At 41.5% G+C, this 50,706-nt stretch overlaps 1 protein-coding gene across 1 annotated transcript; it reads right to left on the reverse strand.

Annotated features, from left to right (window-relative positions):
* Positions 1-2,200: 2,200 nt before the first annotated feature.
* LOC120936803 (fetuin-B-like) lies at positions 2,201-20,029 on the reverse strand. The gene is made up of 7 exons (XM_040349462.1): positions 19,782-20,029; positions 17,506-17,616; positions 16,561-16,648; positions 12,608-12,765; positions 9,821-9,928; positions 7,378-7,473; positions 2,201-2,837 (listed from the first exon to the last, which is right to left on the reverse strand). Exons 1-7 carry the CDS (start codon positions 20,013-20,015, stop codon positions 2,316-2,318), a joined length of 1,317 nt encoding a protein of 438 aa, XP_040205396.1. The 5' UTR covers positions 20,016-20,029; the 3' UTR covers positions 2,201-2,315.
* Positions 20,030-50,706: the final 30,677 nt, after the last annotated feature.

Below are 50,706 nucleotides of genomic sequence, written 5' to 3' on the forward strand. Positions count from 1 at the left end.
CTCTAACTACAGGTTGTTCTGAGGGCATCACTAACACTGAGATTGCCCTAACTCAGGAGGATATCTAATATATCTGCACTCATTGGTATTTTATATTTTTTGGTTACCTTCAGTTTTTTCAGTTATATGGTTTTCTTTTTGTGTTGATACAATACAGAATCTATTGCAAATATATGCTGACACTTTCTCACGCTATTAAAAGCCTCACTGGCACACTTAGAGGGTAAATTGGCCCCAGGTTCACATGCTTTGTACACCACCATTTGTTTCTCTTTAAGTCCACTGGAGGACTTAACTTACTTTATATTTACATTTTTGTGTACCACCAATACTCATTATAAGGGGACCTAACCCAAGTGGAGGCTTTTTTATATAAGCCTACCTCACACAGACACCCGACACTTTATCACGCACCTATCATCAGAACGGTTGGAGTAAACACAAGGACCTAGTTATAACACAACCAAGCAGCGCCACTACCCTGTACACTCACCTCACTGCATTCTCAATCGGCCTCTCTCTGAGAGACCACCCAGGGGGCAGCAGCTCATCTACCCAGTCCTAGCACGGAAGTCTACCCCTCCTCTTTCTTCACAGAAGGAAACTTAGGCCTGCAGAAGGCCGCAAAGCCGCGGCCTCAATTACCGGCCGGCGCGGGTCCGCCACGATCGCGCGCTGGGCCTGCGCCCGCCGGTAATTAAGGCAGCGGCTTTGCGGCCTTCTGCAGGCCTAAGCTTCCTTCTGTGATCTGGTGCCATCTTGTGGTGGCAGTTGGCATTACAAGTAAAACAGCAGTTCTAATGAGTTTTTTACTCTTTTCATTGCCATCTCCTTCCCTCTAATTAGAACCCCCAAACATTATATATATTTTTTATTCTAACACCCCAGAGAATAAAATGGCGGTCATTGCAATACTTTCTGTCACACCGTATTTGCACAGCAGTCTTACAAGCGCACTTTTTTGGGGAAAAAATACACATTTTTTAATTAAAAAATAAGACAACAGTAAAGTTAGCCCAATTTTTTTTTATATTGTGAAAGATAATGTTACGCAGAGTAAATTGATACCCAACATGTCTTGCTTCAAAATTGCGTCCGCTCGTGGAATGGTGACAAACTTTTACCCTTTAAAATCTCCATAGGCGATGTTTAAAAAATTCTACAGGTTGCATGTTTTGAGTTACAGAGGAGGTCTAGGGCTAGAATTATTGCTCTCGCTCTACCAATCGCGGCGATACCTCACATGTGTGGTTTGAATACTGTTTACATATGCGGGCGCTACTCACGTATGCGCGCGAGCTTGGCGGGGCGCGTTTTCTGGCTCCTAACATTTTTTAGCTGGCTCCTAGATTCCAAGCAAATTTGTCAAACCCTGCTGTATGGTACCCAGGTTGGGACAATTCCAATGGTGAGGGTCTAGTAAAAATCCAGGTACTGATGCATAAAGCTAAATATATATGAGAAAAAGGGATCAGTCTAAATGTTCGGAGAGGGGCAATTAATTTGTCCATGACAATTAGTCCATATATTTGCTACAAAATGCTAATCACAGGGATGGCTGCCAGCTTGCAGATAGAAGAGGATCTGAAATTCAAGTACAAAGAGAAAAAGCGGCGCCTTCTAGAAGGCGCCGCTTTATCTCTTTGTACTTTAAAAGGAGAGAGCCAGCACTTTAAGACAGAGCTCTATTGTTTTACTCAGTGTTGCCAGCCTAAGATTGTGAATACATTTAGACAAATCGATCAGCTCATCACCAAGGTATTGCACAAAGGCCTTGATAACAAGATTTCTACATATAGCTTAAACAACATGTATTATATTTTAGCTAGTATAACAATAATAGAAAAGAGAATACTAGCTAACAATATGCTTGGTAGCTGTATACAATTTCAGGAAAGTGCAATAAAAGCTCATCCAATCTTTGGTAATATAAAATGGGCATAGACATAAGAGGAACCAATAGAATTTTACCAATACATAAATCAATAGTAAGACCACACTTTAAATATAGGATTCTGTTCTATTAGCTCTAGGATGCTCTAGACCTGGGTTTGTGTAGAGGCAATTATTATTTTTTTTGTAATGGTTAAACTCTGTGGACCTTTCCCTAGCTGCTCAACCTGGATCAAAACGTTCAAGCCATTCGAGTAAAGAAATAAAGAGTATATACTTTGATTATCGAAAAAAAAGCAAGCCAAAATATAATTTGAGGCTTTATTGTGTCTATTTATTTCATTTCAAAAGCAGGCAAAATAGGTTATATAAAAACATAGAATATTATAGAACTGTTTAAACAAATTGCATGTTATGTCTGTCTATTTTGGGATTGTAGTTGGGTCCTGTGGTGCTTCTATAATAGGAATATCTTCAACTGGAAATTTCTTGGCCTGTCCGGGACACTGATCTGATGTTGAGGCTATATCAGGAAAAGCTCTAATAAATGATTTAGGTTGGTTTCCCTTGCCTCCTTTGTGTGGTTTTCCTCTTTTTTCTTTTTTATCTTCAGCTCCTGAAGCAGCAGAGGTTTCATCTCCAGTAATATATGTAACAGTGCCTTTTGTTTTTGGAGATTCTGATTTTGGGCCGTGGCCTCCTCTGGATGGGGCATGATGATGCTCATAATTGTGAAGATGTTCATGGTCATGCTCGTGTTCATGCTCATGGCTCCCACTGTGATCATGATCATGCTTGTGGTCATGCTTATGTCCATGTCCATGTTTATGACCATGCTTCTTTCCTTTTCCTCTATCACCCTTTCCATGGTGATCCCTTTTACCACTGCCTGGTTTTTCTTCAGCATGTCCACCCTGATGATTTTGCTCTTCAACAATAGCAGCCTAAATATTTAAAAAGATATACATGTCAGTGATAAACCAGTATGTATGCTTATTTTCTGGGATGACTGGTCTACACAAGCAAAGTTAGGGAATTATGATTTTTTGTCCTGCACATGTGCTCAGAATTCTGTTTTATAGGAAATCTGTCACAATGCTAACACTGAAGTTGACATTTTCAGAATTCTCTGACATACTTCCAGGTTTGCCTCATTGCTGTCATCGTAGTAGATTAGATTCAGTATTTTGGGCAAGAGTATATAGTCTTATGTAAAAGAATGACACAATCTAAAGCTGGCCAAACACATATGAATTTTCCCATTCAGCCTGCAGGCAGATTGGAAAACAGAAAGAGAGGGACTATCTAAAATGTTTAATTTGTCTCTAGAATAAAAAGTAAGAGGAAATCTTCCAACTGTAACACCTGTTCTGGGGACAGCTATTTAAGAGGGAAATGTTCCTTACTTTGGGTGATTTCCTAACTTACTGTTCTGTGTTTAGAATAGGAAATGAAAGAAAGTTTCCCCAATGGTGTACAAACAGCAATCATAAATTTGCAAGGGTTATACATACACTTTTGGTTATACACTATAATGCAATTGCTTATCAATTGTTACGGTTAATGCTAACATTAACATTAATGCTGGGTTTGGTTTACGAAGTGATAGTTTTTTTTTTAATATGACACAACCATTTTACTAGTTGTGTCATAGCTGTGAGCACTTATTTAGCAACAACAAATAACCTCAGAATTGATACAAAAGTGCTAAAGAGCACTTTTTAAATGCAGAAATTTTCATTTTCAACAGTGGCTAATTTATTACACATTTTTTTTTTTTTTATCTATCCCTGTGTTTCTCTAGATTTCTCAATGGTGGCACAATTATCAATTACTGTGATTTTACTATTTTTACATTAAACATAGGAAGGGTTTATTTGCTGCCACGTGTGTGGTATCTTATTTTTTGTTGGATCTCCACAAAGACGTTTTATTTTTTTAATCTTTGTATTATATTGAACAAGACCAAACTACATCAATCCATGCAAAAAAACGGGAGAAAGGCTAGTGCCATGGAAGTCTGCTAAAAATCAATTTATTAATGCCGTTGAACATCAGTCAAAAAGGCAAACATGTTTCGTCCATCAGGCCTTAATCATGAGCTTGAGGTTTGCAGAGACTTCCTAGGCTGAGTGCCATGTTCTTGAGGCTGATCAGGCATTACTTTATTGTGTGACTTGTGCCTTTTTTTCAACCAGATTAACTATGTAGCTATGTAATTACACAGGAGGTAGTAGCTCAGATGCAACTGTTCAAGCTACATCAATGCCTTTAGAGATCAGGCATCTGCATGCTAATGGTTTTATATAGCTATTAGCACTAGTCTTGTTTTGTGAAGTTGAATTGTCAGTTACTGCACATAGTGTGAACAAGCCCTAAGGCTGCATTCACACCTAGGCGTACAAAATCGCGGCGTTTTGTCCCACGAATTGCGGAGACAAATTGCGGTGTTTTGTACCGCGATTTGCGGAGACAAAACACTGCGATTGTGAATGCAGCCTCACCCCCTCTATGGAGATGGTTCACATCTCCTATGCCGAACGCTGAAAGCCGCCTGAAAAAAAGGTCCGGGACTTTTTTTCAGGCGGCAGGCGTACAGCGTTCGGCGTGGAGATGTGAACCATCTCCATAGTGGGCAATGTGTTTTCATCCCTCCAGCGTCTCGGGGCTGCTGCGGCGTCACACTACAGGCGACAAAACGCCTAGGTGTGAATGGGGGCCAAGTGGTATGTTTACAAACCAACTGATCATTATTTAAACATTTTTTTTTATAACCTCAAATATATCCTTATATCTGATTTCCACACTCTACTCTCCCTGCTAACCATGGAGGTCCCAGGCAGCCGGGAGGGACATGGGGGGGGGGGGGGCACCTTACTGTATATAGGAAAGTGATCAGCTGCTATACTTCCACTGGAAAGCCAAGAGGTAACTGTCAGGCCCCGTACACACGACCAGTTTCCTCAGCAGAATTCAGCTTCCGACCGAGTTTCTGGCTGAATTCTGCCGAGAAACCCGGCCGTGTGTACAATTTCGCCGAGGAAGCCGACGAGGAGCTCGACGAGGAAATAGAGAACATGTTCTCTATTTCCTCGTTGTTCTATGGGAGCTCTCGGCCCGCCGAGCTCCTCGGCGGCTTCAGGGCTGAACTGGCCGAGGAACTCGATGTGTTTGGCACGTCGAGTTCCTCGGCCGTGTGTACGGGGCCTAAGAATGTGAACAAACTCCCAGCTGCTATAGTGGCTGGTCATCTCTTTGTAGGTCAGTGCTGTCATGACATATGGCTTGTTGGTGGCAGCAAAAGGGTTAATTGATACCTTTTATTGGCTAACTTTAAGTAGAGCTATACCTTTTTTTTTTTTTTCATTTTGGATAGAGTAAGTTAAGGTTATAACCTCTGTCAGATTTTTGTTCGTCTTCTGTGTTCTATTGAGGAGATTTCCCTTAATTTCCTGTCCTATGGCTAAAACGGGAAGTGAGAAGAATGCTCTGCAAACTAGGGGAATTCCTGGGGACCCCCAATTCCCCAGAGCTAGTGTCCCCATTGGAAGATTTACCCTCTATTACTTTTCTGGGGACAACCCAAAATTTGTGATATTCATTTGCTTTCAATTTCAATGATATGATAAACAGTTAAAATAGAGAGGGTTATTCTCCGTAATGGGGGCACAGACGGCAATGAAAACTTACAAGCCTTCTAATCCCTCACCACTCTATCCAAAAAAAAAAGAAAAAAAGTTTGACCTTTTAGTTATACTTTAAGTTTTTAAAGATGCAAGCCTTACACTAATGCCCTGTACACACGATCGGTCCATCCAATGAAAACGGTCTGATGGATTTTTCCATCAGTTATCCGATGAAGCTGACTGATGATCAGTCGCGCCTACACACCATCAGTTAAAAAAACGATTGTGTCAGAACGCGGTCACGTAAACCACGTACGACGGCACTATAAAGGGGAAGTTCAAATCCAATGGCGCCTTCCTTGGGGCTGCTTTAGCTGATTTCCTGTTAGTAAAAGACGATTCACGCTTTTCTGTCTGTTACAGCATGATGAATGTGCTATCTCCATAACGAACGGTAGTTTTACCAGAACAAGCGCTCCCGTCCCCTAATTTAGTCTGCGCATGCCTGTATTTTTAACCGATGGACGTGCCTACAGACGATCGTTTTTTTTCTATCGGTTAGTTAACCATCAGATAATTTTAAAACAAGTTCCTATTTTTTTAACCGATGGTTAAAAAAACGATGGGGCCCACACACGATCGGTTAGTCTGATGAAAACGGTCCATCAGACCATTTTTCATCAGACAAACCGATCATGTGTATGCGGCATTAGACTGAATAATGGTTCTAATTTTTCCGAAAGCCTGCATCTTTAATAACTTAAAGTGGAACTCCAGCCATAGACATCTATATAAAATTCTTGGGGGAAAACAAAATGTACCTTTTGTCAGATGTGTTAAATGTTCAGATCGGTCCTGCTTACTGTATAATTAATTTGTATATGCTGGATACTATAGCTAGCACTGTTCAATGTGTTTTGTGAATGGAGAAGGGAAGAGGAAGGGTGGATAAGTGACTCGATCACTTCCCTGTATGGATGCTCTTACAGCCGCAGGGCTGGAAATATGACACTGGCTATAGTATCCGACATATAGAGCAAACAGGACCAATCTGAACATTTAAAACACTTGACAAAAAGTAACTTTTTACCTTTTAAATTTTTATAGGTCTTTGACTGCTGTTCATCTTTAAGTGACCCAACAAGGGGGGTATCATTTAAGCTCCAAGCTTTCTCCAGTGATCAATGGATACAATACTCTAATATAGCACATTACTGCATGTACATTTTGAGCATCTACCATAGTATATCAAAATGGTTAGAAATGATGACATACCAATACTTATGGACATTTATAATGTCCCAATAAACAGAAACAGTTGAAACTGGGCTTATATGAGAATGTGAATAGTCACTCTTACATTTTTAGAAGTATGAAGGCTTCACATATAAATATTTTTTTTGGGATCAGTGTTCTAATGCTGTCCTGACTTCATAGAATATCACTCAGTTTTGGAGGTCCATTATATACTAAAATAACAGCCCAGCAGCTAAGAGAATCTGTAAACAGCTCCTGTACTGTAAGTTGATATTTTATGCAATCCCCAGAGCTGGCAGTTAGTAAGGTCAAGCAGGTGACTACACAGCAAATGTCGGACTTCAGGTCAATGCCACCTTAAACTTAAGACTAAAACAAATTAGGCAAATCTGAAAAAAGCACATGTAAGGCTTTTCTACGAGTAAGTACAATTATAATACGTTTTTAAATACCAAGTATAAAAGTTTTTTCATAAGCCCAGTCACGACTGGTTGTCTTCACATTCAATTTGCACCATTTGTTTATTTTTAATGCCAATAGCCCTAATAAAAAAGATGATAGTTGTATAATAATTAAACAAAATACAAGACAAATCTCATACCTCTGGTTCAAAAATATCACAGGAGATGGTTTGCACAGCCTTATCAGCTGGTGAACTCCAGTGTGCTACAGCCCAAGCCTTGCAATAACCAGTGTGCTAGGGGAAGAAAATGTATGACTTTTAGAATGCAAATTAACAAACATTTTGATACATCCCAATACAACCTATTGATCCAACAAAATTGTTTTTGTTAACATCATGGGATGTGTGCTGCATTGCTGTATCTTCCAGTGTGCAAATAGAAAAATGATCATTCCTTTTAACTACTATTGTTGTGTGTAAAGATTTTTTGATTTTTAGTGAATTTCTTTTTTTTTTTTTTGAGATGACAGCTAAAATGCACAAAAGCAAAAATTAACCACTCGCATCCATGTAACGGAGGAGGTAAGTCCTTTGAGAATCTGGGCCATTGTGTTTAAACACTCAGAAACATGCTTATTACTGCTACACAAAAGTGTTTCGGCTTTACTTACTTAAAACATGGCTTAACAGTCCTTGAGATGTGGAAACATTCAAACATGCAGCCATACAAAAAATAAATCTAGCATTTGTTGTTACCCACAGACTTGAGACTCCCCATCATCCACTAGACACTGTCTGCTAGCAGCTAGCAATAATCTCTGTCTTCTCCTGACAGGGACAGCTTCCTCTGCCCGCCAGGAGAACACAATTGCTGATTACACTGGGCCAGATTCAAGTAGCTATTGCGCCCGCGCAACCATAGGTTGCGCGGCGCAATAGCTGTTTTGATCCCGCGTAGCGAATGCCCCTGATTCAGGAACATCGCTACGCGGACTGCAGCCTAGGATATGACAGACATAAGCCTCCTTATGCCTTCATATCTCAGGCTGCATTCTTGCGTTGGCCGCTAGGGGGCGCGGCCATTGTGATCGGCGTATAGTATGCAAATTGCATATTACCACCGATTCACAAAAGTTGCGCGGGCCCTGCGCACGCAAGGTACGGAGTTTCCGTACGGCGACTTTAGCGCAAGGTTGCTCCTGCTGTAGCAGGGGCAGCCAATGCTAAAGTATAGCTGCCCTTCCCGCTCGTGAAATTTTAATTTCACGTCGTTTACGTAAGTGAATCGTGAATGGCGCTGGACGCCATTCACGTTCACTTAGAAGCAAATGACGTCCTTGCGACGTCATTTGCCGCAATGCACGTCGGGAAAGTTTCCCGACGGAGCATGCGCTGTTCGCTCGGCGCGGGAGCGCGCCTAATTTAAATGATTCCCGCCCCCGGCAGGATCATTTACATTAGGCGCCCTTACGCCGGGCTATTTAGCATATCGCCCGCGCAATTTACGGAGCTACTGCTCCGTGAATCGCGGGCATATCAAAATATTTGCGTGGGCGCAGAGCAAAAATCGTTGCCCTTTGCCCACGCAAATATTGCGTGGATCTACCTGAATCTGGCCCACTGTCTATGTTGATAAGGGAATTGTGCAAATTTATGTCCTGCAACCCAAAACTTCCCATGTACCCAGCATTAATGTGAACCTGATTTACCCATGCAAAGCAACAGGCTCATTTTATCCCCATCCACCCACAGAAAATATTAACTTTTGTTTTACTCCCTCTCTACTCCATTCAGCCACCTCATGCAAACTAGTAGTCACTTAAGTCATCACTTACACAAGGACTGATAGATTTGCCAGGGAAGCATACTTGCAGGTCAAGGATTTAAATGTGGTATTAAACCCAAAAGCAAACATTTATTATATTGCAGCTTACCAATTTTAAATGTGATGGATGTATTCATTTTCTTTTTTAGGCTTTGTTTCTTCACTTTTCACCTGGTGATCTGGCTAGTAAGTCTGTTGTTTTATTAAAAGAACAAGCTCCACAGCAGAATGTATTCATGCAATCCATTTAGCAGGGGTGCTTACAATGATCAGCTTTTATTTATGTAAAACCTTTATACCTTATAAGGTATTAGCTGGAGTTTGGCTTCAATTTCCTAATGTATCTAAATCTGCTAGTACATGTAATGCACCCCTCCTCCCTGATTGACAATGCTGCTGTCTAGGGGTGGCCCATCCATTAAGGGCTCACGGGCGCCGCATCCTGCCCCCCATGCAGGACACCGGATGCATGAATTTCAATGGGGGGTGGCTGTGGGTGCACTCTTTCCGGCCCCCCAAAAAAATACCACTAGCTGCCACTGCTGCTATCTAAAGATGCCCGTGTGCTCATTAATCCAGAGTGAGGGCACTCTAATACAGTATGTTACTGGCTGGATCACCAGGTGAAAACAATGGGAAAAAAGCCTACTACAAGAAAACTGATGCAGCCGCCAAATCTAATGATTGGTAAGCTGCAATATATTGCATTTTTGGTTTTGGGTTTAATACCACTTTGAGGAAATCCCAGCTGAATTTTTACAACTGTATATTTACAGCATGGTTCAAGATTCTATTTATACATTGCTTAGTACTTACGGCAAATTCACAATCCAGGGGCTCACACTGGGAAAGGTCTTCAGCTGATTTATTACAGGTAGATTCTTGAACGGTGTATTCTACGTGATAGGCTGTTCCGGCAACTACCTAGATGTTTGTTAACATGAAGAAAATCAATAATTGAATTAGGTACTGTGTTTAAAACTATTCTGTTCTCCTAAGTTCATTTGTGCTACAGGTGAGTGCTTTTATGGTTCTTGTAATCAATCCTTTATGGCTGGCGCAGACCCCTTGTACTTTTTTTTGTTTCACTTAGACACAATTAAAAGAGAACTCAAGTCTAATACTATGCTTTCGTATATACCGTATGTGATTTAAATGTGAATTTTAAGATGTCTTGTTAGCCTTTGAGTAAATTTTAGAAGTAGAGATGAACAAACAATGACAATTCGGTCCATTAGTAGTTTGCTTGATCCACCACTAAGAACCTAGTTTTCAGATTTTGTATCCACAGTTTGAATTAGCTTCTTTGGAGCATTTTTGTAACCCTAAAAAAAAAAAGAGAGAGATTCTGTTCCCTCATAGCAGGTTAAACAGCACAATGCTGGTGGCTGTCTAACCTGTCCCTCTGTAAGCTGTAAAATACCTGGCTGATCCTGCGGTTTCTCCCCCCCTCCCCTCTGTAAACTGACCACAGTTTACCATGGCTGCTAAGCCTTGACACTGTGGTCAGTTTTCGTGCCTTCGTCACTCCCTGTCTCTCCTCTCTCTCCCCCATCTCTGTGCCTGTCAGTTCCTGTATCTGTGTGAGCCATCTCCAACCCCCCTCCTGCTGCTATTAGTACTAAAAGGAATTTAAAAAAATGTCACTGTCAGCCCCTCTCCTTTATCTAGTGATAATGCACGGTGTAAGTGTTTTTTTTTAAACAAAGCCTCTAAATACCTTTTTTCAGATTCTTTCAGGCTGGTCATGTGACTCCCGGCTGCTCTACTATTCCGATCCATGGGCTACAGTGGGAGGGGCGGAGCCACCAGCACGGTAGTCACGTAACCTCTCCGGCTGACATCAGAGGGAGATCTAGGCCCCTCCCCGCTGTAACCCTGGATCAGAGTAACAGAGCAACCGGTAGTCACATGACCTCTCTGGCTGACATCATAGAGAGATCTAGGCCCCTCCGGCTGTAGCCCTGTATTGGAGTAGTAGAGCAGCCGAGAGTCACGTGACCGGCCTGAAGAGCTCTGAAAAAAGGTATTTAGAGGCATTGAATTATAAAAACACTTATTCTGTGAGTTATCGCTGGATAAAGGAGAGGGGCTGGCAGTGACATTATATTTTAAGATTACAAAAACACTTTAACCTGCCTGGCGGTATCCCCGAGCGTGACTCTGGGTGGTTTTTTCATGCTGGGATCGGTATCTCCGAGTCACGCTCGGGGTAGCTGTGCAGAGTGTGCAGCGGCGCGGCTTACCTTCGCAGCATCCACAGACAAGTTACTCACCTTGTCCCTGGATCCTGCGATGCATCCCCGTTGTATGAGCGAGCGGGTCCTCGCTCGATTCACAGTGTCCCCGTGTGCCGCCGATCTCCGTTCCCTGCGACGTTACGACGCACGGGGGTGGAGAACGGTGCCAAATTAAAAAAAGTAAACAAACACAATACATACAGTATACTGTAATCTTAAAGATTACAGTACTGTATGTAAAAAAAACACACCCCCCTTGTCCCTAGTGGTCTGCCCAGTGCCCTACATGTACTTTTATATAATAAAAACTGTTCTTTCTGCCTGAAAACTGTAGATTGTCCAAAAGTGTCCCTTTATGTAAAAAATGGTTTTAGAGCAACTAGAAAACAGCGATAATAAATTATAATCACTTGCAGAATTGTGCGATAGCGATTTGTGGGGAAATACGTCATAAAAAAATAAAAGTAATGACAGCTACAATTCTGCAACTGAGCAAATTTCAGTGATTTTGAGTTGATTACATTATTGAATAATTTTTATTATAATTATATTATTATTTGTTATAATTATTTATAATTATTTATTATATTATAATTTATGATTTTGTTTTTAAAAAAAATTCATACCCGGGATGCCTACTAGACTCTTGTTTGGTCAGATTTAAGTGAGTTATTCCTAAAAATTACAGACCTACATTATAAAACGCCAAATTTCCTTGCAAAATAATTGTACCGCTTTTGGTACGTAATTCCAGACAGAATCATACCGCCAGGGAGGTTAAAAGAATGGTGCTGTTTCAAAAACACTCCACAAGAAAGCTAAAAAAACGCATTGCAGCAGCTGCCCCTGTGCTACGCTCAGGTGTGAATGAAGCCTAAATAAATGGTGCACTAGAGTCTTTTAACCAATGGTGGTAAAGTAGTTTATTGCAAGGTCTGACCCATTCTGCACTTTAGGCATACACAAAAGAAAAAAAGAAAAGTATTTATTTTAATTGTAAATAATGTTACCATGCTTTTTAACAAAATGTCATTTTAGCATCATTATACATGTTATAAAGTAAAATTAGAACTTTTTATATACAATAAAACTATATTTTGCTACTTCACTTGCTACACACTATTTTCCCTACAGATTCAAATTTTGTTAAATTTTGTGAAAAGAGCACAGTTGTTCTTTGAACATAGCTTGCCTGTCATATCAATTTCCAAAACAAAGAGACAGTCAGGACTCATGACCCCCAACCTGCTTTTGAGGATTAGGCATCAGAAATCATGCCAAATTATTTTTTAATTCCAAAATCCAAATGATAATTTAGCAACAATTTATTGTTGAATCTTTGTCTTTTCATAGTCATCCTTACCTGAGATGCGGCCTTTGTTATATTTCCAAGAAGAAAGTATTTGCTGTTGTTGCTCTCGCTGTTGAATTTAAGCAGACTCTTCTTTGCAACTTCAACAAAGTTGGTGTCATTAAGTGGTTTAGAGAAATGACAGCCAGGACAGGGCTGATCTCGAGCAGCTAATTAACAGATAAAAAAATAAAAGCCATCATTTTGATCATCCTTTTTAACTGGAGTAAAATATAATGATGATAACAATAATATTTGTCAAATAAAGTGATTAACTGTGAAGTCCTCGTGGGTGTTAAATAGGAATGTGTGTTTAAAACTCTTGAGAACCACATATAGGGGTTTACTAAAACTAGAGAGTGTAAAATGTGGTGCAGCTCTGCATAGAACCCAATCAGCTTTCATTTTTTTGTCAACGCTTAATTGAATAACCTGGAGTTAGAAGCTGATTGGATACCAAGTGCTAGGTTGCGTACTCTCTCGTTTTAGTACATCAACCCCATTGCAATCTTTGACATTTTTGACCAGTTCAAGAGGAAAAGCTTTCACAATGTCATGTTACTGTACTTTAATTATTTTCCTTTAAAAAAATAACTATTTGTCAGGGCAAAATAAATATATGCAGTAATACATGCACGTTTTCCCATACCTTATGCCTTTTCACCAAAAATGACCCTAACAGAAATGCATTAAACTCCTGATTTCCCGTTGTGGGCTTACAACACAATGGGGGTTATTTACGAAAAGACAAATCCACTTTGCACTACGAGTGCAAAGTGCACTTGAAATTGCACTGAAAGTGCACTTGGAAGTGCAGTCGCTGTAGATCTGAGGGGTAGATTTGAAATGAGGGGAAGCTCTGCTGATTTTATTATCCAATCATGTGGGGGCTAAAATGCTGTTTTTTATTTTCCCTGCATGTCCCCCATTTCAAGTGCACTTTGCACTTGTAGTTTGCACTTCTAGTGCAAAGTGGATTTGCCTTTTGTAAATAACCCCCAATATCTTTGTTGGGCTAAAATTGTAATGAATGTTGTCAGTCCTGTTCAGTTTATTTTAAATGTTTTTTGCTTAACTACAAAGCACCTTCCCCAACCTCATTAAAACACATTGGGGGTTATTAACTAAAGGTAAATCCACTTTGCACTACAAGTGCAAAGGGCACTTAAAATTGCACTGAAAGTGCACTTGGAAGTGCAGTCGCTGTAGATCCAAGGGGGACATGCAAAGCAAATAAAAAACAGCATTTTAGCTTGCACATGATTGGATGATAAAATCAGCAGAGCTTCCCCTCATTTCAGATCTACAGTGACTGCACTTACAAGTGCACTTTAAGTGCAATTTCAAGTGCACTTGTAGTTTGCACTTGTGGTGCAAAGTGGAATTGCCTTTCGTAAATAACCCCCTTTGGGAGTAGGTGCTCTGTAGTGCAGTGGTTCTCAACCTCAGTCCTCAAGGCCCCCCACTGGGCAATGTTTTCAGGTGTTACTTTACTTTGCACAGCTGCTTTAAATCAATATCAATGACATGGTATTTATAGGAGCTATTTTATATAAAGGAGGTTCCCAAAACATGGCCCATTGGGGGTACTGGAGGAATGAGAGAATCACTGCTGTACCTGTAGTGTACTGAGAGGATAAATTAGGCTCTATGAGATAACAAAGGCAGAGAACAATTTTAAAGCAAGTTCTAAATTTTTTGACCGAAGGTTAACTGACCGATGGGGCCCACACACGATCGATTTGGACCGATGAAAAGGTCCTTCAGTCCGTTTTCATCGGTTTTGACCGACCGTGTGTACGCGGCCTAAGTCATGCTTAGGACTTTAATTAAGGCATTCAGCAAGCTTTTCAATGTTTAATGTTAAACATTGTTGGCAAGATAAAAAAACAATGCAAAGCAATGCAAACACCTTCTGAATTTTATGTGTGTGCTAGACTGTTCAACTTGTTCTTACAGAACACACACTGGATTTTAAAAGCCTTTGAAAAGCTTGAATAATGTAAAGCAAATGCCTATTTTTTTTTCGCTTGTTAAATTAGGTCTTTTGGTAAGAAATCATGGAGTAAAAAAAAGCACGGTATATGAAATCTGCCTCAAGTTTTTAATAAATGAACACTGCACATTTAGCATTATTGTAAGTTATGAGTGAAAAAGTAGGTAATGTTCTAGTAATATGCCTCTAAAAGACTGAAGCCTCGTACACACGACCGAGGAACTCGACAGGTGAAACACATCGTTTTCCTCGTCGAGTTCCTTGTTAGGCTGTTGAGGAACTCGACAAGGCAAGTTTCTCCATTCCCGTCGAGGAAATAGAGAACTTGCTCTCTTTTTGGCTCGTCGAGTTTCTCTACAGTTTCCTTGACGAAAATGTACACATGACCGGTTTCCTCTGCAAAAAAATATCTCCCAGCAGGTTTCTTGCTGGTTTTTGCCGAGAAACTCGGTCGTGTGTACGAGGCTTGACAGTTTTGAACCACAGAATCTAGATTTTCTACTTTTGGGTTTCAAGTAAAATTTAAGATATAAAAAGCCTGCCAATATACATCACATTTAGTTATGACCACAACCAACATTTTGAAGACTGCATTTTCTAATACCCTGAAAATAAACCAAACTAAATGTAAAAACTGCAAATGACACATCTGTTAAAACTTAAAAAAAATAGCTGTGTCACAAAGGCTATCTGCAGTATGCATAACCAATTATGATGATGATGACCGTCATCAATTGTAACGGGAGTGTAGAAAAATATTATGTCTATAAATGCCCACAGTCACATTTAGTCTAGTGGTCAGTTTGTGTTTGCTTAGGTATCCTCTATAGCAGTGATGGCAAACCTTGGCACCCCAGATGTTTTAGAACTACATTTCCCATGATGCTCAACTACACTTCAGAGTGCATGAGCATCATGGGAAATGTTGTTCTAAAACATCTGGGATGTCAAGGTTTGCCATCACTGCTCTAAAGCCTGTTTTGTAACTATGCCTGTTGGGTCAATAAAGAAATATCAGGCTGAATATTCATAGACACTGCACTATAGACTGAAGCCTCGTACATACGACTGAGGAACTCGACGGGTGAAACACATAGTTTTCCTCGTCAAGTTCCTTGTTAGGCTGTCGAGGAACTCGACAAGACAAGTTTCTCCATTCCCGTCGAGAAAAAAGAAGACATGCTCTCTTTTTGGCTCGACGGGATCCTCGACAGTTTCCTTGTCGAAAAATGTACACGCGACCGGTTTCCTCGGCAAAAAAAAAATCCCAGCAAGTTTCTTGTGGGTTTTTGCCGAGAAACTTGGTCGTGTGTACGAGGCCTCATACCTTTTGGACACTGGTAAGCTTATAAAGGCTTTTAGGAGGCTGTACATTATTAATTTTGCATGTGTGAATAAAAGTCTTGAATTGCTGTTTCAAAAGCAAAAACAAGTATAAAGGTTTGCTCTATACTTGGCTTATTATACACATAGAAATGCTTTAAGATCTTATTCAGCACTGAGCCTCGTAGTCTATGAATGTGTAGTACGATGCTTACGACAGCTGACTTCGCTTTTTTGTCAGACGAAAGCTGGATGTGCAGACTATCATTTTTTTGTCGTATGTCAATTCAATGTCCGATTTGCATTTTATTAGTACAGTTTTCGTACAAAAAAAAATTGTAAGAGCAAGACTACTCATGCTCAGAAATGAAAGAATACATACAAATCTATTCAACACATTACGTCACTTCTGACTTCGTATTCTGTACGAAAAATTTCATATTATGAGTAACCTCTTCACTTTTGTCATGAGACTAGCATGCCACATAAAAACGGACGTTCGGTCTTCTGAAATCTAACCGTGTGTACGAGGCTTATAAGTTACATATGTGAGGGTCACCTTGATATTTTCCTTTCTGTAGTCAAGAGTTTTGTAGCATTTTGTTACATTATATGTTTATTATCCCAGTAGGACATTTTACTATACCTGGTGTCATAGTGCAGTCATAATAGTGGAGGTGAGCAATCCTTTTTGGTTTGTTAAGTTGATATATTACTTTGCACTGTCCAAAAACCTTAAAAATAACATTGTTTATTAGTATATATATATATATGTATCAAAACAAAATAAAAGTATTTTTACAAAGCTGGGGATAAAATGTGATCTGTTAAGTGAATATTTACCATACCCTTGGCTTGAAACACATACATAAATACATCCCATGAACCCTTTACTAGTTTACAGGCAGAAACCAATTTGCAGGTGCAGATTACCGATCCACAACAAATCCCAGGCCAAATCATTGTAGACACTGTAATAGTATTACAATTGCACCCAACGCATTTATACTAGGCTTTGCGTTAATACATGTACTTTAAACTCATATCACAAAAAATTATATAGAAGGATTCTGTGTTTTATTATTAGGCTCGTCTCTGTTTAACTTTTCTTTTCAGCTTATGAAGCTTAGGTAGGTGGAGAGTTACACCGTGAAATAACTATGCATTTTTAGGTCAACAAAACCATTTATTTGGTGTAGTGGTAGAGTGGCAGATATAGCACCATGACAAAAATCGACATGATTTTGAGATGAGATGATGTGATGTCTACATTATCAAGGATAATTATGCTTTAAGTTAGGTATACTGCTACTCAGATGCAGCCTGTTGACCAGTATGTCAAAGGAACTGGTTTCTATTAGATATTGCTATTCTAACTTAAGGTCGTGTGACCAAGAGACTCATTTTGATTATGATTAGACAAAGGATACAGTTCTAAAATAACCATGTCACCCTGTTTTGGCCCATATATGGCCACCTTCTGGCTAACTGGCACTAAAACATCTTGCAGCCACCAACCCGCTTCGTTCATTAAAAAAATCACTTTCTCCAGAGAATACGTAGAATCGTTGTGACTATCTGATGTACTTACAGCCTCATTTCGGGGCTTTGATTGACATTCTTTCCACAATTTCCGGCTCAGGACATGACAGTCTGCCTCTAACACATCCAGTGTAAGGTAAAATACAGATCCATTTTCCTCCTGCGGGGCAAAAGCGAAATTTCTTCAGCTACAGAACGGATATGGCTTTATGTTTAACAGAACAATGGAAAGCAATATTCTTTCACCCCCCACAGGAAATCTACCCTGAAAACACTAAAAAGGCCAGTAATCATGCTTACCATACATATATTTAATTTCTCAAAAATCTCAGACTGGAAATACTATAGAGTACAGACTTGGGAAAAAATCTATATCGCACAGATTCAGTAGATTCAAAATAAAGCAAGCAATCCAAATGTAACTGTAAGGTCCCTTTCACACAATAGCATCTAAATACCGCCTGAATAAATCCTGCCCTGCAGTCTTCAGTGTGAAAGCCCGAAGGCTTTCACACTGAAGCAGTGCGCTAGCTGGACCGCTCCAAAAGTCCTGCTAGCCGCATCTTAGGAGCGGGGTGTTTACTGCTCCTACACCGCTCATTCCCATTGAAAGCAATGGGAAACCGCGATAATACCACCGGCAATGCGCCTCTGCAGAGGCGGGTGGTATTAACCCTTTTTTGGCCGCTAGCGGGGGTTAAAACCGCACCGCTAGTGGCCGAATATCGCAGTAAAAACAACGGTATAGCGGTGCTAAAAATAGCGCCGCTATACTGGCAGCGCACCTCCTTCACCCAGTGTGAAAGGGGTAAGTATAGCTGTAACAGGACAGCTTTAAAATAGTATACTGTGAAACCTAAATGTTATGATGCTGCTTGAGGAATTTTTATGATTTTGATGTTTTAAGATTTTCTCTATGAATAATTATATACAGCATGTGCATTGTACAATTTGTTTCCCTTTGAGTATACAGATAATTGTTAAAGATTAAAACATTTTGCTAATGCTGAGCACATTTTTATTTATACATATAATCAACTATCCAAAAATTCATTATATGGTTGAAACAAAACTAGTGCTAAGTGTTCCATTCCATCTAATGTTCTATTATATCCTGTTTGGCTGCGCTTAATCATTTCAAATAAAAGTGCAGATAGTATAGTAATCTCTACAAACTCAAGAAGTGTATATTTTACATTTTTATACAATTGTAAATTACAAAGAGCAAAAACGTGTAGGCTGTTAGTAATCAATTGTGATTTTCTTATACCGTATTTATCGGCGTATAACGCGCGCCGGCGTATAATGTGCACCCCCAATTTCAGAGGGAAGTTTCAGGAAAAAAAATGTTTGTTTAAATTTTGTGGTCAGTGTCCATCTGCAGCCTCAATGCAGCCTAATCTGCAGCCTCAATGCAGCATAATCTGTGCCTAAATGTGCCTAAATGCAACCTAGTTGCCCATCTCCAGCCTAAATGCAGCCTATGTGCCCATCTCCAGTAATCTCGTTGTTTTAATAAAAAAGGCAATTCATTAAAAATTCATATAAAAGTGTCACTCACAGGGGAATTTGGTGGTGTACTGGGGTCGCTGTTGTCCCTGCCTTTGTCAGCGGTGGTGGGAGATCGTATTCCTCCGGTGCTGTGGAGAGGGGGACAGCGTTCCGTGAAGCACAGTGGTCACTTCCGGGTACGGATCGCGGGAGGATACACAGTCCCACCTCCGCCATCGGCATTGGACCAGCTCCTGTGATTGATGGAACACTGGTCCAATGACGGTGTCGGAAGCGGGACTGTGTGTGTGACGTTAGAGCCGAGTAAACAGGAGAGACGGCTCGTGATTTCCGGCGGCGCTCCGCTGGCACTCGTCCCCCTCCTTCCCCTCCGAGCCCAAGGTACACTATCGGCGTATAACGCGCACCCGTGATTTCCCCCCTATTTTCAGGGGGAAAAAGTGTGCGGTATACGCCGATAAATATGGTAATTAACAAGAAACATGAGCTTTGGTCTCCAATGCACGTACCAGTAAAAGAATGCTCTTTGTGTAGAGAGTATAGCTAGTGGATAATAACTAAGGATGTGTTGTAAATTTTACTCATTCTATAGTAAAGCAATCTGACCCTATTCAACTTTAACAACTGAATAGATGCAAGTAGTTCTCAAAAAGATAGGTGAAAGACTGCTATTTTAATTTCAATGCAAAACGGATCAGCCTAACTTATTTTGGCAGCACACCAGCATAGATGCAGAACAGCAAAAAAAAAAAAAACATCACCCATTATGACAGATCTGCATGTTCTGACATTAGTGACCATTGTCATACTTACATCATATTGTTCTTGCACATTGGAAATTCGCTTGAGCCCAAAGGAAAACCCCTCCTTTCGATGTGCATTTAGCTGGCGTAGAGACAAATCTGCAGCAAACTCTGCTTGTGTATCATTGCAAGCGAGGGACGTCAGTTCAGGTTCTGGAGGACCCCGGGTTCGCCCTGCTCTAGTGCAGAGCACATGGACACAGAGAAGTAGTAAAACACAGACCTTCATTCTTCCCCAGGACATATACAAATTACTTATGGAACTGACTTAAATACTGAATTACCATCTCAACTGCTAGATCACCTTTAACCCTTTGCATATTTCAGCAAACAAGAAAGTAAATGATTAGGTGAATGCCCAACACAAAGCTGCAAACACAAGATGAAACCTTAAGCAAAAAAAATCAATGACTTGATCCAGTATGTGCCCTGAAAACCTTGACACAGCGTGCAGAGTTTACTAACTTGTGTTGCCCTTTAACATGATAGTATTTTGTCTGTTCATGACAATTTGTGTGCTATGAAGAAATATGTAACACCCTGAAAAAATGTCTAAACTTTATTTAATATAATACACATAAAAAAGCAAAACAAAGTTAAACAAGCTATATTCCATGAGTTGAGCTTCCATTTGTATTATAAAAAAGGGGGGGAGTGATTAGCGCAGTTTTTCAAGTATCACAATGTGTATATGAAGTGCAATATGCGTTAAGTGACGTAACGCATAGGGCTTGGCCGGAGTGAGTCGTAGACCGGAAGTGATGTGAGAAGCATTTTAACGCCTTTGTTTTATCTCATTGCATTTTTAACTACTTTTTGATGTAAGCTTCCACTTGTCTTTTAATACACCATCACATGTTTAATACATTTTACACTATGGGAGGCATTTTATTCCATTTCTATATTTAAATCGGAGCCCTGAGTGAAATATCAAGAGCCGACAGCTTGGAGCCTGGAGTTTGGATATCGGTAGCACCTATATGTGTCCTTAAAGGTGTTGTAAAGGTAAAAAAAAAATGTGTTCCCTAAATAGCTTCCCTAACCGTAGTGCAGTCCTCCTTCACTTACCTCATCCTTCGATTTTGCTTTTAAATGTACTTATTTCTTCTGAGAAATCCTCACTTCCTGTTCTTCTGTCTGTAACTCCACACAGTAATGCAAGGCTTTCTCCCTGGTGTGGAGTGTCGTTCTCGCCCCCTCCCATGAGGGGGGAGGGGGAGCAGGAGAGTCAGGACGCTCTCTACGTTACAGATAGAGAAAAGGAGCTATGTGTTAGTGGGCGTCCTGTAGTTCAAGGGAGGGGGCGAGCACGACACTCCACACCATTGAGAAAGCCTAGCATTACTGTGTGGAGTTACAGACAGAAGAACAGGAAGTGAGGATTTCTCAGAAGAAATAAGGACATTTAAAAGCAAAATGGAAGGATGAGGTAAGTGAAGGAGGACTGCACTAAGGTAAAGGAAGCTATTTAGGGAAAAAAAAAATTCCTTTACAACCCCTTTAAAGGAGACTATAACTTCCATCGACAACGTTACGGTTGAGTCATCTGCACAATATAAGCTGGCAACTGTTCTATGTATTCATATTTTATGCAGAAGATTGTTGAAGTACAAATGGGATTTAGTAGAGCACAAAGACTATGGCCCGGATTCACAAAGCACTTACGCCAACGTATAACAAGTTACGCCAACGTAAGTGCAAATGTGCGCAGTCGTATCTGTATGCAAGACCCACAAACAGAGATGCGCCTAAAACCATCTTGCAGATATGCAAAGGTCTGCACCAGGGAACACAAGCCGGCCAAGCCGGCGTATTTTACGTTGGACGTGTGTCTGGCTGGGAGTAGGTTATGTTCATGGCGTATGCAGTGATCCGGCGTATCTTAGGCAGTTGTTCCGACGTGGTTGTGAGCATGCGCAGGGGGATGCGTCCACGTCACGTCGCATGCGCAGTTCGTTAAACGTACTTGTCTGGCGCTCGGACCATCATTTGCATGGGGTCACACCTCATTTGCATGGGTTTGCATGGGTCAAGCCCACTTCCACCTATGCCGGCCTGCCCCTTTGAAACCTACGCCACGCCGACGCAGCGTGGGGAGCACTGGCTTCCTGAATTCCTCTCTGCGCTGTGTCGGCGTGGCGTACATTGGTTTGCGCTACGGAGGCGTAATGTGCGCCTGCTCTCTGTGAATCTGGGCCTATATGGTTTGCTAATGGCCTACACACCCCATCTATTAATGTATTTTCTGCAGCTGTAAAGTTTACTAAGTCATTCTGTTGTTGAATTACTTCTGTGTTTTGGGTTAATGTCCTTTAGATGAAAGAATTATTATTATTATACAGGATTTATATAGCGCCAGCATTTTGCGCAGCTCTTTACACTATAAAGGGAGACAATACAAATACAATACACTTCAATACAAGAGTATTGCTCCAGCATGCTTACAATTTAATAGGGAGGGGCTGAGGAAACAAAATGTAGTAACTTTGAGGGATAAACTAATGAGGGAAGTAGAAGATTTGTTTGTTAGCTGAAGGCATGATAGGCCTCCCTGAAGAGATGAGTTTTCAGGGATCGCTTAAAAATAAAAAGAGTAGGAGATAACCGGACAAATTGGGGTAGGGAGTGTCAGAGGATGGGAGAGGCTCTACAGAAGTCCTGCAGACGAGCATGGGAGGGGGCGACAAGGGAGCTAGTGAGCAGGAGGTCTTGGGAGGAGTGGAGAGACCCTGAAAACTAACACCGTACATCACCCTGAACACACCATCCCCACATGAAACATGGTGGTGGCAGCATCATGTTGTGGGGATGCCTTTCTTCAGAAGGGACATGGAAACTGCTAAGAGGTGATGGGAAGATGGATGAAGCCAAATACATGGCAATCTTAGAAAAAATACTGTAATGCCGCGTACACACGACCGTTTTTCATGACGTGAAAAATGCAATTTTTTAAATTGGTCATTAAAAATGATCGTGTGTAGGCTCCAGAGCATTTTTCTTGACGTGAAAAATAGGCATTAAAAATTTAGAACATGCTCTAATTTTTTGCGTTGTTTTTTACGTCATGAAAAACGATCGTGTGTAGGCTTTAATGACGAGAAAAAAACACGCATGCTCAGAATCAAGTTATGAGACGGGAGCGCTCATTCTGGTAAAACTAGAATTTGTAATGGAGATGGCACATTCATCACGCTGAAAAGCACGAATCGTCTCTCACCAAACTTTTACTAACACAAAATCAGCAAAAGCAGCTCAAAGGGTGGCGCCATCCGAATGGAACTTCCTCTTTATAGTGCCGTTGTACGTGTTGTACGTCACCACGCTTTGCTAGAGCATTTTTTTTCATGATTGTGTGTATACAAGGCAGGCTTGACAAGAATCACGTCAAGAAAAATTTCGTTTTTTCCATGACATTAAAAATGGTCGTGTGAACGCGGCATAAGACTCTGCAGAAGACTTGAGACTGGGACAGAGGTTCACCTTTCAGCAGCACAACGACCCAAAACATACAGCCAGAGCTACAATAGAATGGTTTGGATCAAAGCATATTCATGTGTTAGAATGGACCAGTCAAAGTCCAGACCTAAATCCAATTGAGAATCTGTGGCTTAAAAGACTTAAAAACTGCTGTTCCCATACGCTCTCCATCCAATCTGACAGAGCTTGAGTTATTTTGCATAGAAGAATGGGCAAGAATGTCACTTCTCTAGATGTGCAAAGCTGGTAGAGACATCCCCAAAAAAACTAACAGCTGTAATTGCAGCGAAAGGAGGTTCTACAAAGTATTCACTGAATACAAATGCACGCCACACTTTTCACATCTATTTGTAAACAATTTGGAAAACCATTTATAATTTTTCTTCCTCTTCACAATTACTTGCCACTTTGTGTTGGTCTTTCAAATAAAATCACAATAGAATACATTTATGTTTTTGGTTATAACATACAAAATGTGGAAAAAATCAAGGGGTATGAATACATTTGCAAAGCACTGTATATATAAATAATCCCGCAAGTTCCGCGTAGCGGGCATGAATGCGTGTCACCAGTGGCTGGCTCCGTTGTGATTATACACAGCGGGAGACGATCAGTGGGTACCACAGACTTGATGTCTGCCAGCACCCACTGATCGTTCTGTACAGGGGCAGAACAGCAGTCTGCCTATGTAAACAAGGCAGATTGCCATTCTGTCAGTAGGGAAGGCATGGATTCTGTGTTCCTGCAAAGCAGGGGCAAGGATCCATGTCTTTCCCTAGTAAAACCACCTTCCACACTGTACAAAAACACAGGTTGGGTACACAGTTAACCCTTTGATCGCCCCTGAAGTTAACCCCTTGTGACGGTGTATATTTTTAGCACTGATCACTACTGCTTCCCAAAAAAGTGTCAGTTAGTGTCCAACTTGTTCGCAGCAACATTGCATCCCATAAATATATCCCATTGTTTGTAGATGCTATACATTTTATGCAAACGGGCAGATCCAGAGTCTAGTCTCATGAGGGGCACTGTCAGAAAATAAAGTGTTGCTTACAGAACCAATCCCTTTATATGGGATCCTGTCAGACAGTGTCACTATTCTTCCCTCTTCTTTGTGATCTCCCGTGGGTCTCTTGATACACTACAGCAGCAGTCCCCAACCGATTTGGCACCGGGGACTAGCTGCGTGCAGTTTTTCATGGGCAATTTGTCGGGGCAAGTGCTGGTGTTGGCACTTCAATCATCACGGCACAATGATTGATATGGTGTCAGGATGATTGAAGCGCATTTTTTCTATTATTACATTATGCAGAATCAGTGGGAGCCCTGATTGTGTCATATGCCACCGTCACCTGCCACCAGATGCAGCTTGTCACTTGCCCCGTCGCCTGCCTTCAGATGTGGATTGTCACTTGCCGCACCTTCTGCCTTCAGATGCAGCTTGTCACTTGCCATATCACCTGCCTTCAGATGTGGATTGTCACTTGCCACATCACCTGCCTTCAAATGTGGATTGTCACTTGTCACACCTTCTGCCTTCAGATGCAGCTTGTCACTTGCCATATCACCTGCCTTCAGATGTGGATTGTCAATTGCCGCATCACCTGCCACCAGGTGCGGCTTGTCACTACCTCGTCGCCTGCCACCAGATGTGGATTGTCACTTGTCACACCTTCTGCCTTCAGATGCAGCTTGTCACTTGCCACATCACCTGCCTTCAGATGTGGATTGTCAATTGCCGCATCACCTGCCACCAGGTGCAGCTTTATCACTTGTCATGTCTCCTGCCACCAGATGCAAAAGGTTACTTGCCACGTCGTCTGCCACAAGATGCGGATTGTCACTTGCCACAATATGCGGATTGTCACTTGCCACGTCCCCTGCCACCACATGCAGATTGTCACTTGCCACAAGATTCGGATTGTCACTTGCCAGTGGCTGTGTCGCCTGCCACCAGATGCAGATTGTCACTTGTCAGTGGCTGTGTCCCAGAGTGAGGGCAGGCAGTAAGAGATGATGTAATCTATCTGCTTCCCCGCAGCTGCACAGTGAGGGTGGAACTGCAGTGTCCTACTGGCCTGCCTGACGATTTGCTTACCTGCCGGCCCGCTCACTGGCCTGCTGCTCGCTCACCGGTCGGCCCGTTCATCAGCCTGCCCACCCGCTCACCTTCCGGGTCTCTCACTGGTAATTTCCGGTACGGCTGGTTCTGGATCTTGCAGGGGTGGAACGCACGCTGAGATGTGAAGAGACTTTGGAGGTTATTTACTAAAGGCAAATCCACTTTACACTACAAGTGCAAACTACAAGTGCAAAGTGCACTTGAAAGTGCAGTCGCTGTAGATCCGAGGGGGACATGCACAGAGCAGGTAATTATAACATGTTTTTAAAGTTTTGTGGGGTTTTTTTTTCTAATAACAATCACTTTAATTGCTAATATGTTTACACTGCTCTGAATTGTATCTACATAAAAAAACATCTTCACAAAAATTTTAGACACATACTGCTGCTGCTAAATGGAATCTCTCCTCCAGTCACAATATTTCTATACCCATTTTTAAAAATATATACAGTATCCATCACTATGTCTTGTCCATCATATTTAGCCGTTAATACCGTTCTCTATAGATGACAATGGTAGGATCGTAGCAGTTTCACTGCTTCTTATGACCACTCCTCACCTCATATCTCCAGTACATAAAACAGTTCTGCCCCAATGTCACATTCAGTAAAATAAAAAATACAACATTTTTGTCATGCACTATCTTCCCCTGATTTCTCGCCATTGTATTTTAGAAGTGATTTGTAATTTTTATTGTGCTGACGATCTGTATCTGTGTAAAGACACTAAAGCACATGTGTCAAACACAAGGCCTGTGGGCCGAATCTGGCCTGTCAGGCCATTTCATGCGGCCCTTGCACCTCTCCTGCAGCTGTGGGCTCCTCCTTGTCTCTGCCCATACCTTCGGTAGCAAAGAGGAGGACAGAACTCCTCTGCCAAATCCTTTGCTTTTCCATGCAGCTGTGGAAAAGCTTGTCCCTGCATACCCCCATCCTAACAGTCAGAAACAGAGAGGATAACAGAACTTCTACAGATCCTGCACCCCTCATGTCTGTCTCCCCTGGCCTCAGCATTCAGCAGACTCCGACAGCTGACTCAAGCCCTCCTCTGGTGCTCCTTCAGACGCTGCACATTTTGCTCCCCAGCTCTGTCCCAGTGTCTTTCCAGAAGCAGTGCAAGGTAAAGGGGGGTACACTGTGATGTAAGGTGGGGGACTCCTGACTTTTTATGTAAGGGGGAGTGGTGGGGTGCTCTGGACATCTAGTCTAGATACAACTAGCCTTTGAGGGCAACCATAATATTGATGCGGCCCACAATGAATTGGAGTTTGACACCCCTGCACTAAAGTATATCTTTTGCTCATGATTGGAGGTGGTAAAGGGTGCACACTTGAATTATTCTACTTGTCCCACATGGGGTAGCATTACTCCAGCCAGCTGCCACTGACATTGAGTCAAGTATTACACTCTTTTGGCTTACACCTATTTGATATATTATACTGAAGAAGCCCAATCGGAAAGCGTAACACGTAAGGGTGGGAGGAGATGAAGCCTGTGACATCACATAGTAGTTACTAGTGTCAGCATGGTGAGCTTTTCTCGTTTTATAATAAATGTTTGGAAATAGAGAGCACTATGGTTTATCCCCTTTATTTTAAGGTATACTATGCTAATGACTGAGGAGCGAGGAAGGAAAGCTATAACCCAAGACGGCCGGGAGGAAGACGAGTGCTTGCTGTACCTCCCATAGGAGGAATCAGTCAGAGGTGTATATGACTCTGTGGTGGGACAATTAAAATAGTTGATGGGAGGAAGGAGTCCCAATAGGGAACCTCCTAATTGTTAGACACGCTCCACATCCTTTGGAAAATGACATTCAAAAAAGATCCTTACTAAAAAAACAGAGGAAGTCCTCTGCTTTTTTTATAGTTAGGGTCTTTTTTGACTCTGTATTGGGGTCTGATATTTGAGGTGAGCAGGCAATGCATCTGAAGATGGTGGGTCACCAGAAGCACTGTGAAGATATATGAACTGTCACTTATTCATCACACAGTGGTTTTCACTCTATATGTGACTCTTCAGATATATGTTGGTTTTTGTTACATTATTATGTTTGCATTTTGATCACGAGAGTAGTCTTATCAATGAGTATAGTTTATATTCACATGTGCTACACCCATCTCTAGCACTATATTTTCAATTTTGTTCAATGTGTGTATAACATACATTTATAGCTTAGTTGTTTAATGTGTGTATAACATACGTTTATACCTTAGTTGTTTAATGTGTGTATAACATACGTTTATACCATAGTTGTTTAATGTGTGTATAACATACGTTTATACCTTAGTTGTTTACAGTAATATGTGTATAACATACAGGGCGTAGTATCCTGGAAGGAATTTTTCCGATTTCCCTAGCCTAAGTTCCCCTCCGCCCTCTGCCACGGTCCCCATATTCTTTCAAATTTCCCGTAGTTCCCTTGACGAGTGAAGTACACTCTCTCATTTGAGATTGTTAGCTTCATAGTTGCTAACCAGTTTTCTACCGACGGAGGAGTCTGTGCCTGCCATTTTTGGGCTATCGTCTTACGTGCCTGGAAGAGGCATCTCAGTATAGCTTCCCTATTGCCTTGAGGAACTCTTATGTCCTCTATGCACCCCAAAAGACAAATCCTAGCCACTGGGTCAAGAGATATTCTGAAGACTTTGTTTATCTTTTCTATTATTTTCGCCCAAAAGCCATAGAGTTTGGGGCACTTCCAGACCATGTGTATTAGATCTCCTTTATCTTTACATCTCGGGCATTCATTATTTTGTCTCCACCCTAATTTAAACATTTTGTGCGGGGTATGGTATACCCTATATAATAGGAACAAGTGGGACAGTCTTTGCGCGGGGGCAATTGAGACCAGAGCGCCTTGTTGAAGGATCCTATCCCACAGTTCGGGTGATATTGTTCCCAAGTCTTTTTCCCATGCTACTTTACTCTTAGCCGGGCCCGCTCTGCTTATCGCGCTAGCGCCCAGACTATTATATAATGTTGATATTAAGCCTTTGGCAATTCTTGCATTGATTACCTTAATAAGGATGGGTATCTGGGTCCATACAATTATATTAGAGCTAAACTGTGCTTGAATAGCATGGCGAATCTGCAAGTACTTATAAAATGTTTTGTTTGAGATATTAAATTCCCTTGTTAAATCTAGAAATGTTTTTAAGGTATTGTCCTCAAACAGGTGCTTTAGGCGGGTTATACCTTGACTCGTCCACTCCCTCGATTCTTCTATACTTGTTACTTCCTGTAAGTTGTTATTTTTCCATAGGGGGGAAAATTCTGTTTGGCCAACATATCCCAATAGGGTCTTTGTAATATGCCAAACTTTAGTAACTAGTTTTATGGTGGGGTATTTGTGGGGGAAAAAATTTGCCTCTAGAGCTTCCACCAGCAGTTTGTGGGGGTTGCGTATTAACATCAAACGGATAATGGAGTCGTCTCTCTCTGCGGTTCCGCACCCTGCTAAATGTTGCAATTGTGACGCAATAAAATATAGCTTTGGGTGTGGAACCGCCATTCCCCCTTCTTTTATTGGCAGTTGAAGTGTTTGCAAACTTATCCTTGCTTCAGACAATCTCACCATCCTGTTTTGGTCTACTGATTACTGTTCGTAGTTCTATATGTGTGCATTTACTTAGGATATATAGCGTACATCTTTAGATATTTTTGATGCACTTTATAGTCTATTTCAAAGCAGGTAAATGGTTTCACAGATCTGGGTTTTGTTCGGGGGGTTTAAGTTATTTCTCTTGTGTGTAATTAAAAGTTTGTTGGGAAATTTGGGCCAGATTCACAGAATAGATACGACGGCGTATCTCCTGATACTCCGTCGTATCTCTTGTCCTATCTATGCAGCTGATTCATAGAATCAGTTCCGCATAGATAGCCCTAAGATCCGACAGGTGTAATTGACTTACACCGTCGGATCTTAGGATGCAATACGTCGTCGCTAGTAATTTTTTCCCGTCGCAAAGTTAGTCATGATTTTACATGCCTTAACTTTACATGAGCCATGTTAAAGTATGGCCGTCGTTCCCGCTTCGAATTTCAATTTTTTTTTTTTGGCGTAAGACGTCCGGGAATACGAAATGCCGTAACTCACGTCGCCGTTCAAAAAAATTACGTCACATCGCGTAAAGCACGGCGGGAATTTCAAAACTGAGCATGCGCAGTACGTCCGGTGCGGGAGCGCGCCTAATTTAAATGTTACACGCCCCATTTGAATTGGGCGGGCTTGCGCCGGACGTTTTTACGATACACCGCCGCAAGTTTACAGGTAAGTGCTTTGTGGATCAGGCACTTACACTGAAAACTTGCGGCGGTGTAACGTAAACGGGTTACGTTGCGCCACCGCAATTGTACCTGAATCTGGCCCTATGTGACTGTGTACATTATAGATATTTCAGCAATTCTTTTGCATAAAAAATATTTTTACACTTATTGGTTATGATTTATGGGAGGTTTCTTTTTTCAGGTGTCCATTTTTAGGTCATTAGATTTTCCTGCTCCTTAATAAAACCATTTTGTTTTCTGGATCTATTATTGTATTACTTAGACAATATGTCAACCTAAAATTTCCAATTTGTGATATGTGCCTGCTGTGCCATGTACTTGTGTGAAAATGTATCATGTTCTCTTTGTATTGCTTGCTTTATGTAAAATCCCTGGTGTTCCTGCCAGTCCCTCTGTGTTCCAATTAAAAACTGACCACACTAGGCATGAGAGCACGGTGCTGTCAGCTTTATAGCTGTGCTAGAAACTCAGCCTGCTCTCCTCCAATGATCTAACATGTGGTGACATGCTCCCCCTGCACAGCCATTCACTGGGAAGATCAATGTGCTACTGTGTCTCCTCCCACCGCTCTTTAAGATCCTTATGTAGCTGAAAACAGAGAGTATGTGATCGCTTATAAAAAAATATATGTATACAAAAATGTTTTACCTTTCATTTCTATTTTAAACGGAATGGATCATTTTACAAGGTGAGGGTTCACATATACGTTAAAGTCAGAAGATATGATGATTGATGTCCATATTGTCCATTACTTCTGAGTTTTTCCTTAAATTTGTGGAAAAACAAATATCTCCTGCTAACTTGGAGAAATGCTCCTAAATGTGTGATGCCAGGATTACATTTTTATCACTACCTATAATGTGATTATAGAGAGGTTCCATGTGTGTACAGAAATGTTATAAGTGGTACCTTCGTCCCATCGAAATGAAAGATAAGAATTGGGAAGAGGATGTGTGTGGACTTTTGAGGTACCATATATTAACTGATGATACAGTCAGAATTAAGAAATTACAAAAAGATTTTATTACAAAATTACATATGTTAACATATTCATAGAATAGAAGAATAAATCATGACAATCATGAAGGGATTATATCCTATCGTTACCCAAAATAACATTGAAAACATCTGCAGAAAATACTTAGTTATTTCTCAACGTGTTTCACGGGTTTAGCCACTTCTTCAGGAGCTCTTATTGTATGATCAAGTGGTAAATAGAGAGGATTGTCATGTAACTAAGGAAATAGAGAAAAACATATACATATTATTAATAAAAACACATTATTGTGAATATATATGGTCAAATTTCATGTAGAAAAACAGACATTTTAAGAAGTAAACTACATCAGGCTCAAGTTGCCTTACCAGGATTTGCGTTAACGCAAATCTATAATGTGAGTTTATTCAGTTGTAACCAATAAAGAGTACGGGATAGGCTTGTTGAATGCAAAATCTTTGAATTACTGAACTTCGTAGGGTGTGATTTTATGAGATCTCAGAAACTCGGGTACACTATTTATGACAAGTGTGCCTGATAATACGTTACATTGGGCTCCATTAGAGGGGTAGCATGTGTGACCCACTTCTTTCAGAAAAATGTATACTGGTAAGTTCCATCTGATTTAGCAATAAATCTCTGTATGACAAAATTTGGTTTTACACAATGTTTGTCCTGCTGTTCTATCTGCCACCCACATAGAGATTGCATAGCACGTTGTGCTGATTGTGCTTGTGATAAATGTTTGCACAGTGCATTTTGTGGAGGACTAAGAACTCTCCTGATCCATGAACACATAATTTAAAGCTAGGAGCAAATTCATTTTACAAAATGCTGTGTGCACAGCATCCTTGACCTACTAAATGTTTGTCAGTTCCAAAAACATTTATTTACCTTGTACTTTATACAAATGACAAAAAACAAAAAAACTAAAGAAAAATAGAGTTTAGGAATATTGCAGTGACATTAGTGACAAAAAGCTCAGTTTTAAGTATGTATTTTTAACTAAAAAAATAATCTATTTCTCTCAATTTCCATATTCCTTTTTTTTATGCTGTAATCTGACTTCCTTTTGGAAGGTGGCTACTTTTATTCTCCATGGCCCCACTGTATGTAGGAGCGTAGTCACCCTCTCTTGCTAGGGACTATAGACTAGATGCACTAGGAGCTATAGACTATGGAATATGTAGTGTCCATAGAGTAGTGCACGTGACCACAACTAAGATTTTTATTATTATTATACAGGATTTATATAGCGTCAACAGTTTACGCATCGCTTTTCAATATAAAAGGGAGACAATACAGTTACAATACAATAAAATACAAGAGGATTAAGAGGGCCCTGCTCAGAAGAACTTACAATCTAATAGGGTGGGGCAGGTGGTACAAAAGGTTGTAACTAGACATGTGCACAGAAAATGTTTTCGTTTTTTTTGTTCTGTTTCGTATCGTTCCGTAGGTTTGTTTCCGTTCGTTTTTCGTAAGACGCCCGTTTTCCTGTTCGTTCCCGTTCGTTTTTCGTACGACGAGATTTTTTCGTATTCCGATCGTTTCGTATTTTCGTTACCATTTTATTTTCGTACATGCGGGATGGTTCGTTATTCTGTTTAATTCATGTTCGTTACTTGTTAGACAATAATTTTCGTGAATTTTCGTCAATGATTTGCATTCTGTGTTTTGGATTCCTTTTTCTGTTCGTGTTTTCGGTCGTGTGTTCGTGTGACATCTATGACAATTTGTTGTGGATGTCATGTGGGCATGCGACTGAAGATACGAACAGAAAAAGGATTTTCGTCATTTTGTACTTTCGTAAATATATCGCGGGATTCGCGGCACTTTCAACACGCAGGTCATCCATATTAACGATTGTTAAGCCCCATACACTTGGTCAGACTTTTTTTAACAACAAACATAAAAACGATCGTTTTCCGTTCGTTCTCAGAAAATTTGTTCGTTTTTAAACTCCATCAGAAAACCATTTTTCGGTTCAAAAGTCTGGCCAACTGATCTCCATTCAGATGAAAATCCACAGAAAAGTTTATTTGGCTTTACTGTACTACTCAGCACAAAAGAGAAGCTGCTTTACTAACTACACTCACTGCCCATTCAAAAAAACGAAAATTACATCTGTGGCAAGGGATTTGCATTCTGTGTTTTGGGTCCTTTTTCTTTTGGTGTTTTCGGTCGTGTGTTTGTGTGACATCTGTGGCAAAAGATTTGCATTCTGTTGAATCCAAAATACGAACAGAAAAAAGGAATTCAAAAGACATCTTTTGTTGTGGATGTCGTGTGAGCATACGACTGAGGGTGCGAACAGAGAAGGGATTCAAACAAGATACAGAGTGCAAATCTTTTGTTGTGGATGTCGTGTGAACATACGGCTGAGGATATGAGCAGAGAGGGGATTCAAACAGGATACAGAATGCAAATCTTTTGTTGTGGATGTCGTGTGAGCATGCGACTGGGGATGCGGACAGGGAAAGGATTCAAACAAAATGCAGAGTGCGGGTCTTTTGTTGTGGATGTCATATGAGCATACGACTGAGGGTGCGAACAGAGAAGGGATTCAAACAAGATACAGAGTGCAAATCTTTTGTTGTGGATGTCGTGTGAACATACGGCTGGGGATACGAGCAGAGAGGGGATTCAAACAGGATACAGAATGCAAATCTTTTGTTGTGGATGTCGTGTGAACATACGGCTGAGGATACAAACAGAGAGGGGATTCAAAGAAAATACAGAATGCAAATCTTTTGTTGTAGGTGTCATGTGGACATGCGGCTGAGGATACGAGCAGAGAGTGGATTCAAACAGGATACAGAATGCAAATCTTTTGTTATAGATGTAATTTTCTTTCTTTTGCCGTTTTCGTTTTGTCGTATTTTCGTCAGATCGTTCGTTCGTATTTGCGGTTGTTCGTTATGCGGCTCATTCGTAATCCCGTCGTTTTCATATTTTGGTGCTTTAATTTTTTCGTATGTACACATTATTCCGCGGGTACGAAAATGAACATTTTCGTACGAAAATAACATTCGTACGAACGGGAATGCACATATCTAGTTGTAACTGTGGGGAATGAGGGTGTATTTGGACACCCATTGTGTTTTGACCATTGTTGGATGACACAGGCTAGGTTTCTTTTAAATTTTGAATAGGCTGACTAACACATCTTTCATTTACTTTGTCCAATTTTAGCTCTGAAGAAGAACAAATTGAAACACATCGGACATCTATAGTGAAAATGGACACTCTGTTTATGTTGGGGTTCATCTGTTGACCAATTCGTTTTGACTAGACAGCTCTATCAGCTTGTTAATACCTATGAAATCTTAATGGCACTGTCTTATGTTCAGCCTATGTTTTTTATCTGCTTTTGATCATTGTTATTATAAAATATGGTTCTTTTTATTATATGGGTTCATTTGAGTTGGTGTCTTTAAAGTCCCACACATCGGCTACATACTTTCTGTTTTACCATTTGTAATCCTGAGGATGTCGGCACCATCTATGGTACCAAGTCACAATTAAACCATTTTAGGTCTATTAAGTAGTGGTTGTGTATGGAATTATTTTTGGAGAATATGGATATAATTTATGTCACTTTAAGCTTATAAAAAAACGTGATACTTTAAAAAAGCAGGTATGATTTTAAAATACAGTTATTCTTTATTTGTATTAGTCCCAGAATGTATAAAAACTTTTTCCAAATTATTAAAAATAGCACACAACAGGTCAATAGCATAACACAAACTACAAACAAATGTACACACAAATGTAGCTAAATGTGTAACACAATACAAACAGATAATGTTATGTCATTATGCTATGCCCTCTCTAGGTGTGCGATTACCCGTATACATTTATTCCCATAGTAATGTTATCTTTTCTCATTTTGGGATTTACTTATATTTTAACTTTATTTGGTAAGGATATGGCACTGACTCCCCCCCCCCCCCCATTTTATTCTATTTGATTAAATTAGGTTTTAGCATTATGCACCCATGACTATTCATCTCCTTATGAATACCGTTGTAGTCTATCTACAAGAAAATGTCTGCCATACATTGCCTGGTAAATGAAATTCGAAAAATTCGAAAATTGAAAAATTAGAAAATTGAAAAATTTGAAATTCGAAATTTCGAAAAATTCGAAATTTCGAAAAATTCGAAATTTCCAAAATTGAAAAATTCGAAATGTCAAAAATTCGAAATTTCATAAATTTCCGAATTTCCGAAAATTCTTTTTTTTTTCATTTGTTTTTTTCCTATAATTCGTTTTTCCGTTTTTTTTGCTTTTTCGGAAATCCGAAAATTTCCAGAATTTCCCGAATTTACGAAAAAAGCAAAAAAAGAATAAAACTATTTTTTTTTTCGAAATGTTAGAATTTCCGAATTTTTTTTACCCATTATTTGTCTGTGTATTGAAAACACTATGGGCCAGATTCACATACATTTCTGCTACGCAGCGGTGGCGTAACGTAATCCATTTACATTACACCGCCGCAAGTTTGCAGCGTAAGTGCCTGATTCACAAAGCACTTACCTGTAAACTTGCGGCGGTGAATGAATGAATGAATGAATGAAAAACTTATATAGCGCGGCACATGCGAACTGAATCGCTTCTGGGCGCTGGTTGTTAGTGTCTCATGCCATCAGAAGAGCAGGGTTTTGATCTGCTTTCTGAAAGACAGGTGGTTTTGCTCCAACCGAATGCTGGTTGGTAAAGCATTCCAAAGCCTGGGACCCTGGAAAGCAAACCTTCTTTCTCCTTTGGACTTGTATTTGGTTTTTGGAACCTTGACCAGATTTTGGTCGGTGGATCGCAAAATGCGGTTGCAATTGTGAGGTTTGATCTTGTCGCATAGATATCTTGGAGCCTTCCCATGGATGCACTTATGTGTCAGGCAGAGTGCTTTGAATGCAATTCTGTCTTTCACTGGCAACCAGTGAAGGGATCTCAGTGAAGGTGAGATTGATTCCCAAGATTTTTTCCCAGTCACCAGTCTTGCGGCCGTATTCTGTACGACTTGTAGACGAGCGATTTGGTACTTGGGGAGCCCGAGGTAAAGGGCATTTGCATAGTCCAGTCTGGAATTCACGATTGTTCCCACCACGACTGCTACGTCTTCTTTGGGGATAAATGGAATAAGTCTGCGTAGTAGGCGCATCAAATGGTGCGACCCACTGACTACAGACCCTATTTGTGCGTCCATTGTCATGAAGGTGTCAAACGTGACTCCTAGACTTTTGACTTTGGAGCTAGGGGAGATGATTTGTCCCAGAATGGGCGATGGTGTCCAGTTTGTTGCCAGTTGACTCTTCCGGTGTAACGTAAATCCGCTCGGCGCAAGCCCGCCCAATTCAAATGGGGCGGGCACCATTTAAATTAGGCGCGTTCCCGCGCCGAGCGTACTGCACATGCTCCGTCGGGAAAATTACCCGACGTGCATTGCGCTAAATGACGTCGCAAGGACGTCATTGGTTTCGGCGTTAACGCAAATGGCATCCAGCGCCATTCACGGACGACTTACGCAAACAACGTGATGTTTTAAATTTCGATGCGGGAACGACGGCCATACTTAACATGGCTTAGAACACCTAGGGCTCAGCCCTAATTTTACGACGCGTATCTCGACGGAAACAACGTAAAGTTAGAGCGACGGGTAACGCGGACGTTCGGGGATCGCCGTAACTATTTATTTGCATATTCTACGCCGACCGCAATGGCCTCGCCACCTAGCGACCGGCATAGAATTGCATCCTAAGATCTGACAGTGTAAGTCAATTACACCTATAGGATCTTAGGGCTAGCTATGCGTAACTAATTCTATGAATCAGTCGCATAGTTAGGAAGGCCGGAACACAGAGATAAGACGGCGTATCAGGAGATACGCCGTCGTATCTCTTTTGTGAATCTGGCCCTATTAGCTATACTTTCACCCGCACGGATAGCAACAGGAGCTCAAATCGGCGCACGGTCCTAGGAGTAGGACGTGTGGCTCATAGCTCCAGGCAGGCAGGTTCTCAGCGTTCCAGCCAGCACCCAGCATCCAGCACCCTGGTATCCAGGACCAACAACACCCTCGGATCCTGATCCATTCAGTCTATGGTCCCTTTTCCCTTTCCCCCAGCCCTACCAGTCCTCCCTTCTCTAATACAGCAGCCGACCGCAGCCACAAACGCCTCCCACGCACTGACCATTAAGCCAGACAGGCAGGACAGACCGTGGCTGCGGCCTGCAGTCCATCCATCCAGCTGCCCTCTCTTTCTCCTCTCCTCCTACCTCCTACCTTCCTCCCGCAGGTACAGCCAGCCACAGAGATCAGAGGCAGAGATCCACAGTGTGCCAACGGAGCACACTGTAAGGTAAGTCTCTGCTCCTCACAACACTCCATAGTCCGTGGTGGTCGCTTTAGGAAAGTCTGCGGCTGCAGCCTAGCGGCACGCAGCACAGCCTCCGACGGTCCCAGCCACATTCACAGCCGGTTCCCAGACCCCCCGCCTCAGGAGTCTCTCCGGTTTCCCCCTCACGTTTCCCCCCCACACCAACGGCCTCCTTCCCTGGCAGGAAAGTCTGCGGTTCGGGCCTAGCTCCGTCTGGTGGATATCTTGCTACACCCAAGGAACAAGGATCACCTTGTTCCACAACCCCCCTCACTATCCACAGCCACACCATCCACAAGCAGTATTCACCTGTGAACCCCCACCCTCGAGCCACCAACAGCACCAGAATACATCGGAGCGCCTATCCTCCCCCTGCTCACTCTTTTTTTCCCTCCATCTGCATCCCAACACCGCTCACCTGCCGGGCCTACACCAAAGGACTGTCGGCCACATAACGTGGGACAAGCAGGTTCCCCGACCATCAACTTCAACAGGTAAGGACCCACGCCTCGACCGCCATAGTAAGTTGATCCAGGGTTCACCCGATCGCCCTTGATGGATCAGGAAAGAATTTTTTCCCCCACCGCAGCGGATTGGCATTGCTCAGTAGGTTTTTTTTCGCCTTCCTCTGGATCAACTGGGGGGGGGGTTAGTTTGGGGGTCCACCTATTGCCACTCATCAGCGTCACCAGAATTTTTAACCGTCATTTATCACCAGCGCGATCACCACTAACCATTTTCACCTTCAGCGCATCTGCGATCATGTCTAACTAAGGACAACCGCCTCAACATTACCAGATATCACCAAAAAAGTACTAAGGAAGGAACAACTGTTAAGAACCGATCGACGATCGACAGTCAAAAATAGTACGCCAACGTTTCAGATAAAACACATATCATGCGCCTTGATCAACACAAGAGCCTTACTTCATTAATAAAATTGAGGGAATCCGGGAAAGCATTCAGCAAAACAATACCCCCCTCAACCCCCCCCCCCGCAATTATTCACACAATACCCACAGAAATTCACCACAATCAGGAAAGTTCACTCTAGAACCCATCTCCATCGATGCCACTAAAAATATCATCGGTATTTTGCGAAACAGCACAGCGCCAAATGATATCATTCCCACCAAACTGCTGAAGGAATGCGCCGACATCCTGGCACCTCCTATCACGCAGCTTATAAACCAGTCTTTCAAGGAAGGCATAGTGCCCTCCCAGTTGAAAGAGGGCATAATCCAACCCATCTTGAAGAAACCCACCCTAGACCCCAAGGACCCACTTCACCGCCGTCCCATAACAGGCCTAAACGTTCTCTCCAAGGTAATGGAGAAAGTAGTGGTACAACAGCTGCAACAGCATCTAGATACCCATAACCTACTTGATCCATTTCAATCGGGTTTCCGCCCCGGACACGGTACGGAAACAGCATTGCTCAAAATATGGGACGACGCTCTTGAGGCCGCAGACGAAGGAGAATCTTGTCTTCTGGTTCTGCTGGACCTAAGCGCTGCTTTTGACACTGTAGACCACAAACTATTACTGACTCGGCTAGCTGACGTAGCCAAAGTCGCAGAAGGTGATTTATCTTGGTTTCTTTTTTGGAAAACCGATCACAAACAGTGAAATTGGGACCTTTCACTTCTGAGAAACGCACGGTATCGTACGGAGTCCCTCAAGGATTGCCTCTATCGCCGGTGCTGTTTAACATCTATCTTCGTCCTCTTTTTAAAATCATTAGCAGCCAAAAACTGCTTTATCACTCATATGCAGACGACATGCAACTGTATTTCCGCATTTGCAACAAAAAGGATCACCATCTCAATCTAGAGACATGCCTCTCTTTGATAGAGAACTGGATGACAAAGAGTTATCTTAAACTCAACGGAGCGAAAACAGAACTTCTCCTGTTTCATGCCAAGCGTATGAATCAACCTGCAACAACTTGGATACCCCTGCCCATTCTGGGCAAAATGATCACCCCTAGTGCCAAAGTCAAAAGTCTCGGGGTCATTTTAGACTCCCACATGACAATGTACGCACAAATAGGGTCAGTAGTCAGCGGATCTCACCATCTGCTGCGCCTACTATGCAAACTCACTCCTTTTATTCCCAAAGAAGACATAGCGGCCGTGGTGGGAGCAATTGTAAACTCCAGATTGGATTATGCAAACACCCTTTACCTCGGACTCCCAAAATACCAAATCGCTCGTCTGCAAGTCATTCAAAATATGGCCGCCAGACTAGTGACTGGGAAAAAACCCTGGGAATCAATCTCACCTTCACTGAGAACCCTTCATTGGTTGCCAGTAAAAGACAGAATTGTTTTTAAAGCACTCTGTCTAACGCATAGATGTATCCATGGGAATGCTCCCCATTATCTATGCAAAAAAATAAAAGCTCACAACTCCAATCGCGTCCTGCGATCCACCAACCAAAATCTGCTCCAAATACCGAAAGCCAACTACAAGTCCAAAGGAGAAAGAAGATTCGCGGTCCAGGGTCCCAGACTATGGAACGCTTTACCAACCAGCATTCAGGAGAAAGATCAAAACTCATCTCTTTTGATATCAAAGGAGACAGGAACAACAAGCGCCCAGAGGCGATTTAGTTTGCATGTGCCGCGCCATATAAGTTTTTTCATTCATTCATTCATTCAAGATCCACAGTAAAGCACCGACAGGAAATCCACGATTTAATCATTCAACACAACATTGACTGCCTCTTCATCACAGAAAGCTGGCTAACATTGGATTGTAACACCATTCTAGGAGAACTGGTGCCAGAGAATTATGATATTCTAAAAGAAAACAGAGTGGGGCAAAGAGGAGGTGGCCTAGCAGTGATCTACAAGGCTCACCTCTCGCTCACCAAACCAGATCAACAGAGCTCACTACCATTCATGGAAATCCTCACTCTGCAACTGCAAACAAATCCCCAGGACACCGTTCACATACTACTTTGCTATAGACCACCTGGACCAAAAACGCATCTCCTCACATCATTGACATAATTCATCTCCACTTATACCTTAAACATCAAACATCTCCTGCTACTCGGGGACTTCAACCTCTGGGCCAACTCCTCACAGGACCCCATCGCCGATGCCTGCATTGACCACTTGGAAGGATTAGGTCTGCAGCAACTGGTATGTGGGCCCACACATGTTTCAGGTCAAACGCTAGATCTTATCTTCAAACAAGATTTGGATATTAACATACTGGGAAATGAGCCCCTACCATGAACAGATCACCATGTAATCAAATTCAAAATCACTATAAACGTCCTCTTAAAAAAACGACTAACCCGTTAACAACACACTGGACAAGATCCCAGAAGAAGCTTCACTCGGAACTCTTCAAAACTACATTATTGAACAAAATAAAAACAATAGAACAACGTTAAACAGCAGCGGAAACATTCAACTTCTTTAACAAAGCTCTACTACAGACAGCAAACATAGTAGCTCCGAAACGCAGAATGCTCATCCGGAAAAACAACTCCGGTTGGTTCAACGATGATCTCACGTCGTTGAATCAAGAACGCAGAAGAGCGGAAGCAGCCTGGAGAAGAAGCTCAACAGAGAAAAACCACACAATTTACAAACTAATTACTAAGAAATATCATAAAGAAATCTTTAAAGCAAAAAAATGATAATTTTTCTAATATCCTCGCAAAAGCCCGTAACCGTCCCCGCAAACTCTTGAACTTAGTCGCTCAGACCATGAATTCAGCCTGCCTGGAGGCTCCGAGTTTTGAATCACAAGAGTTTTGCAACGAATTATCGGATTATTTCATTAACAAAATTGAAAAAATCTGTGAAATTATTCAGCAAAAGAGAACCTCTACCGACTCCCCTTTAAATCAAAAAGGCAATACTAATAAAAATATGCCACAATCAACAAAATTTACACTAAAGTCAATCTCCATCGACACCATCAAAAATATCATTGGTACCCTGCGAGACAGTACATCGCCTAATGATATCATTCCCACTAAACTGTTGAAAGAATGTGCCGTTATTGTGGCACCGGCTATCACGCACCTCATAAACCAATCATTTAAGGAAGGCATGGTGCCGACCCCCTGAAACAAGGCATAATTAAACCCATTCTAAAAAATAAACACCCTCGACCCCAAAGACCCAAACCATAGTCGACCCATAACAGGCCTAAACATTCTCTCCAAGGTAATGGAGAAAGCAGTAGTGCAACAGCTACAACATCATTTAGACACCCACAAACTACTGGATCCACTTCAATCGGGTTTCCGTCCTGGTCACGGGACAGAAACAGCACTTCTCAAAATATGGGATGATGCTCTCGAAGCAGCAGACGAAGGAGAATCTTGTCTTCTGGTACTGTTGGACCTGAGTGCAGCTTTTGATACAGTAGACCACAAATTGTTGCTGACTCGCCTAGCTGAAGTAGCTAGGGTGGCAGACTCGGATCTACTCTTGGTCTCCTCCTTTCTGGAAAACCGATCACAGATAGTGAAACTAGGTCCCTTCACTTCTGAAAAACACACGGTGTCATGCGGAGTCCCTCAGGGGTCTCCTTAGTGGCCCATACTATTCAATATTTATCTCCGCCCTCTCCTCGAAATCATCAGTAACCACAATTTACTCTACCATTCCTACACGGATGACACCCAACTCTACTTTTGTATCAGCAACAAAAAAGATCATTATCTCGGACTAGAGAAATGCCTTACTTTGATAGAAAATTGGATGACAGAGAGTAACCTTAAACTCAATGGCTCAAAAACAGAACTTCTTCTGCTCCACGCCAACTGAAAGAGACTTGCTACGACAACATGGACACCCCCGCCCATTTTGGGACAAACCATCACCTTTAGCACTAAAGTCAAAAGTCTCATTTTTGACTCCGACATGACAATGGATGCACAAATAAGTCCAGTAGTCAGCAAATCCCACCATCTGCTGCGCCTGTTATGTAGACTCATTCCCTTCATCCCAAAAGAAGACATAGCAGTCGTGGTGGGAATGATAATCAACTCCAGACTCGACTATGCAAACGCCCTTTACCTCGGACTCCCAAAGTACCAAATTGCTCATCTACAAGTCGTCCAGAATACGGCGGCACGACTTGTAACAGGAAAAAAAACCTGGGAATCAATCTCTCCCTCCCTTAGGTCCCTCCACTGGTTGCCTGTAAAAGACAGAATTACGTTTAAAGCACTAAGCCTGACGCACAAATGTGTTCAAGGAAGTGCGCCCCAATATCTATGTGAAAAATTTAAATGTCACAACCCCAATCGCGTTCTCCGATCTACTAACCAAAATCTACTCCAGATACCCAAGGCCCACTACAAGTCCAAAGGAGAACGAAGATTTGCAGTCCAAGAACCTAGACTGTGGAACGCTTTACCAACCAGAATCCAAACGAAAGTGAATCACGAGGCCTTCAGAAAAAAGCTCAAAACCCATCTATTGTGAAGGCAAAATATAGTAGGAAATGGATACCAAGCGCCCTGAGCCGATTCAGTTTGCATGTTTTTTGCGCTATACAAGTTTTTCACTCACTCACTCACTCACTCACTCACATAGGGGTCAAAAATCAGGGCATAGAAACACAGTTTTCAAAATTCAGAAAGAATGATGCAACAAAAAACTCACCTAACACTGCTCAGTGGTAACAAATAGAGGATTACCAAAAATTTATAAATTTTAATAAAAATCTGCTTAACTGGGTCTACATCATTTATTATACTCCAAGACCCCATTGTTTTATCATAATTGATTCAATATCAATATGTAAATGCCAGGTATACTATGCTTTGGCACTTCCTGCTGGGTGGCAACATTTAACCAAACAGGAAGTAAGGGAAAATCTCAGCAACAGATTGAGTAGAACCCATGTTAGCCTTTTGTTGTTGTCTTTGTATCTGTTACATATCATATTTTCCAACAAGATTGAATCATGCAAACAAAAAAAAAAAAGTAAATGAGCATAAAATCGAATTCACCTAAAACAGGAACAGTGATTGGACATTATGAGTTAACTCCAAATCTGTTCTTTTCTCCTGTGTAAATTAATCAGTCATTGGCTGCTTATTATAGAAGTAACATCATCTATAACCTATAGCACCATCTACAGTCAGAAATGGGACAATGCATTCTATATCACTTAGGGTTGATCGACTAAGGATCTGACAGCACAAATTGGTTCATAGGACCTTAACAACTTGTGTCTCCCTAAATCTTCTTTTTTTTTTATGTCGGTTCCCCACATAATTTTGACGTTTGTAGTATTACATGTAATTTGTTTAGGGACAGATAAGGCTTTTTAGAATATGAATACATATATTTTTATTTCCTTGGTTTTTATTTAGGATAAATAGTAAAAAATAGACATGTGCACACTGAAATATTTTGTTTCGTAATTTCGTTTTCGTCCGAAAAATTTATTAATTTAGTTACTCCCGAAATTCGTTTTTATTTATTTTGTTTTTCGTTAAAAAAATGCATTTGTCCAAAAATCCAAATTAAGGTTGAATCTGTCATTGAAGGCTTATGGTGTCTGTCAAATGTTCTAAGAAGAAGAAGAAGAAGAATAAAAAATAAAAAATTTGACAGAATCTTTAAAAAAAAAAAAAAAAAATTTGACTCTTCAAGTCTCTCTATGTCGAATCTTTTCTCTCTATGTTGAATCTTCATGTCTCTCTATGTCGAATCTTTTCTCCCTATGTCGAATCTTTTCTCTCTATGTCGTCTCTTCTTCATGTCTCTATAATGTCAAATCTTTTCTCTCTATGTCGAATCTTTTCTCTCTATGTTGAATCTTCATGTCTCTCTATGTCAAATTTTTTCTCTCTATGTCGAATCTTTTCTCTCTATGTCGAATCTTTTCTCTCTATGTCGAATCTTTTCTCTCTATGTCGAAATCTTTTCTCTCTATGTCGACTCTTCTTCATGTCTCTATAATGTCAAATCTTTCCTCTCTATGTCGAATCTTTTCTCTTTATGTGGAATAATATTGGACTAATAGAGTTAAGGTGAGGCACATTCGACCGCAACGAAAATAAAGAATTTGTTTATGTCGGATCTTTCGGTTTTCGTTTTCTGTGCTTTCGTTATCGTCTGTTAAAACGATAACGAAAATACCTGAAATTCAGACGAAAATGCATTCGGACGAAAACGAATGCACATGTCTAGTAAAAAATAAGAAAATTATGTAATTTGTGCATGTTCATATAGTTACTAAAATATATAATTAGTTATTCTGATAACTAAAATGTTATATTAGTGTGACGTTTATGTAACATAACGAAATGGTGAATGTATGCATTTTACTTAGGAGTGCTTTATTCCCCATGGTTTGTGTTAATTGTTGATGTTACATTAACATAAGATTAAATTGGGTTGATGGGGGCACTAATTAGAATGACAACTTGTTCACAGGCTTGTGATTGCTAAAAATTTGAATGATATTGTATTCACTTACGTTTGTCCATTTGAAGTTTGCTCTTATATATAAAAACTATTATACATTTATGAGTTACACTGAGCATCGTATGACTTTTCACCTTTTGAAAACTTCAAGGGTCTTTTTCAACTTTAAATGAGAAGTGGTCGCTGGTCTCCCACTATTATTATCTTTGTGCACTATACCCTTATGTAATAGGTGGTCTGTCATGCCAGTGGTTATGTACTCTTAGGCCTTTTGATGGCCTCAATTATGTAATTTATGTTTTTCTATACATTTTTGTATTTTCTTAAATAAATATCCAATTTTTTAACGTAATACGCCTTTCAAAGTCCATCATCTGTTTTACACATATACGTATTTATATATATGTGTATACTTTTTCTTCAAATCTAGTTACCGGGACGTGGCAATTTATTATTTTTTTCATATCCACAGTCCCACTCTGTGATGATCTGACCTATTATTTCATTGAGTTACACTTCAGCTGGGCAGCAGTAGATCACTTCTAATAGTGATCTAGTGCTAGCTGCGATCAGCCAGCAATAGCTCACTATAGAAGTGGTCTGCTGCGGCAGGGAGAGGCTGGACAAAGCTGCAAGTGCTCTGTGTGAGCCCCCATACTGAAAGCATGTACCATGATGTCAGTTAGCCACTGTCCTTGTGACATTTTAAAAAAGTTCCAAGGATTCAAGTGGTTAAACCAATAAGAATCTCCTAAAGATGATTTAAAGCCTAACTGCACCGTATTAAAAATTCAGCAGGTCCACTTTTTTAAATGATAAAAGTAACGCTGGCTGAAATACTCACCCGCTCTCCTATGCAGCTTCCCACAGTTTCACTGCTCCTGGTCCCTGCTGCCAAACCCCTTCCAGATTGAATGACACCCAGCATCATCCAGCCCACTTCCTATGAACCTGGGTCACCATGGAGACCTGGATGTGGATTATCATGCTAGCTGGGACTCACTACGGAACAAAACAATGCTCACACGTCATTACATGATTACTGCATTGTCCAGAAGTAAGCACCACCCAAAGTCACCAGAGAAAATCAGCAGGGCAACTTCAAGAGGGATGGGGGTTGTACACCAAAATGGTTGTACACCAAAAGTTGAGTAGGGCTTTAAGTGAGTTATTTGCTACTATGTTCTTCAATTAACTAATGTTTGAATTTATTTTACTAATAAGACGGATCTTTCCTGTTTCCAACCATTTGCTATATAGTAGAGTGCTAATGACATGTTTACTTACATTAATATCTAAGAAATATAAAGGGGTACAGGTTATGCAGGATTTCCTCCAGTACATATTCCAGAATTTATGCTAGGTACAGTAGCTGTTCTGCCTGTAAACTGTAGTAACAGGATGGGTAATTGGCTGAATGGTCAGACAGTGAGTAACTCTAACTTGTAGTTTACTAAACAGGTGCAAAGTTAGAATTAATAATGTAAAACAGTGTCAGAATGTCAAACAACATGCAAACACTGCAAAAAAAATGATTATGAAACCTGCACAAACATGGACTCTTCACAGTAGCATCTCAGTGGCTCAATCAGAACAACATATCGGCTACATAGCATAGTTTCTATAAGACTCTATAACAACAGAGCCTAGCAGAAAATTGCTTCTTCGATATAACAGTTCAGAACCCAAATAGCTATGTGTACTTATTCTCATAAACAGCAACTCTCAGAGAGATCCAAGATAGCTCTGGTAGACAGGTATCAAAGATAAACTGCTGGAGGAATTACAGGCCTGAGGACACAGGGGAGTCACTGCACTGGAACCGCAGTACTCTGGTAGCAATTAGGATGATGGTCCATAGAATAGCGTGGGTCTTCGGGAGAAGAATGCTATTAGGCTCTTGCCTAGTCAGGCCCATATACTAGTTTTGAAAGTGGGCGCCTCCTAGTGTTGCCAGCCTCCTGCGTCATTTTTTACTGATAAAACATGGAAAATTTACTGGCAGAGCACACTTTTTATTGACAACCTGACAAATGACAGAACTCCTATTAAAAACTAAGACAATTGATATTTAAACACAATGTGGGAACACAGACAATATCCATTACAAGTAATTTGTCTGATTTACACTTAAAGGGGTTGTAAAGGAAAACATTTTTTTCCCTAAATAGCTTCCTTTACCTTAGTGCAGTCCTCCTTCAGGGAGGACCTCCCCTGCCTCTTGAGGGGGCGAGCAGGAGTGTCAGGACGCCCACTAACACACAGCTCCTTTATCTGGAAAGTAGAGAGCGTCCTGACTTGCTTGCTCGCCCCCTCCCCCCTCAAGAGGCTTTCTCCACACCAGGGAGAAAGCCTTGCATTACGGTGTGGAGTTACAGACAGAAGAACAGGAAGTGAGGATTTCTCAGAAGAAATAAGGACATTTAAAAGCAAAATGGAAGGATGAGGTTACTAAAGGAGGACTGCACTAAGGTAAAGGAAGCTATTTAGGGGGGAAAAACATACTTTACAACCCCTCTAAAAAGTCAACACAGACAGTTGTAAAAATCACATATTTTTACAAACTGTCTGTAAATTTACTGACTGTTGGGAACCCTGGTAGCTTCTCATCTGGGTGCAGATTATTTTCCCAACTATATTCTGCCTCATCAAGTGTGGCCTCTCTAAACTGCTGAGGGAGGGATACAAAAAAAGCATCTTCCCTCAATGTGTCCAGGAATCAAGAAAATTGTTGGATAAGGAGGTAAATGGCCTGCCCCACCTCTGAGCATGGTAAGTAAATAGGCTTCCACTACACTCCACACTTGAACTTGCTGTACCAGGAAACCTTGCAGGCAATTCAAATTAATTGGGTGAAATGTTTATAGGGGTCTCCAGAAATTAGATTTCGGGTAGTGCCTCAAGAGTAGAGTCTCAGTTCCCTCTGCTTGGATAGTGATTTAGAGGGCTCCAAAGCAGGCACATGGACCTGAGCTGGTTGAATTTTGGGCTGTGTAACATTGTCAGAATACATGGCTTCTCCTGTGGGTCTTGGAGATAATGGTGGAAGAACAAGAACCTTGTGGTAAAGATGTTTGTGGCTCGCAGACTTAGACAAGCCCTATAAATAAAAATGTATAGGGGCATTCTTTGGGTCCAAAAGGCCCTAAAGTTGTTTACAGTGTAGGAACCTAATTTTTCGAACTGATGGACCAAACCGATGGTTAGTACAGAAAAGCATCGGTTCAAAACCCGCGCATGCTCAGAATCAAGTCGACGCATGCTTGGAAGCATTGAACTTCGTTTTTTTCAGCACGTCGTGTGTTTTACGTCACCGTGTTCTGACCCGATCGGTTTTTGGAACAATGGTGTGTATGCACATCAGACCGTCAGGCCACTTCAGTGGTGAACCGATGGAAACGGCCCGTCGGACCATTCTCATCGGTTTGGATCGACCGTGTGTACGCGGCCTAAGAGTTATTTGGGGAAAAAGGTGTCTCCTCTGATGTTTTATTACCAAGGCTCGTTTCCACAATAACCCCAAAAAATTTAATCCAACTGTCATTGGGACATAAAGTGAGGTGAAATCTTCTGAACAGGGGCACAGACGGCAAAACAAACATATCATGGGAGTCAGGGCCGGCCTTTGCGGTGTGCGGGTTGTGCGACCGCACAGAGCGCCATGACAACAGGGGCGCTGTGCGGCCGTCACAGCTCGCAATCATTTTAAATAAATAAATGATGTGTGCGGGGAGGCCGCCGTCCGGGTCCCTGCTCAGCAGCCAGCACGGCACCCCGGCGCTGCAGAGGGGGGGAGGCGCCGACGGCGCCCGAAGTGTCTGACAAGACACTCACACTGGTTCCTCGGCTGGCTGGCACGCCCTCCCTTCCTCCCTCCTCCCTCCTCCCTCCTCCTCCTCTCCTCTGCTCCTCCGCGTCTTGTCTCAGGTCAGGTGGTACTGTCCTGGGTAGCGCGGCGCCGTTGCGTGCATGCGTAATGCATGCAGTTCAAAGTCTAACGGCGGGACCAGAACAGGAGAGGACTGAAGAAAAGTAACGGTAAGGCCGCCCGTCCCCTCCACCTTATCTAGAAGGCTGACAGGTGTCATCCCTCCTCCCACCTCACCTGTTTCCCAGGCACCAGATGTGAGCCAGTTTAAAAAAAAAAAAACGGATGTTATATAGCAAAAATTATATTTTTTTGTCAAAATTGGTCTTTTCTTGAAAAAAAAAAAAAAAGGAAAAAAATAAAACACAGAGGTGATCAAAAACCACCCCGCAGTTCTCAGCTTAAGTTATGCAGTGCACATATACAAAATGGCCTGTCATGAAGGGGGGGGGGGGTAAATCACTGATTAACCACGTGACCTCTGGAAGATTTACCCCCCCCCCTTCATGACAGGCCATTTTTTGCAATGTGCACTGCGTAACTTAAGCTGACAACCGCACAGTCATGCGACGCTGTACACAAATAACATTTGTATTTTTTTTTCTTGTGGTATTTGATCACCTCTGCGTTATTTTATTTTTTCCTTGTTTTTTTATTTATTTTTTATATATTTTTTTAAGACCAAATTTGAAAAAAAAAAAGAAAATGTTACTTTCTGCTATATAACTTAGGGCCCTTTCACACGGGGCGGATCAGTAATGATCCGCCTCCGTGTGTCCGTACAGCTCAGCGGGGATCCTCCGTAAATCCCCGCTGAGCTGGCAGCTGACAGGGCAGTCCCCGCACACTGTGCAGAGACCACCCTGTCTTTCCTCCGCTCTCCCCTATGGAGGATCGGACGAACGCGGACCGTGTGTCCGTGTTCATCCGATCCGGCAGACGGAAGAAAAATAGGATTTCTTCCGTCCAATTTTGCAGATCTTTGCGGAGGCGGACAAATTACGGGTGTCGCTGACACCCGCAATCACATAGGGACCCATGTATGTCCCGTTTTCATCCGCAACGGACGGATGAAAATGTGGACATACGGTCCGCACGTGTGAAAGGGGCCTTATCCAATTTTTTTTTTGTTATGTTTTTTTTTCATAAATTTAGGCCATGTGTCTCCAAACTTTCTAAACAAAGGGCTGGTTTTCTGTGCTTCAGGAGGGCCATTTGGAGTACAAAAGGTCCTGATGTCAGTGGGGAAAAACAATGCTCCATCTTTGGTGTCAATGGGAGAAATTGTGCCCCATAATTGGTGTCATTAAGAGATATTGTGTCCCATCATTGATGTCAATGGGAGTAATGGTTGCCCTATAATCGGTGTTGTCAGGAGAAATTGTGTCCCGTCATTGGTGTCATTGAGAGAAATTGTGTCACATCATTGGAGTCATTGGGAGAAATTGTGCCCCATAATCAGTGTCATTGGATGAATTGTGTCCCATCATTGGTGGCAGTAGAAGGAATTGTACCCAAGGGCTGAAATAAAAGCAAGCAAAGGCCACATCTGGCCCCCGGGCTGCATTTTGGAGACCACTGATTTAGGCCAATGTTTTTGGTACAAACTATCCTAATAAGTGTCTACAAACTATTGGATATATTTATGGAATTTCTTTTTTTTTCTAGTAATAGAGGAGATCAGTGACTTATAGCGGGGCTGCGATATTGCGACGGACAATCTGACACTTTGTGGGAACCAGTGACGCATTAAACAATGCCACATTTTTTGGTGTCAGTGAGAGGAGTAATGACCCATCGTTGGTGTAATTGGGAGGAACTGTGCCCCTTTGTTGGTGTTATTAGAAGGAAATTGTTCCTCATTGTTGGTGTCATTAGGAGGAATTATGCCTCTTTGTTGATGTCATTAGGAGGAATTGTGCCCCATTTTTGGTGTCATTAGGAGGAATTGTGCCCCATTGTTGGTGTCATTAGGAGGAATTGTGCCCCATTGTTGGTGTCATTAGGAGAAATTGTGCCCCCATGTTGGTATCATTAGGAGGAATTGTGCCCCATTTTTTATGTCAGAAGATGAAATATTGCCCCAAGGGCCAGATAAAAGCAAGTAAAGGGCCACATCTGGCCCCCACGCCGCAGATTTGAGACCCCTGATCTAGGGCAATTAAAGGCTTAACTGTGTTGCCTAACAAGTGCTTTATGTGTTTTTGCAGTGCCTCAGTGTGAAAGGGGCCTACGGCATTTTTACATAGAGGGGCGTTTTTGGAGCGGTTTTTTTTCAGCGCCCAAAAGCTGCTCCAAAGATGCTGCTTGCAGGACTCAGTGTGAAAGGGTCCATAGAGATGCATGGATTGTTTGCACATGCACTAAAATTGTCTGTTTATT

Source organism: Rana temporaria, chromosome 4, assembly GCF_905171775.1.
Source record: "Rana temporaria chromosome 4, aRanTem1.1, whole genome shotgun sequence".
NCBI classification, from domain to species: domain Eukaryota; kingdom Metazoa; phylum Chordata; class Amphibia; order Anura; family Ranidae; genus Rana; species Rana temporaria.

Excerpts from the sequence above, each read along its gene's own strand:
- LOC120936803 (XM_040349462.1), bottom strand. The coding sequence starts at position 20,015 with ATGTCCTGGGGAAGAATGAAGGTCTGTGTTTTACTACTTCTCTGTGTC. Across the intron at positions 12,766-16,560 it reads TGACTGCACTATGACACCAG|CTGCTCGAGATCAGCCCTGT; the intron begins GTATAGTAAAAT and ends TCTGTTAATTAG. Across the intron at positions 9,929-12,607 it reads TAACAAAGGCCGCATCTCAG|GTAGTTGCCGGAACAGCCTA; the intron begins GTAAGGATGACT and ends ACAAACATCTAG.